General features: G+C 43.3%; 1 protein-coding gene across 4 annotated transcripts; it reads right to left on the bottom strand.

Annotated features, from left to right (window-relative positions):
- Window positions 1–26,965: 26,965 nt before the first annotated feature.
- HTR1A (5-hydroxytryptamine receptor 1A) lies at window positions 26,966–70,284 on the bottom strand. Of its 4 annotated transcripts, XM_081213048.1 has the most exons (3): window positions 68,400–70,284; window positions 30,519–30,797; window positions 26,966–29,907 (listed from the first exon to the last, which is right to left on the bottom strand). In XM_081213048.1, exon 1 carries the CDS (start codon window positions 70,198–70,200, stop codon window positions 68,869–68,871), a length of 1,332 nt encoding a protein of 443 aa, XP_081069174.1. In that variant the 5' UTR covers window positions 70,201–70,284; the 3' UTR covers window positions 26,966–29,907; window positions 30,519–30,797; window positions 68,400–68,868. The 4 variants fall into 4 exon arrangements, with proteins under 4 accessions (XP_081069174.1, XP_081069173.1, XP_081069175.1 ...); XM_081213047.1 differs by having other exon boundaries at window positions 26,966–30,797; XM_081213049.1 differs by having other exon boundaries at window positions 26,966–30,721.
- Between the last annotated feature and the right edge of the window lie 1,805 nt (window positions 70,285–72,089).

Below are 72,089 nucleotides of genomic sequence, written 5' to 3'. Positions count from 1 at the left end.
CTTAATTCGTGTCTCTTCTCAGCTCGAAACAGACCTCCATAAATCAAACACACTATTCTGCCCAGATTTGACCACATATCTGTGCTAATCATCTGCACAGATACACTCAGAGAGTTTACACCCCTGTCTGGGAAAATAGGGAGTAGTTTCTCATTTGAAAACTCATACTTGTCTTCTGGCAGTAGAGTGGAATTTGGATTTCAAGAACAGCTTGCCTCCACAGTGAGAACTGTTGCCCCATCTCTTTCCCAGAGGGAGTGGTGAACCTGTGACCTCATCCGCCAGATATTGTTGGACTGCAACTATCATGATCTCTGACCTTGCTCACTGGAGCTGATGGGAGGTGGAGTCTAATAATATCTGAAGGGCTACAAGTTCCCCATCATTGCCGTACTGGAACTTTAGATACAAAGGAGAAGTTAGTGCATTCTGCACTGTTATTATTCCCACCTCTGCCGTTCTCTCCTCAGATGCTCTCTATCTGTGTACCATCTGCATTCCCTCCCACTTAGAACATCCAGATCTCACTCTTGTCAGGAACAGCCTATGCATTGCTTCAGCAATGGGGCCACACATCTTGTGGCTCTTCTCCACTGCCAGCTCTGTCACCAGGTTGACCGGGCTACTGTTGGGCAAGAAATGGCTTTTCTCCAGATGTGGCTAGCAGCTGCAATTTGACACAAATATAGCATATATTCTTATAAATAAATAAAAATGGTAGGTTGGTCCAAGACAACACATTGGCAGTGGGCTCTGGACATGCAAAGTTGACACATTAAGCCAGGAACAGTATCTACCAACCATCAAATGCCTGAGTATACAGGAATGTTGTTAGATTGCTCCTGAAAGTCAATAATAAGGGAGACAGACACACCTCACCAGGGAGGGCATTCCACAAATGGGGATCGGCCACTGAAATGACCCTGTTGAGGGTCAGCACCAACTGGGCAGTCCCCAGTAGCAGCAGCACCATCAAGGCCTCACCTGCTGATCATAGGGTCTTGGGTGATTGATATCTCATCCCTGCATTGTACAGCAGCCAATTGTCCTGCATTTTTGAACATTCTGTCAGTTTCTGATAAAAGAAATTGCACTCATTCTGAAAGGGGAGAGAAAACTTTGGTGAAATTGTTGTGGACTGGGTGTAGGATTTTTGTTGAGCCTTACCTCATTGTCAAGGTTGCTAGGGGCTGTTTGGAAGTCTCCTTCTACACATTAAATTTCCAGTAGTATGTACTCCGCAGACTTTCCTAGGAGCCCACATTACCTGAAAAGCCTTTTACGTCATCTTGACCTGCATCTCGAGGTGACCCTTAACCCAGGCAGAACCCTGTTCAACGTCAGCCACCAGGCAGGAGGCTGACTCAGGATACACTCCCAATACCTAAGCCAAAGCCTATTGACATCTGTAATCAATAAAGTTGTGGCCATTTTCAATTCCAGGCCTCTGTGGTATTAGCTGTATATGTACAAGGATCAGTAGGTGACACTTGTTAAAGATTGCAGGCAGGAAAGTACAGTATGTTTTCCCTCTCCTTGGCTCTCTATTAATCCTATAGCCATTTTACCTGGGGAAGAAAAACTGGGGGACAGGTTTCAGCATTTCCCCAAATATAAGACAGAGCTTTTCAGTGTTCCATAAGTGTGATGTCATTTCAATACAAACATGATGTTGAGCAAAGGCTGCATTTAAAAATGAAAACCCAGATACCTGCATATTTTATTGCATATGCAATAAAAACTGGTTGTCTGGGAAAGCCTTATGTTTTCTCCTGCCAATGGGTTTTCCTCTCTCCAGCATTATGGCTTACCACCCACATAGAGAAGGCAAGAACTGCCGTTCTTTTAGAAAGTTACTGAAAGTTCTACTGTGCCTGCACACTTTGCTCTTTCCTCCTTGCAGCATCTGCTAAGCCTGGCTGCTATTGATCCCATGGTGGGAAGTAAAGATGTCAGCCAGGAGGGAGGATGCAAATGGAAATGCCACAGGCCCTCCCCTGTGAGTGCACATCTCATGCAGAGAGGTGTAATTTGTACTTCCGTAGACCAGCGGGGGTGACTCTAAGCCATTATGTGGTGGAGGCACAATCCAGCCACTAAGAGTGGAAGCCAGAGAGTAACTCCACAAAACAATTTTTTGCAGAGCTTGGGTGTTGCCGTTTTTAAATCCTGCCCTGTTATTTTCAGCTCATGGGTTATTCCTGCCTATAAAAGATCTTCCAGTTGTTTCCGTGCAAGGTGTCTGTGTCATCTGAAGCCCCTGCACTTGTGACGCCTAACTGGCATGGACTCACATGTAGCCTAACAGGGTGTCTTTCACGTAATTAACTGGGGGCCCAGGATAGAAGATACAAGAATGGGAATTTACAAACTACAAACTAAGGTTCATATACATAGGATTTACTGTCCACCTATTGAGCTAATCCATTCTAGATAGTATTGCACGCCGCCCCAATCTAAGAGCAGTGTGAGATTCCAGGAGTTTCAGTTTTCTACTTTCCTTTGGAATGAGGTACAGTGGGGACTCTAGTGATATATAGTTTATTTACACATACAGTGGTACCTCGGGTTAAGTACTTAATTAGTTCCGGAGGTCCATACTTAACCTGAAACTGTTCTTAACTTGAAGCACCACTTTAGCTAATGGGGCCCCCTGCTGCTGCCGCCGTGCCGCCTGAAGCAAAGTTCTTAACCCGAGGTACTATTTCTGGGTTAGTGGAGTCTGTAACCTGAAGCATATGTAACCTGAAGCGTATGTAACCCGAGGTACCACTGTATATACAACCTGAGCCTACGCTGGAGCATTAACAGCATTAACACCCCAAGAGGACCTTGCCTCCCTTGAATTCAAACAGAAATCAAGCATGGCTCTCACTCTCTGGCTTCCCAGCCAGCTGTTCAGCCTGCAGTTTTTCATTCCAGCTTACAACATACATCACTCAACTGTCGAAACTCCACTTTGGCCTTTTTCTTTTTAACTACCAGCCAGTTGAGGGAGGGAGGGAGGCCCAATCATTTGCCATCTGGTGCAGATCTGCTTCCTTTGTTTCCTCAATGGCCTAGGCTATCACACCACCAGAAAGCTAGCCTGGCTTATAAGGCTAGATCCAGAGGTTAGAAGGGTCTTGGCAGCCTATTGCCTGCCCCTTGCCAAACTTATAACACTATGTTGCAATTTATTCTAATCAGGAAAGCATTGAATTGAGCTAGTTGGTGCTTATTTTCCAAGTCATTTTAGGCTACTTATTTTTCTCCAAGTATGCATAAGTGAGGACAAAATCTGGTTTGTGGCAATTTTCTTGTTCTTTCTCACATACCCTCAAGCTAGCTCATTCCTTATGCCTTCAGTTCCCTCCCCCTACTTCCTCCCTGCCCCCTCAGATCTTGCAAGCTACTGCTGGCAGTTTTCTTCTATGTTCCTCGTGTTATTTCTTCTTCAGTAGCAGGGCAGAAAAGATGTTATTCTTTATGTCATTTCCAACAACAGGTTTCATGTGGCAGGTGAGTCAGAAACCGGAAGCCATGGGACAAGCAAGAAGTTGGGTTCAAAGGACAAGTCAAAAGTTGGGTGGGCCTTTTTGCTACACAGTGCTTTTTAAACAGTTGGATGCTAGGTTTCAGCCCCACTGCTGCAGCCAAGCTTTCCTTTGTGCTGCTTTTGCAGAGATATGCAAAGTGAATCTTCCCTTTTCAAAATGTCTGCTGCAGCTACTTCTAGTACAGCAGTAGGAACTTTGAGGTCGGCGGTTCGAATCCCCGCGACGGGGTGAGCTCCCGTTGTCTGGTCCCAGCTCCTGCCAACCTAGCAGTTCGAAAGCACGCAAAAAGTGCAAGTAGATAAATAGGTACCATTCTGGCGGGAAGGTAAACGGAGTTTCCATGCGCTGCTCTGGTTTGGTGTTCCGTTGCGCCAGAAGCAGCTTAGTCATGCTAGCCTCATGACCCGGAAAAACTGTCTGCCGACAAACGCTGGCTCCCTCAGCCTGTAAAGTGAGATGAGCGCCGCAACCCCAGAGTCGTATGCGACTGGACTTAACTGTCAGGGGTCCTTTACCTTTACTTTTTTTACCTGTTCGTGCAACACCTTATGAAATGACTCAACAATTTCTCCAGGTCTCTGAGCTCTTTGATAGAAGCAGACCCTCTCATAAAGCAGTCACAGCAAGCATGGCCAGTGGTCAAGGGTGATGGAAGTTGTAGTTCACAACATCTGTAGGGTTGTTGTGACCCTTATTGGCGACACCTTTTTGGCTACCTTTGCTCATGGGGATGAAACAGGCATCAGCCTGGAAGAAGACTCTCAAAGTTGTGCTTGTGACCAGCTAAGAAGAAGGATATACGTTGCCAGCTTCCTTCCCCACAACGTAAAAGAGTGAACTTATATGCTCTACTCTTTTCACTTCATTTTGTGGCTGGGTGACAGCAAGTAGATATTTCTTTCAATTTTGGCCATACTCCTAGATTTTAGAAGCTGAAAGCTTCTGCTAAAAAGAATTGTGCCCTTTCCATTGTCCAGTTAGGAATGTGTGGGCTTCAAATGTGACTTCTGTTATTATATCATGGAAGGCTTAGAGAACACACCGGTCAGGAAATGTCTCTCTCACACTAAGAACGATTCAACTCAGACCAGCACCACTGAATGACTAAACTATATAAGAACACTATTCAGACACCTAACACTAGGAGTGTCCACACTTCATTTTTCCTGGGTTTTGCATTAGTTCTGTCCTGACAGGAGGTGGGAAGAAAACAGAATCTTTCCTAAGTTTTGCTGAGAGAGTTTGAAATGCAAATTGCAAATATGTTAGGCAAACTCTCCATGCACCAGATGCGAACAGAAAGTCATCTGCTAAAGAACTTCATGAATAATTTTGAATAAAGAGGAATTTCATGATCTGTTCATGAACGAATTGGGAACATTAAATTTATCTGCCGAATAAATTATTCATTGTGAAGTGTTTGCTCAGTTCCATCTGTGAAGGCAAGAGAGTCCTTCCAGATGTGTCTTGCTGTCATTGTACTTGGGGAAATGAAAAACAGCATTTTGTATAAATTCTGTTTGTGCCCGATCATTTCTAATGAAGGGAGTAGAACAATACCTCCATTCAATGCAAGTCAAAAGTTGAAAGTGCTCACAATGACTACAGAGTAATTATAGGAGTACATTTATTAGTTACTGTTGATGCCGCTGTTGCTGTGGAGTATTTTCTCAGTTCTGCAATACAGCTTTCCCATGCCAACATCATGCTTTGCCACTTTTCCACAGACTCAGTGGTCTTTGTTTTGGCCAAGTGGTTGCATTTCAGTGGTTGCAATGATAACAGAGTTAGAGTGTTCGTTTCACATATGGTTGGGGCTGATGGAAGTTACAGTCCACAACATCTACAGGGAACCAGGTTAGCTTCTCCATTTTTTCTGAGTAAGATTTTATTAAGACTTTTCACAATACATTACAATAAAAACAAGCTAATCTAAACAAAAATAAAATCAGAGAGGAGGAGGAGGAGGCGAATACTAAGTCCTCTCTCACAGGTAAATCTTAACTCACATGGGCAGAAGTGGACTCTTCCAGCTCTCACCTGGGAGCTTCCCTTTCTTCTCCCAGCCTCCCACTCTGGGAGATCTTCCCTTCCCTGCCTCTCACACAGGGTCCTTCACCAACCATACATTACCTTCATCTGCATGCAGGTCCCTCATTGACCCAGAACATTTTAAAAACAAACAGAAGCAAGAGCAAAACAAAAAAAAGGAAAAGCTAAAGTAACAGAAAGATAAAAAGGAATGAGAAAATAAAAAGGAAGATAAGGAAAAATAAATAAATAAAAGGGACCTCCAATTCTCCGTCTATCAGTTGTATGTACAAGAGTTATTCAAAGTATTCAGAATGTTCATTCCAGAGTGGTATCCAGCTGTTCTTTCTTCTACTGGGCATTGTTTTTCCAGTCTTCATGTCTAGGAATCTCAAGTTCATTCATTTTTCCTTCCACGCAAAAAGTCTAAGCTGTTCTCCAATTATCAATAAAAGTCAACAATGGTCTTCCTCCAGTCCAACATAACTTTACCTCCAATAATGAGAAACAATAAATCCTTGATCTTTATTCCCACAGCAGTCTCTTTGCTCTGGTCATATATTAAAACAATCCATAGTTATTTACTTGTTGTATTTATGACTGTTGGCATCATGCAGCAACTACTGAATGAACAATTGAAATCAACAACTGAATGAACAACTCAGAGTGGAAATGCATAAAATGGTGGATAAAAATGGACTGTGCAAAGCTGTGGTTGGAGAACACACAGAGCCTTTGTGGAAAAATATTGATGGAGGGTTGCCAGAACTGGAGAGTAGAATACTAAAGCTGGAGACAGTAGATGATGAAATGGAGAAGACCTCCACACAGGTGCTTCGAGAAGTGAAACAGCCAAATGGTGGAGTCATGATGTTAGAGGAGTGGAATGAAACCCTTGATGGAGAGTTTAAGAAATATCCTGATCTAGCAAAGACAGAGCTGAGAAAAAAAGGACTCTACATACAATTTGTAGTGAATCTGGAGGAAAATGTTACTAAACCTCTGGCAACACTTAGAAAAAGAATGGAAAAAAGGAATTGGAAGCCATTTATTATTATTTTAGGGATGGAAAACCACGATCAAAAGGAAATGGGACTGGAAGATCTGGATCTGGATGTGAATTAATTAATTTACTTATTACTGGTCTCCAATGACATCAGATGAACTGAGAGGCAAGAGCTGTTCATTGTGACATGGTGATAGCAGGTAGATTCAAGGGTGGAAATTTGTGTCCACCCAAATATTGCTGGACTACAGCTCCCAAAAATCCTGTCAATTGGGGCTGAAGGGAGTTGGGAGTCTAACACTATTTGGTGGCCCACTGGTTCTCCAACCTTGAAGTAGACAACCAGATAAAATAGAGCCCCACAATGGCACAGATAGAATAAAGGCCCACAATGCATTATATTGGACAGGGTGTTGAATTGGGGAAACCTGGGTTTAGATCTCAGCTCACCCAGGAAATGCACTGAGTAGGTCTGGGAAAACATCTCTACCTGATTTACCTCACAGGATTTATCCGCTAATAAAGATGAATCCTCTGAATCTCTGTTTTTCTTGCTTTTATATTGGTTTATTGGTTTTAGAATGTATTTTTTGTTTGAATTGATATTGTTTTTTAGATTATACACAGTGTGTGTGCTGCTTAGATTTTTTAAAAAATTAAGCAGTTTAGAGATGTTTTTAATTAAAAAAGCAAACAAACAAATATATAACCCTCATCATTTGAAACCTTGAGTTCCTTGGAGAAAGTAAAGACCCAATTTCTGAAGGTGTGATTTATTGTTATTAGATACTGAACAATATGAAGAAACAAGATGGACACCCTGGGATGTATTCCACTCCCACTCCCACCTGCTCAGTGGGCTCAGTTAGAAGATTTTGCTTTCCTGTTCAGATTGTCACTACCCACAGACGGTGAGAAAGGGTGTTTTGCTTGCTCTGTAAAGCTAGCATGTCCTTCTCATTCCACTAAACTTCTAATGTCACATAAATCCCAAATGAAATATTGATCTGAACTAGCCTTTATATTAATGAACCAGTATATGAGTTTTAAACAGCTAACACATTTTATTGGTAAAACTGTTACTCTTTTGTGTCGAAATATGACATGAAACAACCCATTGATTGACTACCAAATTTAGCTCCCTGCATTCCTCTTGAGAGTTGCCTACAAACCATTTTAATTTATTTTAGTGAACCACAGAAGGGCATCTAGTATAGCTCCCTTCTTACTTTCCTCAGAAATCTAGCAACTGCATTTTAAGAAAATAATAGATGATTGTCTGAGAACATGTAATGGGGTCTAATGTAAACATCAAATCTGACTACTCACAAATTGAGTATGCAGAACATTTAACCATTCTTGCCCTCCTATCACCTCTCTCTAAAAAAGAAAAGGAGAAGGAAAGTTCTGCTTGTTTTCTCACTTGGAGACTTTACATAGCTCATCACCTATATTTGACCAACCTAGAAAAACGAGCTTAGAGAGAGCTTTTTCTAGCTTAGTATACTATTAACAATCTCTTGTGCATTGTAAATTTTTGAGGAGATATTTTCTGAGACCTTTCATAGGTACTGACAGGCACACTGGCACTCACAGGCACCATTATGGTGAGTCCTGTGTTAGTCCAGGTTCTCATGTTTTGGGCAAATGAACCGTTTCTAAATTGAGTGAATTGAATGTATGGATATGCCACAGATACCATTGAAAGTTTTTGAATTGGGTTTGCTCCCTTGTATAGAGAAACTAGTTACAGGTTTTCTTTGCTTTCACCTTTAGGGGAGGGGCAGGCAGTGACAACACTGAACTGAAGGCTCATACTAATGCAACAACAGTTTCAAAGAATTCATTCCTAATTTGAGATGCTACAATTGGGCGTATCAGTGTGTCATACTATCATGCTTATCCTAACACAGCGGAAAAGCTGTTTTTCAATAAAGCCTTAAGGTGAAAAATAATAACCTCTACGCTTATCACTATCTACAAAAGAAAGCCATTTATTTTATAGCAGAAAATCTTGGAAAAACTATTTTGCCTAGCTAAGTATTCTCAAGAATGTTCAATTCATTTTGTTGAACTTTCCTTCACGCACCTTTAAATACTCTATACTGTAACGTCCAGGAGCCATCTGTACTGATGCGACATTTGGCTTGGCTTCGTGTAGGAAAATATTTCATTAAAACTAGGGGCTAGATTTTAAAGAAGAAAACCAACTCATTTCACTATAAAAAGAGGGGAAACACTTCTGCAAAAAGCCTGAAGCTGTTTACAGCTATTAATGATGCTTTACCTCAGAACTGCTAAGTTATTAGCAATTAATGGTTAACTCCCAGTAAAATTAGAAATAATGCCTTTGTCTTTTGTTTCCCTGAAAAGTGTGTGTGTGTGTGCGCGCGCGCACACGCGCGCACACACACACACACACACTTGGACAGAAATGGAGTAGCCTCCAGTAAGCATCTAGCTGTCTGCTGTGTTCAGGATTTGACAGATGGAACCCCAGAATTAGGCAGTGAGGTAGCTCCCTCTGTGTCTCTGAGGTAGCCCGTGCACCTCCTTCAGGGCATAGGCGCCAATTCTATGGGGTCCTAGTCCCTTCGGGCCCCCAATAAAATATTTAAGGGCCCCCCCAAAAAAAAATATTTTCTGCAGGTCACAATGAAGAGTCAGAGTCAGTCATCAGTGAAGTTAACTCTTTATTCAACTCAGCAACACTTCACGGTTGGTTTTGCCCCTATAGAGTAGTTGCCAGCACTGAAGGTCCCTGCTTTCCACCCCTTCTGTGGCTCTGCCTCTCCCAGATGTTTCCCAAGAAGTCTCATACTGCTCCTGCGCATCTCCAGTCTCTGTTCTGCCCCCCTTGTTTTCAGGCATGTGACTTGATGGATAGAGAATCCTTCTGTGATGGAAAGAGGGCACAATGCCAACAAAGGAAGAATTGCAGGTGAAATGGATAGAGTATGTAGAAATGGCAAGATTGACAAACAGCATAAGAGGAAAAAGTATTGAAAGAAGATTGGAAATGTCTTGTAGATTATCTGAAAAATTATTGTAAGCATATTAAAAAGTTAACAGTAATACAGTAAATTCAGCAGTAACAATTACAGGGATATAAAACCAAGAGAGTGTAAATATTAGGAATAATTAGAATATGTAGTGGAAAAGAAAATAATGAAGTGAACCATGGAAGGGCTGGAGGGAGGTAAAGACTAAATGTGTATTTTGTATTTGGATCATTGTTAATTGTTTTCATTGTAAAAATGAAAACAATTTTTAAAAATCTTTTTTTAAGAGAGAATACTTCAATGGTTTCCCCTTTGAGGTTTGCTTGTGCATTTTAAAGATTGGTTCTCTCTACAGAAAACACCACTACTTGGAGTTAGTGCCATAAGATTGGAGCAATTTAAATGCTGAACAGAAAGAAAATGAACCTTTAGCTATTCCACCCCTCAGTAGCTTCATCGATAGCTTCAGCTCAGTCGTTTGCCCACAAGCCATTCATTATTTGGATGTCATGTAAAGTTTTTAAAAAACATTAAAATCATGCATTCAAATTTCCCGATTTCTTTTTCAGTCACATGGATTGTATGAAATTTTGCACAAATAGCAGCCTGACAAGTATACATTTGTACTCAGAACTATGTGGGCTCAGGGCTACATCCAAAAATCCTGATTACACATTATATCCACTGTGGGGAAAGTAGCCAAGCCTTGACAGCTGAGAATTCCAAAGACATCTTCTAAGAAAGCTTAAGGTCTTTGCCATAGCATTTTGCTTTTACCTCTTCCTTTCTTATTCAGTTAGGCCTGGGGCTGCCAACCCACTGCTTGTACAGTGGTACAATTGGTCTCTCTAGTCAGCTGACCCAGACTCTTATGGCGCTCCTAGAAAGAAAGTTATGAAGCAAAATGTGCACCTGTAAATGCTACCTACGCTTCTGAGTGATTTCTGCAAAATGAGTAAGCCTGGCTGCTCCCGTCTGTCAATGTTTTTAGCCAATGACAGAAGCTAGAGCTGTGATTGGTGAATGAAACAGGGGTCGCTAGAGTCCTAAAGAGTGCTGTTTCCCAGTTAATGCACTTTTGCTGCTTGTGTCATATTTCCTTGGCAAAATTCAACAGATTAAGCCTTTTCTCATATGGAAATGCAGTCATGGGAGAAACTTCATTATTATACACTACATATGCCATGCCCCACCCCCAACATGGCAGCCATTTTGTAACTGGCACCCCGCACTCTCTCATGCTTATTCATTTTTCTTGACCTATTCCCATATTAATACTCTGACACTACTCTTACGCCGGCATAAGATTAAGGTGGGCACTTTTGTCTCCATCTTAACATTTATGGGTGGAAGGTGATGCTCAGAATCACTGCAATTTCCAGACTGTTTAACAATCAATCTCCTAGGGAACTCTGGAAATTGTAGCTCCGTGAAGGGAATAGAAGTATCCTAACAACCATGAGCGGGACGCGGGTGGCACTGTGGGTTAAACCACAAGCCTAGGACTTGCCAATCAGAAGGTCGGTGGTTCAAATCCCCACGACGGGGTGCGCTCCCGTTGCTCGGTCCCTGCTCCTGCCAACCTAGCAGTTCGAAAGCACGTCAAAGTGCAAGTAGATAAATAGGTACCGCTCCAGGCGGGAAGGTAAATGGCGTTTCTGTGCGCTGCTCTGGTTTGCCAGAAGCAGCTTAGTCATGCTGGCCACATGACCCAGAAGCTGTACGCAGGCTCCCTTGGCCAGTAAAGTGAGATGAGCACTACAACCCCAGAGCCAGCCACGACTGGACCTAATGGTCAGGGGTCCCTTTACCTTATACAGTGGCTAGCTGTATATTTGAACAGCGACGTTTTTACAGACTGATGCTGTGCCTTTAAAGTTGTTATTGGTTTGCTGTCATTTTAAATAGTGTTAAATGGTGTTTTAATATCGTTGGCTGCCTTGGGCTCTGGCAGGAGGAAGGGCAGAGTTAATAAATACCAGGGAATTAACAATCCTGTACCGCAACTTGGACTGTAAACACAAGCATGGCGTCAGTATTTGTTTGTTTGTGAAACTTATTAGTCTCTTGTAACACAAAAAGGTCTCCAAACGACTTTCAACAGTTCAAAGAGCAAGCTATACTAAAGGAAACTACATTAAGACCAAATTGTCTATTAGAGGTGCTCATTTAATTAGTCTTAAACTAAATTTGTTTTTTATTATTCTTTTCTGTAAGTCTGAATTTCTTGACTATTAAAGCCATTTCCCCCACAATGTTCCATATTCCATTATCAACATTTGATACAGTCTGCTCAAGTGGCATGGCGCGTGCGCGCGCGCGCGCGCACACACACACACACACACACACACACACCAGTTTAATCAAACAGCCTTTCAACCAAGCCCCCAATGCAAACCTTGCATCCCACTGGAAAATTCTCCAAGCATTTTAAAATAAGAGAAAATTAATTAAAGATAATTGCTGTTCCTGTATAATTATGCATTCCATCCACTTGAAAAAAAAACTTTTTGAAACTTAACACAGTTCTTGTAATTATAATGATTATCAAGGAAATAATAATAATTTGTGTTCCCTCCCTAAAATAGTGCCAAGAAAGAAATGAAGAAAGAAACGTCCCTTTCAATCATTCTAAGATTGTGGGATGAACAGGTGTAGGCGTGGAGGACATCACAGTGGTAAGCTCAGCCTCCAGCCCACACACATTCATTTTTGTGTGTGCACACATTTTCACACTCCTAGAGTTCATTCCAGCCAATAAAGAGCCTGCAAGGTTCTTAATCACACAAAGAAAGACTCTCCTCCTGCAAGAGAGGGGAGTGGTTGTGGTCGGGAGCCGGACTCCGCCTCAAGCTGGGGGCGTTAGCCCCCTGCCTCCCACTCACCTGGCTGGCACCCACGCCCACAGGCAGGCACCCTACCAAGTGCCTGCGAGGGGGCGTGTTTAGCAGCCTAAATTGCTGCGGCGCCATCTTCCCGGCCTCACTCTTCATCGTCCCCTTGTTATCACACGGGATCTCACTTTTCTTGAGTTTTTTCCCATAGTAGTGGCCGTGCATATCTGGACGGAGGAGTTCCAGAATCGCCAGGTGTGTTTCAGAACTGATAACCAGGCGGTGGTGAACATACTGGTTAGGCAGTCATCTCGTTCTGAGAGGGTGTCGTCCCTGCTACGGTCATTCGTCCTCCAATGCCTCGCTTCTGGCTGCTAGGACCTGCAGCTCAACTGTTGCCCGAACCCTTTCTGGAGCACCTGGGGACCCTTGGAGATGCAAAGTGATTAAGGGAGTATTGGCGTCTGTCGCACCCTCCACCCTCAGATCTTACAAAAAAGCGTGGTGAGATTTCATGGGCTCCAGGTCAGGGATATTGGGGCTTTCGCCTAGCGTGCCACCCACCACGGATGACGTTCTGCAATACCTGCTGAGAGAGAGAGTTGCCGCGTTTGGCCCTCCTGACATCCTTATCCTTCAATTGGGGGAAAATGACCTTGTTAACAGGAGAAGTGTGGACTTGTTGTGGAACATAAAAAGAGATCTTGATGAGATTGCTGCCTTGTGTCCCGGAACAATGGTGTTCCGGTCCTCCTTCCTGAAGAGAATTGTTTGGCGTGGTGCGCAGAACTGTATGGCCATTGAAAAATCCAGGAAACTCTTAAATCGTGCAATAGCCCACTGGGTGCGCTTTATGAATGGCCGAGTCATTTCTCATGACCATATCCGGATTGGCAACCAGGCCTTGTACCGGAATGATGGGGTTCATCTTTCAGACCAAGGGAATGACATTTGGTTAAATAGCATCAGCAGCAGCATCAGGGATTGGTTACAGCTGTGAGGGTATTGGTGGCGAGCCTCTTGGGTTCGGGTGGCGGTTAGGCATTGGAATAATGTGTTGTGGTGTGTCGAAGGGCTAGGTGTGGCCATCGCCTATGCCTTCAATTTTTGGTATTCCGTTAAAGGAATCCGGCGGTCGTGTATTCTGTCCAATGCCTGCGTGGCGGGAGGCCATGGCACGACCCTCGGTGACATCAGGGGAGAGCTTATAGTTGGATTAGCATCAACAGGCTCCACCTACTGGTGAATAAACCCCCCTGTTTTAGACTCACCCCTCTTTGAGGGGGTGGAGTCAGCTGATGTAATCCAATGCCTAAGCCAATACCTTTTCACTTGCTGTAATCAATAAAGTTGTGGCCTTTTCTTGCCCATTAACCTTATATCACGTGTCCTTGTGTTTTCATTCCACTATGCGGAGATCGGGTTCTCGAACCGCAACTTCATGCACATGTACACACACTGAACCCAGGTCATTCATGGCTCTAAAAGCTAAAGACAGCACCTTGAACTGGGTCTGTAGACTAACTGGTAGTCAAAGCAGATGTTTCAGGATTGTACTCATAAGCTCTCTACAATCCACTCCAGTCAACGGCGTCGTGATAGCCACATGCTTTACCACTTGTAGTTGTAAAGGGCAGCTCCATGCAAAGTGCATTACGGTCATCTAGTCTGCATAAGTGTTCAAACCTAGTTCTTTCAGGGAAGTAAATGATTAAATGCTCCATCATACAAGCATTGTATGCTTACATCAGGAGTGAGCCATATGCGGTCAGGCCAGCCAATAGCTTGCAGCATCATTATAAGTTTTCTTTATATTCCACTGAAACCTCACCACAGTGGTGGTGGTACACATGGCCTAGGAATTACTAACTTCTGTATTTTCATGATCTGATCTGTTCTCTTAACCATTGACCCAGAAATTTACTTTACTCTACATTCATAGAGCTTTCTTGAGCTTTCATGTTCTAAAATGGTGATGCTATGGAGCACTAAAATGTTCACAGTTGGACAGTTGGACATAGGCAGGATGTTATATACAGCCATGAATATGGAATTTCTCTGTCTCTCAACAGTTTGGAAAACTCTTTTCCTTATAAGTGAATTCTGGCACACAACGTTTTACCAAAGCTTGGCTGAGATTTTGCAGAGCTTCAAGAGGATAAAGTTCCCCAAGAAACAGATTTGGCCTGCGGAATAGAATATTTGCACATTCCAACTACTGTTACCAAAGAGGAATGAGATATTGCCCTTGGGTGGAGTGCAAGTGATTATTCTCCTTTAACAACCTTATTTGTGGGAAAGAAAAATATTCCCAGCTGATTTATATTCTCAGTCTGTAACATTTTATTGCTTATTCTATATATTTGTGTCTTCTGTTTTATCCTTTTTTCTTCTGCCCGAAAAACTTTTTTTCCCACACATCCGCCAGATATTTTCCATATCCACCTTCAAATGCCCACATCTCCAAGACTCTGTCACAGACATTGTAAATTTAACTCAATCTGTGTGGAGTCACATAGCATTGATAGAGCAGTTTGTAATGATTTTCTCTAATGTTAGCACAAAGGGATCATGTTCATGCTTCAGTTTAAAAAGAAATACCCATCCCTGTTCAGAAATTGGTCTACCTATTTTCCCCCCATTTTTCCTTAAAGTTAGAACCAAATGTGATTTCGAAGTATTCAGAAAAACATATATTTTAGATTGAACCTCTTTTAGATTTTCCTTCTTATAAATTATTTCCTCAAAACTTGACAGTACTCCTGCCATCTTATTCCCTCTTATAGTTTCATCTACATTACTCCTCAGTTGTCTCTATTGAAACGATTGTGGGGATTAGACCCATTTGGGTTATTTTGCAGTTATCATTATCTACAATCACTTTATATGTAATCGCATCATTATTTATCCAATTAGATAGTTGTCTTCTAGTATTAACATCTTTGGTAAACATAAAAGATGCAAGCAAGGTTATATTGGATATAAACATTATTTTTAAGTTTTTCCAAACATCTAGGGCTGCATTTATACAAGGATTATATAGGACCAAAAATGTGTTGTCCTTTTCTCTCTTTTTGTGGTACCATGGAAGAACCACTAGCAAGCTTTTAACACAACCCTGCTCTAACCATAGAACCACCTTTACAACATGCAGCCATTGGGCTATTACATTTAGATGTATAGCTTTATAATAGTCTACTGTATTTTATTCATCCTTCATTGTAGCTTTTTTCCAAGGTTGCCATGGGAACTCCATCTTTTCTACACAAAGTTTGAAAGTAGTTTTTGCCAGTTCAATAATATCCTTTTGTCGATCTTCATCATTATATTTTCCAATAGAAAAATTATTCCAAGAATTATATGCATTTTTATTGTTGCAACTTTACCTAACCATTGAAGTCCAATCTGGGGGAGGGGGGGAATTAAATTCTTTTTGCTGGTGCAACCATCACTGACTCATAATTTATACAGCTCTTCTATGTTTGAAGAAAACCTTCCAAAATATTTTATGGCTTAGCTGTCCAATTCATTATGCTTACTTTCATCAAATTTGCTAATTGATTGCGACACATTTATTCCCATAATTTCAGGTTTCAATGGATTCCTTTTGTAGCCAGAGACTTGACCAAACTTCTCTATTATTTCAAGCATGTGGGTTCATACTTTAAAGGATTAGTTAATAAAAGCATCGCATCATCAGCACACATATTTTATAACCTGTAGATATCACTTTACCCTGGTCACATCTTCTGTTGATCTTATAAGGACTACTAATGGTTCACTACATATTGCAAAAAGTAAAGCAGGAACAACTCTGTCCTGTTTCTGTTTACTTGAAAATAATTCGAGTTCTTCTTCTTTATGCATAAAGCAGTGCAGGACCCATCGTAGATAGCTTTAACCTAATCCTGAAATTATTTACCAACATCTAATTCCTTTAACAAGTAGCTCTGTGTGTGTTTGTGTGTGAAATGTTTTTTTGCAGTTCTTGTTGTACATTGCCTTGAGACATTTATGTGGAAGGAGATTAATAAATTAACAGTAAGAATAATAAAATACAATTTTACTGGTTTTTATCTGACGGCATTGCAGCTCTATTTCTAGTGCCAGTGAGTGAGCAGGGGGCTTATGGGAGTTCATTTCTCTTTATAAACCTTTCTATGGCATCTATTCCAGACCTTTTTATTTGAAAGCTCCTCTTTCACCTGCTCTTCTGAAGGTGAGTGCCCTTTGACTGTTTCCAAACACATTGAGCCAGGGCTGCTGAGTTGCTGTTGTTGTTTTTAAAAAAATTGTGGAACAATGGGAAGACTTTTAAAGGACTTTCTTAAGAGCCATTGCATCCACAGTGCTTCGCTCACCTGTTTCCTGATGGCACAGTGTGAGGAGCTGCTCATGTAGGTGTACTTGCCAGACTTTGAATTGCAAAATATTGTACCCTGGTTGACAGCTCCTGCCAAAGAATGGATGGGTAGCAGTTATAAATAAACTCTTGCTCTCACCTAGTCTAGTCATTCTCCCCTCAGATGTTGCTAGCTCAGGCTTTGTCATTAATTGATTTAGTTTGTTTTATGCCTCCTTTCCATGGTGAGCTGTGCCCGAGGCAGCTTACAACAAACATTATCAAAACATCAAATTATTACCAAAACATTGTCTTATTATCAAATCACTGGCGTGGAACCTGGAAGAAAAAGCACACCAGTAAGTTCAAAGGAGACAAAAACGAACAATTTGGCAGACAGTGAATAAATTTAATATTACAAAATAAATAATCTAGACCTAAATACAAAGCAAAAATAGAGTTAGCAGACAATAAAGGTCCAGTCATTGGTGCAGGTCCTATTTATTCTCAGGTGCCTCAGCTAGGCTTAAATACAGTTCAGAGAGGGTGGGGATGATATACAGTTGGCTCCCGCAGCTCACCTCCGAACAAGATCAACAGCAGCAAAAGGTGAATGCTGGGCAATGTTGATGAATCCTCTTCTCCAGCCTCCTGGAAGTTCCACCTTCAGGTTGCAGGTCTTATTGCCCTCTTTTGTAGTTGTGGTAGAGATTCGCATTACATTTTCAGAGGAGCCTTGCAAAATTAGAAACTTAGGCAGTTATTCTAGCCCACATCTCTCTCAGTCGGAATACAGAACAAAATAGCTGACATTGTTGTTTTAGATAGCATCTAATGGTGGCTATCTGTGGGCAGAATGGGCTTCCCCTCCTGCAAATGGACTGCCTCCTCCGCTCCTCCTTGCACCCCCTGCATGCTTTCCACACCTGCTGGGGGGTGTAGAGGAGCCTCCATTACCCAGAGAGAATGTAGGGGGCTTGGGTGATGCAGAGGGGTAGGACAACATTGGATATCCCCATCATTATTGTCACCAGTGTACATAAAACCAGTGATCTGTGTGAAATTTCTGTACAAAGTGTTTGCAACCAGACCCAGGAATAGAAGAAAGAAGACACATAGTATGAGTTGAACTAGGGCAACATTTATTAATAATATATTCAGGGGAAATGAGAAGTGCGGAAAAGTAACTTCAGCATCAGTCTTAGGCGAGCTCAACTCTGCTCATGTCAAGAGACATGGTAAGGCATAGCCCTAAAACTTTTGGCCTACTTTATAGTGAGTATGAAAGCCTTCAAGTCTTCTGCAGCCTTCATGGCCATCCAGACCAATTGGTTTTTAACAAAACAGTTGCAGTGAAATTCTAGTTCCTCTTGATTCAATAGCTAAAATTCTAGACCTCTGAAGTTTGAAGAATGACATCAACCTCCTCCTAGTTCCCTCTTGTTTCTTCTTTGCCTATCGTATAGCATGAATAGAGGGACTGTGGTACCTGCAAGGGAAAGGGGTGAGGTACTTAATCAGCCACTTGTCACTCAACAGAAGCAAATGCCAGAAGTGAAGACTGCTTAGTTATTGATTGATATCCTTAGATTCTTGCAAGGAGATAGATCTGCAAAGTGTGCCATGAGAAGAAAGAGAGGAGCAGAGCTTCCTTGCCAAATGAGGGCACATCATGAAAGCAATAGATAAGGAGAGCACATTATAAAGCATTTGTCTTTCTGAAAGCTTTGCCTTGGCTTCTGGTTCCATACCAGGCACACCCCATCATTTCTTTGTACCACCTGCTAAGAGCTTCTGAGGCTCTTTTTCAGTTCCCACCATTCAGCATTCGGAAAAGCCTTTGCTCTTTATAAGACCTCAAACTTTTCATGTTTCTTAAAAGAATACACTCTCAAGCAGTGGCGTAGCGTGGGTTGTCAGCACCCGGGGCAAGGCAAGTAATTTGCGCCCCCTAACCCGTGGATTTGCGCCCCCTAACCCATGGATTTGCGCCCCCTAACCCTAACCCCCAGATGTTGCGCCCGGTGCGGCCAGCCCCCTGCACCCCCCACGCTACGCCACTGCTCTCAAGAGGCAGATCCTTAACCAAAGTTACATTAAAATCTGATGTTGTAAGCATTGACATTCCACACTATGTTGGAACACAGATATTGCAAAAGTGTACAGAATAACTTCCAGCATTCTACATTTTCCATAACACCACTATTTTCCTCCATCCCAGATCAGTTCAAAGATTTATTACCAACAGGGCTGTGCTCATTATTCAAGTTTCAGATCTAAACATTCCATTCTTTCATGGTGGAAATTTACCCTGTAGAATACTTACTGTGTGGTCATCTTTCTTTTTTCCCCAGTCATGTATGTTGCCATTGCATCCCCTGATTTCTGCTTCTTTGGTGCCATTTTCTCCTCTGGTTGTTGCTCCCTCCTCCTTCCTGATTAGTCACATGAATTAGCCACACGTCCGCACTCAATTACTTTGCATAGTGAGTGAGATGACATCACACCACTTGGCAGCAACCAGATTTGGCTGAATGGTGATGCCACTGAGGGCAAGTGAGAGCAACTGAATATGAAGGCAAATGAGGGCAATTTGACTGAGTAAGCAAGAATTTTCAGGAGTGCTGCAAAGTCATTGCAGGGGAAGAGAAGGCAATTTTCATTTCTGCTGGAAAGTTCCTGGGGGGGAAATGTGAGTTCTATTTCAGTCAGTCATCATTTTTGACATGGATTGAGCCAGTCTGCTGCCTTTTCTTCAATTCAGAGATTTCAATAGAAAATGATTGTAAGCATTTAATCTCAAAACTCCAGTCATAATGGATATGGCTTTTCCTACTTGGCTGTTCTTTTCTGTATGCATAGCTTTTGTCTCTGTATATTATGATTATGATTATAATTTATTACCCACCCGTCACACTAAGGATGGGTCCTAAAAATATAGAGGCCAGGGTAAAGAGTTGTGTCTTCAGCATTCAATGACAACTGTGTCGTGAAGATGCCAGACTATCCTCTGTGAGGAGGCAGTTCTGCTACATAGGGACTGCTGCAGAAAATGCTGTTTCCTGGGCCACTGCTACCCAAGCTTCTACTTCCATGTAACACATCTTTGGGGAGTGAGGATTAGCATGTTGATGATGATCTGCAGCAAAATATGAACATTATTTCTCTGGTATCTTGTTTCTTTGACTATGTGTCAATGTAGGAAGGGGGAACCAGGCAGAGGGCCTTCTCGGTAGTGGCCCCTGTCAGGAAAAAGCAGCAATGCAAAAGCCAGCTGCAGGTGGCTGGAAAGCAAAACAGGATGTTGTGGTCTGGAACTGTACTGTTGGGAAAAAGGAGGAGTCTATTCTCTGTACTGAGCACCGGATGTTAGCTCAGAGTGTCATCTGACCTGTACTGGAAGTGCAGGGGTGGAGCTGCGACTCTACTGCCGGAGTCTGGAGGGTACAGACACGTTTTCTCTGTACTGCTGAACGACAGGAATAAAAGACATGTAAATAGGACTCCTGTCTGTCTTTCTTCCCCTCCCTGGGGGAGTGCAGGGAGGGAGAAGGAGGAGGGTGTGTTCTCCTCACGTTTGAGGAGGATCGCCGATTTACGACCTTGCCTGCCGGGAGACGCAGACGGAAGGTCAACAAGGATCCCAGCCGAATGCCTGGAGAGAGGCCAGTTTACCTCTGACTGCGGCTGGAATCCTGACAGCCCCCACCCTGTGGGACACCCTCCCATCAGATGTCAAGGAAATAAACAACTACCTGGCTTTTAGAAAACATCTGAAGGCAGCTCTGTTTAGGGAAGTTTTCAATGTTTGATAAATTTATCGTGTTTTTAATATCCTATTGGGAGCCGCCCAGAGTGGCTGGGGAAGCCCAGCCAGATGGGCAGGGTATAAATAAATTATTATTATTATTATTATTATTATTATTATTATTATTATTATTATTATTATTATTATTAAACACACACTCCCTTCCCAGATATTAGTCACCTAGTTTAGCAAGATGTATCAAAACAGCATCAGCACAAAGAAGACAAATATGCAGAACTCCCAAGTTGGTGACTCCTGGGACTTTGCTGAGACAGATTTTCAGCTCCCCTTACTGATGGCAGTAGCCAAGTAGGTGCATTTTTCAATTAACACAGAGCTGTGATGTCACATTTGACAGTAGGAAGGGGTCATAATGTGTGAATTGCCTGCCACTCAGTGAGGAAGAGTGGTGCTATTATTTTCATGCAACAAAGAAAACTTTGCTATCTTGTTTCCATTATAGCCTTCTGCAAACATTTATTATTGCTACTATTTGCATTAGATCCCACCTCCTAGAAAATCTCAAACAGTACTGTGAAGTAGAACCAACATATTCCAGCAACAATGTATAAAACAATCCAATCATATAAAGAAGAGCAGCGTACAATATCTCAAGAAAATAATACTGGATATAAAATAAATGTGTCTGGCCTTGGGTTGCATGGAACCCAACTATGAGTTCTCCCATTAAAGCAATTGGGATTGCTCAGGGGGCAGGAAATTGCATTTTGAATGGCCATTCCTGGTTTATCTTCCATGGGGCTACCTCTGTGGGGCTGCCTCTGAAGGTGGTTCAGAAACTTCAGCTGGGACAGAATTCAATGGCCAGGTGGCTCACCAGGGAAGACCTCAAGAAAAAAAGGCACTGGCTATTATTTTGTGTTTTAATACTACAAACCATCCTATGATCCCTGGGTGAAGGGTGCTGCAGAAATTTAATTAATAAATAATAAACAATAACTAATTTAAAAGCTTTCTCTTTCTCAGTCACTTGAGGAACACTTGAAGGGCAAGCTGCAGAATTTTGAAAAAAAATAGGTATTAGGAATACAATTATTCTCCTGCTTTAATACATAGTCCACACTATTCTTTCTGTCTGAAGTGCTGGTGTGAGAGCAAATTGGATATGTGTCATTAACAAAAAAAATCCAACAACCCCAAAACAGTCCTCTGTTCAGTTTCTGAACTGCAACAGCCACCGCAACAAATCATCCCAAAATTTATATACAGCTTAATATACCAAGTCCCTAAGTGATTTACATAAAACGCAATAAGATCATTAGAAAAGAATAGAAAATCTACCACGCTACAACTCTAAATAGAAAGAAATACATCAACAATAACAGAAATTGACTGTACCCGCCCCATACTTCAAAAGTGGAGCTCAGAGGACATGTCTAGTGTTGGGAAATGTATCAACTTACTCCTAGCCATGTGCCTTAGATCTCTACACCTTGTAACCTGATCTGAGCTGAAAGTCTAAAGGCTGCATCTCTAGATGGGAGCCAGAACAAGGGACAAGTGAGTCTGTCAACTTTTGTTCCTCTCCCTTTCTCATTTTTCCAAACTTAAGTTCATTTCTCTACATTTCCACATCAGGTTGCATTTTTTTTTTTAGTCCTCGTGAGACTTCATTTTAGTACAATTTTTGTTCTAATGATACAGATTTTTTTTAAATGCAATTTTACCTAATAGAATCATTTTGGTGAGGCAATTTCCCCTAATGTAATGATTCTTCCTACATTATTTTCACTAATATGCACATTTCCTTGCGTGCTTTATGCATTTTTGTGCACATTACTTGTCTGAAGAACAGCACCGCAAAATTCAGAGAAGTGAGAATGCCCAAGACATCCCTGTTTTTGGTGCATACCTTCTTTCAGAAAGTGTGAATTAGGTAAACTCATCTTCAAATATGAAGTGAACCTAATTTTTCTCCCATCCATAGCCAGGACATAAACATGCATAACTGATGAACTTCAAGTCTAGATACTTCATAATTGGAACCCAACCTTCCTGCATCCCCCAACCTTTAGTTAAGTTTGGCTTTGATAATGAGGGAGAGAATCCACATAGTCTACCTTTGTTGAACCTCAAATGAAAGCCAGTAATAACTTAAATGATTTTAGGGCTTCTAAGAGCTACTCTCCCTTTCTGCAACTAAATTAACATGAACCCACATGCTCAACTGTGCTTAAGCGGGAAGCAGTTGCCATGGTTACCACGGAGGTAGTCTAAATGCAGTACAGTATATGAAATAATCAACTGAAATGACTATGTACAATACTGATGACAGCTGGGGGGAATGTAAGTTAAAAATACCTGGTAAACAGAAAAATCCCTAAGTAAAAATAAAATTCCTCAGCATTTACGCATCTGCCATCCTTGCTGTGGGACTTGGGAGTAAGGCAGGAGGAGATTAAAATAAGCATACTACAAACTCAGACAGCAAAGCATGTTTTCTGCTTGAGTGGAATTTGACACAATGTGATACAACAAAGAGCATGTAAGCAAATTGATCACATTCCAATATGGAAACTAAAATGAACTATTTGCCATGAGAAAGGGAGAGAGGGAGAGGAAGCAAGCGAGAGACACGAGGAACTTATATTTAAAAGCGGGCATTGATTACCGGAGAGAATAGAATCAGACATAATGCACTTTAGCAGTCAAGGTGAGGCATACAATACGGGCTCTTCATTCACTTCAGGGCAGATGTGCCCTTTTGTACTTTCACAATGGGGAGCAGCATCCAAGACCTTTAACAAAAGCCCATCAGGAACTGGCACTCAGCATCCCCTCTTACTGATATATATGGTCTTATTTGGTTCCATGCCCTAGATCTAAATTCTGCCGTTAACTATACAAGGAACAGGGCTCAGAACAGGAAGATGGTCTTTCCATCAGCAGGCAAATCTGAGTAACAGCTGCATTTTGTATTTTCAGAAAGGGGGAATCAACCATTGTATATTTTTATTTCTTCCCAGTCGTTGTAGCTCCAACCTGAAACTTGCAGAGCCCTTAATAGAGCTGCCTCAGTAAGACCACCACCACACCCCTGTTCTTTGTTTCCTCTTGTCTAGGCTGATGAAGAGGCCTGGAGAACTCAAAAGCTAGCACAAGGATTTTTTTGACATTATGGTTGGTTTAATAACAAAAATTACCTCCATTTGGATTTTTTACCCTTCTGTTCCAACACAGGTTTGTTTTTTTTTTTCCTTCCATCAACAGTGTCCAATAGTTATTAAAAAGGAAATATTATAGATCGAAGCTCTGGCTGTTGTGTTTTAATTGTTGTAACCCAGCCTGGGACGTTACGGTGAAGGGCATGTAAACAATTACAAAAATAAATAGCAAATTCCATAGCATGACTAAAAAAAAAAAAAAATAGTTCCAGAGACTAAAGGAGTGGCACAGACCACTGTTATTGTTACCAGGATTTCCCAACACTAAGTAAGGACTAAATGTATTTTGACAGAAAGTTGGTCAGGTGACAAATAGGGCATAACTTGAGAGGTCCAAAGGGTGGCAACAGGAGAACGGGCCTTCTCTGCAGTGGCTCCCCGTCTGTGGAATGCTCTCCCTAGGAAAGTTTGCCTGGTGCCTTCATTATACACCTTTAGGTACCAGGCAAAAACATTCCTTTTTAACCAGGCCTTTGGTTGATCTGATTTACATCCTATGCCCTTTTAAAATGTGTCTTATGGGGGGGGTGCTATTGGGTTGTTGGTACTGACCTTTAAATCCCTAAAAGGCCTCAGTCCAGTATATCTAAAGGAGCATCTCCACCCGCATCGTTCTACCCAGACACTGAGGTCCAGCACCGAGGGCCTTCTGGCGGTTCCCTCACTGTGAGAAGCCAAGTTACAGGGAACCAGGCAGAGGGCCTTCTCGGTGGTGGCACCCGCCCTGTGGAACGCCCTCCCACTAGATGTCAAAGAGAAGAACAGCTACCAGACTTTTAGAAGACATCTGAAGGCAGCCCTGTTTAGGGTAGCTTTTAATGTTTGATGCATTACTGTATTTCAATATTTTGATGGAAGCTGCCCAGAGTGGCTGGGGAAGCCCAGCCAGATGGGGGCGGGGTATAAATAATACACTGTTCTTGTTGTTGTTGTTGTTGTTGTTGTTGTTGTTGTTGTTGTTGTCATTGTTGTTATGAGATATTTGTGGTTTTATATCTTGATTTTATTCTGTAACTGCCCTGAGACCCCTGGGTATAGGGCGGTATATAAATTCAATAAACAACAACCTGGGAAGCTGTTCTATTCCTTGGAGTCATTCCTGATGTGCTCACGATATATGAGTGAAGCCACTCTGATTGCAGGAGAGGGGGTTTAAGTCCCCACCCCACCCCACCTAGTTCCTGCCTGAAACCCGGAAGAGCACCTGCCTGTCAATAATACTGTACTGAATGGACTGACTCCTTAAGCTGTTTCCTACAAAGAAGTGTTATGCTAGCAGTAGGGTGCTCAGAAATATAAAATCAATTACATAAAATCAATACAGTACAAACAAGAATTTACAGCATAATTACAATTACAATTATACTGGGCACGTGGGTTGTTTTACCCACAATGGTGAGGTGATGATTAATAAATTAATTTATATACCACTTAATGCCAAGATAGGCTTCTAAGTGGCTTACAAAATATAAAATCAATTACTTAAAATGAACACAAACAAGAATTTACAACATAAATAAATTAGATTAATTTTTTAAAAATCTTTCTTACTAATCTTTTAAAAATTTCCACAGATACCAATGACCATGTGCAGGCTTTAGACAAATCTGTGGCCTCTTTTTTGGTGATGTATTTCCTATCTTGGGGTAAGAGATAAGTGGCTACTTTATCAAAAATGCCTTTGTCAGGCATGCAGCTGACATGCTCCTCACCTCAGAGTCCAGACAAACTTCATTTCCTCATTTGTTCCTACGCACACAACACAGAGCCCTGTTTGGACTCTGTGAACAGCAGAGATTTTGTGGCTGCTGCATCTTCTTCATATCGTCTCGTATCTCTGCGGCATTCAATCAGATTTGAAAACGGGATTTATTTTTCAAGAGTAATGTGCTATTCCAGCTGCTTGTTTACTTCAACTACAGATAGCAATTATGAGTAGCAGGGCACAGCTCAGCAGATCTGCAGGTTGTTTTGCTAAGCGCATAGAACATGTTTATCCAATTCTACTGGAAAGAGCAGCACCTTTGGAGACCTGCACTAGCAAATTGGTATATTGTTGTGCAGGTTGAATTACTCCTCCTTTTGGCCAATGTCTGGGCAGGTAGAAAGTTTAAAAATTGTGAATGTGTGTGCACATAACTTGAGATGAGCCTGCTGTTCTCACAGTGGCCAGATGGATGCCTTTGGGTAACCAACAAGCAGACCCAGTGTACAAGAGCACTCCCCCCTCCCATGGTTTTCAGAAACAGGGTACAGTCAAACCTCGGTTGTCAAACGTAATCCATTCCTAAAGCCCATTTGGCGTCATAAATGTTCAACACCTGAGGCGTGGCTGCCGATGGGCTGCAAGAGCCAGTGTGGTGTAGTGGTTAAGAGCGGTAGACTCGTAATCTGGTGAACCGGGTTTGATTCCCCGCTCCTCCACATGCAGCTGCTGGGTGACCTTGGGCCAGTCACACTTCTCTGAAGTCTCTCAGCCCCACTCACCTCACAGAGTGTTTGTTGTGGGGGAGGAAGGGAAAGGAGAATGTTGGCCGCTTTGAGACTCCTTCGGGTAGTGATAAAGCGGGATATCAAATCCAAACTCTTCTCTTCTTCTTCTGCTCTCAAGCGGAAGCTGCATCGGACTTTTGGCTTCTGAAAAATGTTCAAAAACTGGAACATTTACTTCTGGGTTTTAAGCATTTGGGAGCTAAAACATTCCAAAATAGAACTTCAGAGCGTGGGAAGTCACCCAAAAGATATATAATTTGACAATGAATATTTGGTTTTTTGGATTGCATTTTAATTTGGAATGTTTTAATGTGGTTTTTATTGGATTGTTAAAATGGAAAATTTAATACATATTATATATATTTTTTAAAAGAGGCATTTGGGAACAGAGGTTGTACTGTATTCTGCTTCCAACTGCGGAGGCAGAGCAAAGCCATCATGGCTACTAGCCATCAATTAGCCTTCTCCTCCATGAATTTGTCTAATCCTATTTTAAAGCCATCTCAGTTGGTGGACATCACTGCCTCTTGTGGGAGTGAGTTCCATAGTTAAACCATGTGGTGAAGAACTTCCTTTTATCTGTCCTGACTCTTCCAACATCGGTATTACTTCTGTGCAAAACATTTCTGCAAGTTTGTATGGACCGTTGAAAAGTGACAGAAATAACTATGTAAGTAAAGACTCCAAATGAACAACAACAACACTGTACATATTCCACACTCTTTTATTTTTAAATTTAGAACATTATATCCGGGTTTTCTCACAGAGACCCCAGAGACTCCTGATTTATAGAAATGAACTGCAGGCAATGATCAACTCACACGGGGATTACGTTTCAGGGACAGCGCATAAAGGCAAAATCACATATAGTCAAGACACATTGGATTCAATGGTGTGTGGGATTGTCAAAGTATATTTTTCCCCAGACACCCACCCCTTTTTAATTTTATTTTTGCCGAGCATGTAAAGCTGAATGTGTACAAGTTAAATGCATGTAAATTGAGAGTTACCTGTGTAACAACTGCACTGGGATTAAGTTAAATTCCCAGTAAGGGCACAGGCTTTAGACCTTGCATGCAGAAGGTCTCATGTTCAATTGCCAGCATCTCTTGGAAGGGCTGGGAGAGAACCCCATCTGCTATACTGGACAGCAATGCCATCTACTTAGACAATACTGATCTCGATGGACCACTGGTGTAAAGTCAGATAATTAACTAAAGTGGGCCAAATCCTTGTTTGTTTCGAGAAAAGTATAATTACATAATGGGGAAAAAATTCTACAGTGATGTTAGGTAGTGATGTGCTTTCAAAACTTAATAAAAGCAAACAGAAACATTGCAAAACTGGAAGGAAAGAGCTAAATGATTTAAAATAGTAACAATTGTTATTTCAGCTGCAGGCATCCTGTTTTTAACCTCTTCTAAATGTGGTTGTGAGGTTCAAATACCACAATCTGTTACTGTAGAACTAGATCAGTTCATCTCCAACCCAATCTAAGAGATTATTGAACTCCAGGCAATAGCCCTCAGGAAGGAAGAATTAAGATAAAGCATATGCACCTTGATATTAAACGCTTTTATTTAGAATGAATTTCAGTAAAGCTTTCTTCAAAGCAAATGTGCTTAGAACCCAGCTTGAGACCCAGGTTTGCATTAAGTCTGGTTAGGAATACTTCAGCATGCAAGACGTGGATTTTTTAAAAATACATGCAATTTTTGAAAAAGAACTTTTCAAAACCTGAGGAAAGAGATTAAATTGATATAAATTATCCTTTCTTGTATTATTCAGGTTAGAAGTTGTGCCATTTGCTTGAACAGGGATGTGCAGATGAACTACACAAGAGCTAAATGTTGGTTGGGCCATGTATTTAATTTTCACCTAGAAAGCCTGAAATCTCTGTTACTCTGGCCCTCCACCCCAACAGAAATTCAATGACCAGATAAAATGAATTAATGTTCCAAAGTTTCTCTGTTCCAATTAAACACCATATGTTTGTTTCTTACCCTTAACCAATTAGACAAGGCCACAAGCTGTTCCAAAAAGACCTGCAAGACAGCTTGCCAAGATTCCCATTCCCGGAAAATAGTGCACTCAAGATCTGTGTGTTCTAATTCAGACTTTGTTATTATTAGGCTCTCGATTTCTATTTACTATGGTCATGAAGAGATGAGTAAGCTATCAAATTACTGCACAGAACTCACACATTTGCAATGCATAGACAGAGCCACACAGAAATAAACAAAGAGATGTTATCCAATAAAGTGCAAGGATCTGATGTATTCAACAAAATAAACACTAAGGGTGGAATTTAACATTGTTCCATTGTTTAACAAAAGTTCCATCATTTCTGCTTGCCCAATAGAACAATATCCCCTCTCTTCCCCCATGTGCTTTTCTGGGGGTTCTCCTGACACCCCAGCGCCAATGGGGGCATGGGGGCACATAGGGGGAGGGAGAAGCCCCATTGCACTAGTAGAAGTCCTTGCACAGGTTTCTGCAATCAGGGCCAATTAGTTAAATCCCACCCCCTAAAGAGTATTGTGCTATTAATTTAACACTTCAGCCAATTAAACAGAGCAACATTCGATATATGTTTGGAACTGTCAAGGTTCCAGTACATATGATATGCATATGTGGTAGATCTGTGGGAAGATTCAATCTCATTAGAAGGATCAGCAGAGGCTATATGGTATATGAAATCACAATGACCATGTTTGGTCATCATGATTAACAATAGTTTATCATAATGAGAAAAAGTCTAGCCTGACCCCTGGCTCATGTGCTTGCCCTTCTTCTCCAATCCAGCCATGGGGAGGAGATGAGAAGCATTTTTTCAGGTTTTGATTGAGCTCAGGTTGCTATGTTGTACAAGCCCAACAAATTGTGGTGAACCTTTAAGTGAAGTTTGTTTGAAGCAAGCCAACGTAAAGCCATAGTTTACAAAGTTGGCTTATTTCAAATAATGATAGTTAAGATTAGCCACAGTTTCGAGTTCAGTGATTAACTGAAGCAGGAAGCAACAGCCAAGCAGGAGGAGAGGGAAGCGGGGCACATGATCCTGGAGGAGGCTAGGTTGATTCCTGTCACTATAAACCATAATTTATCCAGATGCCTGAATGCAGCCACTCCTTACCAATGCAACCAGCATATTTTGTTTTGATCCAGTGCATAAAGAAATATCAAGACATTGCAAATAACTAAATAAGAGCAAAAATCAAGATAAGATTGAGTAGGGGAAGAAGAGAGCTCCTGAAATGTTTTATTATAAAAGGATTAAACAATAGTGCTGTTAAAATGCAACCCTCTATTACGCCTCTTGGTGTTAATATTGAACTTGAAAGAGGGTCCACCAAGTTCCCTCCCTCTTGCCCTGCTGAAATGAGAGTTGAAAGGAGCATCCTATTGTAGTCAATAGACTAGCTTGCAGCCTGTGCTTGAAGACAGTGGGGTTGTGGTACCCATGGTAGTATCTGCAGTTTGCAGATGTGCCTACTGGTCCAAAAAGATTGGCAGCTTCTGCTATCATGCAGCCTCAAGTATACAGGACACACAATGTACTCTCAGCTTCCATGCTGGGAAGCTGCTGTCTTCATAGATATCTTCTGTTTTTCTGATAGTGTTCTTCTAACGCTGGAGAGATTCCCATTTCAGAGAAAGAATTATCAGGCTGTGTAAAGGAGGGCAGAGAGTAGAAATAACCTTTGGTCTGGTATATGGAACCTCAACTGGGAATACATTGCAGCACTGGGAATTCAATTTGCAAAGTACATCTAAATGGGAGAGTGGGGGAACAATCAACAACCCAATGTGGTCAAATGGAGTGTGCGGATCTTGGGCATGGTAAATAAGCTCTATATAATTCTATAGCCTGTACCTAGTAACTGCCCTCCAACGGGACAGTAGTTCCTTTAACCAGAGAGTTCCTTGCAATAATTAACTAAAGCAATATCGCCACCTGCTGAATGTTTCATACATAACAATATATTCTGCTTTACTTTTCTCTAATTGGGCAGTGGGTCAAACTAGCCGTGGCATGATTTGGACCCAGTGTGTTTGGTTGTGGCTTTCTTTTTTCCATTTTCGGGGTGGGGTGAGGGACAAGTAAACCATCAACCACTGCAGGAAAGGGCAATTTGAATTGGGGCCACAGAATGAGAGGGAAGCAGGTTTAACTCTTCCTCCATACGCACCAGGGCTCAGCTCCAGCTCCCCTCAAACCTGCAAAACAAAACAAAACAAAACACCAAAAACCACTTTTCAGAACAATCCTATACTCACATTGTACTATGACCAGTGATGTGTTGCTGCTTTGACCCATTTGTTCCAGGCACCAAAATGGACAGGCCTGTGGTTGCAGCCCCAGGGATAGCTCTGAGTGAGAAATTTGCTTCAACAAAGGTCCAATCTGAACTGAGTCCTTGCATGTCTCTTCCTCCAGTCCTCCTTTCCCAAGCTCCTTGGCGTAAAGAAGTAAACATTTTCTGTGGATTAGATATTGCTTGAGCTGTATCCGCTCTTGGAGCCAGTTTTAACTAGTCGGGTATCAGGGGAAAGGGCCTTTAAAGGTAAGGCAGGGGAAGAAAGAATATATTAAGGGAGATGAACATGAAATTGAAATCTCTATATTTTGGATTCTTATCAGAATTCAATGCAAAGGCATTGCAGATCACACCAAGCCACATATTAGATTTCCCGAGATCAAAATACATATGATGAATGCATATCCCATCATTATTTATAGAACAGTAGGAGAAACTTGCCTTAAACTTTATGCAAAAGCAATGAGACAAAGTTATGTACAAACACTTCTCTGCAGGGAAATGCAAGACTGGCTGAACTTAAATATTTGGCTCATGCCATGGATTTAAAGTATTAGTGTAGTCCTTGGAGATGCACAGCAACCGCCTGTTCTGTTCTTCCAACAGAGTTCTGCAGCACATCTTAAGGAATCCTTTGGGAGTAACAGCCTCTTACTTTTCCCCCGCTCCTTTATCAGCTTTCTTTACCAGAAACATTCTCCTATATCCATGGAGAAGAACCCCAGAAATGCTAACTAGAATGTTATAACTTCATTTCCTGGGCTAGAGCAGCTCCACAGACATTGTTAATGCATTAGGTCACAGCATCATGATAGTATCAGAAGCTGAAACATTATTTGTTGGAAAAGCCCATATTCGAGAACCTGGAGATGTTAATAAATGCCCAAAAGTTTGAATATGCCCAGCATCGCATAGCAAGAAATCCAACCAATGGTTTGGGTTAATATTCCAATTAGCAATTATTTCATGGAGTAGCCTGAAAAGCGAAAGCTGTAGGTGGCTCATAATGGGGCAGAGAAAATAAAGCTTCATTCTCAGTGGCTTAGTGGTAAACTCGGATGCTCAGGAGCTGATCATGGTCACATTCATAGCCACACTCCCTAGGAGAGTCCATAGCCATACTCGCCAGGCAAGTCCAAAGCTATGCCTCCAAGGAGAGTCCAAAACTGAAGGCAGCTATTCCATTATGACATGCACACACCAAAGAAGAGTAGTACATAACATAATACTCAGTTTATTGGGACTGGCTTGGCTGCAATCCTTTGCATAGTTTCCTAGGAGAAAGCTCCACTGAACTCAGGGCATGCATGTGACATTATGTGTGCGACACATGCATAACACGCATGATGTGACAAGCGCTGGGCCTGGCGCAACACGGCTTCCACTCAGCTCAGTGGCTGGCCTCCTCCACCCCCTCAACACTGAGGGGGCCCAGCCCTGTGCCAGCCGATTTTGAGGGGGTGGAAGGCACCTCTGCCCCTAGGAGTTGGTGCACCAGTTTCTAAGTGCAAGGCTTCGACTTGTAAAACAACCGGGAAGGAATTCACCTAAGGAGCTCTGTCTGTGTACTACAGAAGCCATTTCAAATACAATGCAGACCCTACCTATGAAGGTTGTTGCTGTTTTTAAAAAGTTGGTGACCTGGTCAACCTCAGGATTTGAACTGGGGTCATGGGACTATGATTGCAGTGACTGCAATATTGTACGGGCAATTGGAGCTCTTTTCACTCACAGCATTGAAAATGTCCTCTAACTGTACAGTTTCAAATCTGTTTCTGGAATCTGAACTGGAAATCGAGTGGGCTATGGCCAATCTATTTTTTACTTGAGAGTTGTTTTGCTATTCCCACTATAAGCAGCAGAACAAATACGATAAGGAGATATCATATAATAGAACGGCACTCCTGTTAACTTTGACAAAGGAGTCTGATTCAGTATAAGTAACTGACCCATTCAGACTGGGAGAAAATGGAGAGAGTCACACAGGCAAAAGACACTCATCTATCATGGGAGTCAAGGTGGAATTCATTGCCACAGAAGCTCAGGCAGTTCAAGGTTCTTTAAAGCAACCAAAATCCATACTTTTTATTGAGTGAGCAGGATATATGCAAGTTATTGTAAGAATGGTAATTAAGCTCAAGGAGAGCTTTTTCCTGATTAATGAGAAAACAATAGTCTTGAGTTGCATTTCAAGAGAAATTCCTGCATAACCAATCCACCACCTTCTGTGCCGGGACTACAAATTGCCCTGTGTTTATGGAGTCTTTCGAGATTCAAATAGGTGTTGCTTTTTACTTGATTTCTTTCCTAGAAAGGTTTGGTGTGTTTGAATCTTTCATTCTCCTTACAGCAGAGAGAATTTCTGCTTAATTAGAAAGCTCTGTTTTCTCCACCATACCTTATGCGCTCTCTCTCGCTCTCTCTCTCTCAGATTCTCTGACATCTCTTTCCCACCCTTTACCCACTTCTGTGATTGTCACTTATACCTAACACCTCCATACCCCCCCTCACATTTTCTCACTTTGTTTTCCTCATTTCTTTGCTTTGCCCTGCTCTCATCGAAAAGATTTCTAGGTGGAAAGAAGTAAGAGAAGTCTCAACAGCATTCACACTACTGGGTGACACACAGATGATTGTGTTAAGCACTTACACGTAGCAAAGGAAAAGAAGAGGCACAGAGAGGCGTTATCTTTATTTAATACATGGGTACCCAGCCTTTCCTCCATGGAGCTCAATAAGGCTTACATGGTTCTCTCTCCCCACCTGAAATATAGCAACTGGCCCAAGGTCAACCAGTGAACTTCATGACTGAATGGAGATTCCAAACTGGTCTCCCAAACCCTACACCAACACTCAGACCACTACAGTACTTTAGGAAAGGCCATTGCTCAGTATCAGAGCATCTGCTTTGCATACAGAAGGTCCCACATTCGATCACTCGAAACTCCTGCAAAGGCTGGGGAAGAACCCTGCCTGAAACCATCGAGAGCTGGTGTCTACTGAGCTAGATGGTCTGATAGCATAAGGCAGGACATGGACTTTTCTCCTGGGTTTTGAGTTCTAGGGAAACCATAATTCCCCTTCAACTGGCACCCCTTTTGATTTGGGAAGATAAAACCCCATGGTAGTTCTTCTCTGGTGATTTTTTGGTTTTCCATTAATGATTCAATTCAAGAACCCACTAATTGCCTGGCCTAACTCAAAATAGGTTGCAGAGGCTGGGCAGATTCCTGGGCCCAGTCACATATCTAGAATGTCCTCATGTTAACCCTTGCCAAATCATCTGAATAGGCAAGGAAGGGAACTACAGGGCAAAAGGTTTATTTGTAAAAAGTTTCCTGATAATTGGTCCTGCCATTATCAGCTCATAATCACCTTCAGTGCAGCCGTCAGGGTAGAACTTTAAGGCAGACATTCTAGAGCCCCACTCAGCTGAATGAGCAGTGCAGGATGACTGATTTTGACCACATTTTGAAGGAACTGAAATAATACATCTGCTCGTCTAAACAAGGTAGGCATAAAACCATTAAGTCCATTGGGGCTGCAAGACCAGTGATAAAATCAGTTATAAGATGGAAGAACTGCCCCATGGCTCTGATTAGCAGGGGTATCTATGTGGCTATGAGTGGAAATGCCAGAGGAGTAGAACAGGCAGACCTTGGTCTCACCCATCAAGGAAGATCTTATGCCCTTCATATAACATCTCTCACCAGTCTATCTTAATTCAGAGAGCCTGGTTCTGTGGGTGATATTTCATTTGTATGAACTTTCTATTTCCTCAGGTTACTGAACTGCTATAGCATTCAGCAGTATCATCACCCACAGCTATAAATTGTCCACTTACAAAGATTCAGCACTTTCTGAATTGGCTTTGAGCTCCCAATCCATTACATTTTGATGCAATATTCATAAAACATAATATTGGTTGCAATACAGGCTTCTTAATAGCAGCTGGCATCAGTGGGAAGGTTGCTTCTCTGTGTCCTGGGAGGCAGGGATGGGGAACCAGATGTTTTTTGATTATATCGCCCATCATCCCTGGGGTCCATGCTGCCAATGCTTATGGAAGTTGGAGCCCACAAGCAGAACCTAAACACAACAAACACTCTCCCCGTCTGAAATTCTTAGCAACTGGCGTTCAGAGACAAACTGCAGTACCCCAAGATTAGCTGAGCAGTTTTGAGCTGGAGGTTTAATAGGCTGATCTGCAACCTTGTTAACTAGTCATGGGGCCCAAGGTTAGACCAGAAGAGCTCACAACAGTGAACTTGAAGAGTTCATGCCCCTCTCCTTGAAATCATTATGAGCCAACCCCAAACTCCTATAACATTTTGGGTCAGCTGGTAATGCTTTTGTCACAAGCATCATATACCCTGTTGATGCAGTTTATCAGTGCCAGCAACAGAGAGACTTCCAATCCTTTATCCTTGGCACTTTGGACTCTGAGACGGCAGTAGCTCAGACACCAGGAACCCCAGAAATGTCACTTTCTGGGATCCCTGAGTATTTAGTGTAAACCTGGTGACGACCTGGTTCCCTGGTGACGACATGAGCAAGGACTCCTTGTGCCCGGGTCATTGGCATAGTTCACAACAGCGTGCCAGGCATATAAGTACTTTATAACCATATCTGGGGGGTTCCATATTTGGGGCATGCCCTCAGTATCCATGCAATCAGCAGAATGTGTGAAAGGGGCCTCTAGGCAAGTAAAACAGTCAGATTCCTTTTCATGTATTCTACTGAATGCACAGGTGTCAGAGTATGGCCAGAGGAGGACACCAATATTAGGCACACCTTCACTCATACATTTATTGATCAGATGGATGAGAAGTATTGGTAGTCCCCTTCACTAAGGGCCCAGAAAGTGGACTGAATCATAGAATCGAAGAATTGTAGAGTTGTCAGATACCCTGAGGATCATCTAGCCCAGCCCCTGGCAACATAGGAATCTTAACAACCAGTTCCCCATCCAATTCAAAACAATACTGGACCCTGCTTAGCTTTGCAGATGTGTTCTTAGGATTACAATACATGGATTGAAGACACAGGTCAAGAGTGATGCGCTTTTTCAGACTGAGGAATGTATTCCCTGCTAGGCAACCTTCTGAAGGTCACATGGCAGTGGTGGGTGGGGCCAGAGGCAATAGGGGGGGCAACTAATATAAATGTTGCCTTGGCACACCAGGCTAGTTTCTTTGCTCCCTCAGCTTACTCCTCACCAAAGCTACCCCCTCCCCCAGAGCTCAGCAAAACCACCCCTCCTCTCTCCCATTAGACCTCACCAAACTTCTGCTTGCTGGCCGGGGCCTCTCACCGACTCACTCACTGACCTTTGTCTCTAGTTCCCTCCTCCTCACCCTCCAATACCACTGTGATGGCCCAGCAGCTCTGAGAGCCCAGTTTGTCACCAGACTGCAGGTTACAGTGCCACCTGTCAGCAACCACATGAACTGCAGTGTGGCAACATCCTTAGTAAACTATGCATTAGGAGAGAAAATTGGCATGTGATTGCGCTAAGTTTCCAAGATCCATTTTTTCCAGTTGGAACTAATACATTTTCTCCCTTTTACTTTAAGATCATGTAGAGAGGCTTTGCTAGGTGCCCCCCTCATGAATTTCAGAAGATGCTCTACTTAACCTAGTTGACACAGTGATCCTTTTTTCTTCCATAATCGGAGCACAATTGTTTGATTTGATATTACTGCAGCTGTTTTGTCTGCTTTGGGTTTCCTTTTGGAAAGAAAAGTGGAGTGCAAAACATATTGTTTATTGTAAACAATCAATGAATGATTACGATTTATTTAATTTGTTAGTCAGCTAACACAGGCCAGTCTCATGAAGTAATGATATCTGTAGATGATTCCTCAAATGGCCTTTATAAACTGGGGTACATGAATAGAGCTGCAGCAATTATTTGTAATCTGCTACTATGTAAATGTTCTGCTTTAACTTTCAAACACTCCCATCATGTGATTCAATCCCTTTTTTTTCCTTTTCCTTTTTTTGCTTTGTACATGAGAGTCTTTCAAGATATAAGTGAAGTGCTTTCTCTCAGCAAGCTAAATGCATTTTGCCACTGATTGAGGCAGCCTATTTCAACCACTGACAGGAAATGACCGGAGCAGTCAGGTCAGGCTGGGTGGAAAAGAACAAAATCCGTCTCATATTCAATCAGGCACCAATTACAATTTATCAGCAGGAGAGCGGGTCTGAAATGAGTTTCTTTTCAAATGGAGCTCTCTGCACACTGCCCTGGATGTGAGGATGCCTGAAAACCAGTAAATAAGCCAACGCACTTACTTATTTTCAAACAGTTTATCTGTCTGGAATTTCAGAGGGGGGGGAACCTAAAGATTTTCAGTGCAAGGAAATTTGTCAAACCATATTTTGCTTTGTTTAGGTCTGAGCTTTTATGCTTCTGTTGATGCTTCTTCCAATTTGGGTTTGATTTGTATATGTTTAGTTAAAGATGTTCTGGTCTCATTTCCAAGGACAGTAGATAGAACAGTCTGTGGCCAACTCCTCACATCCTGGAAGAACCAAATTTGAATGGAAACTGAACCAAGAGCTACAGAGCAAATCTCTTCCGTTGAATAAAGAGTTTGCACAGAGAGCAGTAGCAGCTGGGATGGTAGAGCAGAGGTTCAGAGCTCTCACTGGTGCATCTGTGAAACCCCAGGACCACCCAGGTAAGCTGCAGCAATGCCAGTGCTGTGAGGATGGCATCACAACTCTACTCTACCATACCAGCAGCTACTGGTAGAGAGAGATCAATAGTCCCAAATAGTGCTGGTAAAAGCATGGTATCATAGAGTGGGAGGGGCCACGAGGATCATCTAGCCCAACCCCCTGCAGTGCAGGAATCTTCCACCCAATGTGGTGAATTTAAACATTAGCAAAGTCATATAAATAACAGAGACAGCATCTCGATAACACTTTACTAAGGAAACTAAACATAACAGCGTATAATCTGAGGCAAAATGAACATAAAGGTTTTGTGTTTCTTGGTTCAGACTTCGTACAGGGTGACATTAACCAAACACACAGAGGGGGAAACTACCTCAGAACCCCACAGCCAATCAGAGCCTGTGTTACCGCACCAGAGATCATGCCACTCTGAGTGGTTGCTAAGTGACAGCTCTGCACATACTTCTCTGGGTAGTTATCACTGAGAACTGAATTAACCCTTAAGTTATGCACTGAATGATCTCTGCTGCTGTACTTCCAACATAGGGAACTTTCGGTCTATGTCAGTGGTGGGGAGGCTCCTGCCCACTGGCTTGACTAAGACCAGCACAGATCCCAGTTTGGCTCATAAGGTTGTGGCATCATATGTGATGTCAGGTGTTGGACAGGTAAGGACAGTGTCTACAGAGGGGAAATGTCCATTTTCAGGTGCAGTTTGAATCCAAACTGCTTCTGCAAATGGATGTCAAAGATTGGCATCAGCTGACTGGTGGTTACAGCAAGCTCCTTTAAACTGTGATAGATGGGTGGCCCACCCACTTGTCAAAGTTGGCCCATGGAGATGAAGGAATTAAGGTATCTCACTAGCTGGATCCAGTTCCCCACCCCTGGCCAATGCCATTATAAACTAGGTGACTTTGTTTTCTATATTTCTACAACTTCCCCAAATTGTATAAAACAGCTTTTCCCAACCTGGTGCCCTCCAGACAATTTTGGACTACAGCTCCCATCATCCCTGACCACTGGCCATATTGGCTGAAGCTCATGCAAATTGCTTGCAGAAGGTTCCAGCTTCAATTCTTAGTTTAATCCTAGGGGCTGTGGAAGACTCCTGCCTAAAAGCCTGGAAAGCTGCTGCTGGGATTGACAGCAACACGGAGCTAAATGGACCATTGGTCTAATTTGGTAGAAAGCAGCTTCCTGGGTTCCTCTGCAGTCCAAAACATCTGGTGGCATCAGGCTGAGGAAGACTAGTATGAATCCATAACAACTGTAATGGATTATTCTAAAAGAAAATGAAAGCACAATTAGAACACTGTTCAAAACTCCATGAAAAGTGCGGAAATCCCACTGGAACCTCCTTTCTTCAGCTGGGTGTTTGTCGATGGATTTGCACCACATTGGATCTTAGCTTCAGAGTTCATGGGTGGCTGCTTTCATCTGCAGCACAGCTCCAGTGGCACAAAGGGGAAATGCCTCCATTCCCAGTTGCGCCGTTTAGCTCTGCCTTGATTATTTATGTTTCTGCTCCAACACACACCCCAAATCTGTATCTTTAGACTGAAAATGTTAACCTAAGGGTTGGAGAGCAGCACACAAACATTAGAACGTTAATCCAGAGAGGAGGAAAGCAATGTGATGCTAAAAACTTTTTGTTATTTAAACTTTTTAATGTGCACTAGTGTGAAGGGAAGATTCAAACAAAAGGGACATGTTCCCATTGAAAACTTTGTTTTCATCCTGAGCAGTAACTGGAAGTAGGGCCAGCTCTCTAGGCACAAACGTCAGGAACAGGATATGCTTGGAAGCCCAAATACTTAGGCCTCCCCAAGTTACTAGCCACCTAACAGTGCAAGTCAATGGACAGGCACCCCAAATATTAAATTTCCTAAGGGTAAGTCTAGTCATAGACTATTAGCCCCAGAATGTTTGGTCTTGGGTTTCACTCTTAATGAGTAAGCATTTATTTATTCTTTTTTGGGGGGGGGGGTTAACAAACAAAAAAAAGCTGACCCAATATTTAGACATGATTTTCTTATTTCAGTGGATCATCCCATATCATGTGTCAACCTCCCACCTGTGTTTGGTTTGAGTCAGAGCTTGTCAATTTCCCCATTCAAACTCCTTTGCCTGTCTTAGCTTCAAACATTTCCTTTTACGAACAGCTTCATTTACCCCCAATACATACATCAGTGCAGACACCTGCTTTGCATCGCACACTGCCATAATATATCTGCAAGTCTATTGTACTGCGAGCAACAAGGCTTGAGGCAGGGGTGGGGAAACTCAGGTCTCAAAAGCTTTTCTGTCTGGCACCTGGGACTCTCTCTAGGCCACAGGACATTCCCACCTCTCACCAGCCCTACTGTACATCCTCCACAAAGGCTTTTGCCTGGCTGGTGTGTGTCCTTGAAGTGTGATGACACCTCTTGCTTGTCTGGATGGAGGGCTGTGTGTGTTTGTCAAAATCTGTAGCTTTTGCATGGCTGGGATGTAGCTTCCTGTACAAAGGTTCAGGTAACATAAAAACATTTCCCACTCCTGGCTTAAGAGCAGGATCTCCCCTTAGCATATATAAAGCAAAGGAGACTTACATCATGCAGAGAGCTGGATGGGGACATGAGTGTTGAGTGTGGATTTGGGCAGCTTTCAGCATAGTGCCTTCTGCTGGCTTCCTCCTGCGTGAGTGCCCCCTCCATGAGACCAGGTAGGCTTACCTGACAGTAACAGGCAACAGTATTTGAATGAGCCCCTGGTTTCACTGGGGCTTCTGCAATAGAGTCCTCTGAAGATAGCAGTACCACATCCTCAGGCCAGAGGTTCACTGACTCCACAGGCTCATCTGGTGGAAAGACTTGTGGGGCTGTCCGTTGCATGTCCTTCCTTTTCTGGTTCTCACCCTCAGTCCTGAAGGTGGGGGATTTGACCGCAGGATCCTGATAGCTATGCACATTTTGTCTTTTGGGGTTTTATGTTGTTGTTTTGCCTCACGTACCATTGGAATATGGCCCCCAAAAGGCTAGCCAAGTTTGAATCTGGCCCTCTGATTGCCACAGGTTAAATGGAGATGTCAGACTATAAACTTGTCAATGACATTTGAGCACAACACCTCCCATTGGATCTATACTAAAGCTTTTTATTTTATTTTTTAATCTAGCCTTGCTTTGCTCCAGCAGCTGCATTATACTTCATCACTGCCTTGCCAGAAGGCTGATGGAAGACCAGCTGCCACCATATTACAGCTGCTTAAACAGAGATGGCGTTCAACAAAGGCAACTGCTGAAGCAGATTCACAACAGGGAAAGTCATTTTTAATATGCTAGTCTTTGCTGCGTATTTTTTTTAAGAAATTGTAGATTTCTCCCGAGCATTTTCATGCTGTTGTGCTAACCCTGAATAGAGCATCTTAACTAACAACGAGTTGCTCTTCTCTCATCTTTACTGTTTGGAACTATGCCAATGAGCAGGGTTGGGATCAGCAGTTGCCATCTTTCAGTAGCTACTGGGCCTCCAGACCCTAGTAGGGCCTACCATCAATGCTTGCCATGGGCCATCTTTTAAAACACACACACTTACTGGCTCCTCAACCGCCATCTTTGTTTTTGACAAAGCCTTGAAAGATGGCTCAAACCAGGAAGCCATTGTTAGGGGGAAATATCGCCATCCAGAGCCACCAAAGCAAGCTTCCCACGAACCCAGGAGCAGCACCATTACATGAGAGGACCCCACTTGGCAGCATTTTGCTCCTCAACCCTGGAGCTGGCTCTGTCACCAGTTATACAACCTACCTATGCCCATGTCTCCCTCACCCCCTTGTTTCATTTTAGCAAGATCACATTCATGATCCAAGCTTATCTTGTGCCTCCTGTAACAGCACAATAAAGGCCTGAAAATTTGTAGTTCGCAGTTTTGAGGATTAATGGAGAACTGCTGATGGTTCAGGACCTGAAGAAAGCTGCAGCCTGCCTGATCTGGTGAATTGGGGAAGGAGGGAGGAGTCATACTCAAACACTTTCGCAGTAGCTGCTTTGGGTTTCCGATGATCAATTCAAGGTGCTTGTGCTGACTTTGAAAGCCTTCTTTGGCCTCCGGTTTTTCCTCAGAAAGCACCAATCCCCCTATGAGCCTCCCCTTTTACATCATGAAGTTGTCTTATATTGAGCCATCTAGGCCAATATTGTCTATTCTGACTGGTGGAGTTCTTTCTTACTATCTCAGGTGGCATCTGGGATCTTCTGCTCTGCCAGTGACATAAGGTCCATTTCCTTTTAAACATCTAGCTTGAGGGGCCTTGAGATAAATGCCATCAGTAAGAGCAATAAAGGTGGACACAGTAAGAAAGAAGAGCCTTCACAATGGTAGCTCTGAGGCTTTGGCGGTAAGGTAACTGTGGTTGTTTTGCTACAAGGCTAGTTTAGTTTTTGTGTGATTATTGTCATCTTCCTAAGTTTGATGTTTTATTTTACTTTCATGGGCTGTAAACTGCCTTGAGCTCGATGGTGTAGGTAGACTATACAACTTTTAAGTCATTTTTAAAAGAGAGAAAATATTACCCATCTCTAGCACTAAAGTCAAATTTAGAAACAATGGAGGCATTACTCGGCAGTGTTGTGGGATCATGTATACCTTTGGTTCATTAGCTACTCTGATTTTTAAATAGTTGTTTTATGAGAACCTAACCTTTCCTCAGCCTTCTCTTTCTCCATTAAAAGGTTGATTGCTTCCTCTCTAGAAACAATCCTATGCCGGGAATTGTTGCATAAAAGAATAAAAATCAGCCAGTGAAGACTTGCAAAGGATTGTGGGAGAAACCCAACAGAAGTAAACTCTGTGACATGAAATTTCTCTGCAGTACGACATCCCTTGAATGTGCTCCTCCTATATAATGTATAGAAAATGTATAGGATGGATGAACACTTTAAACAGCATTTCGTTCTTAGTAATGGATAGTATAGTGTTTTTTATACTGTCAATCGAGTGAATGCAGCTACCAGCAAGGCAAAGTCAGGGTGAACTAATGGAGAGGTGCAGTGCTAAAAGGGGCCAGGGTCATCCCAATACATTTTGCTGCTTGAGGCAGAGTAACAAATGGTGCCCCTGCTAACCAGGTCAAGATGAGCACAGTACACAAAGGTGGCCAAGTTATTTTGGCACTTACTCCCACAAGCATCTCTCCCTGGCAGTAATAAACTGGCAGAGCAATCCTAGGTGTAGGAGGCTGGCAGAACTTATGCTATCTTAAGTGAAGCCAGCATTCAGTCGCCCCTATTCCAAAACATTGCGGAGCGGATCTACCACTTCCTGAGTCAGCCCAAGCCTAACGGAGGGAAAACAAGCCATTAAAGCAGAGGGGTTTTTTTACACCACCCTTTTTGCCAGCATGCATTGTGCTGTGTTGCCAGGTCATGGGGCTGAGGTGAAAATGGTTTGCAATCGGTGTAAGAATCTCATTCTCCCTCCCTACCCCCAGAACGCTCCTTTTCTGTGCCTTATGCTAGTGTAAGTTCCACCAGTTAAATTCTGCCAGCTGAGCCTTGGCTGAGTCAACACCGGCCCAGTTCAGCTGGGTAGAGGGACTTATGCCAGCATGAGCCAGGATGAGGGACTTAACACTGGTGAAGCCCCAGTGCATCTGTGACAACTCAAGATCCAGCTATTCCAAACTCACTCAACTCAGCAGTTACTGGATTTGGATTGCATGGGGAATAATTAACCATTTGGTTTCATGACACCCCAAATCAACTAGCTGAGGTAGCTGCTTCACTCTGCCTAACAGTAGGGCTGGCCCTGAAAGGGAAAATTACTAGGGATGGAGGGGAAATCTAAATTGTGCATTTTTAAGCAGACATAATTAGTACCTCCTGAATCAGAATGTAATTATACCCTGGATTTCACACTTCCTCAAATTTTATGGTACAGATCTCAACTTTTTTTTAAAAAAAATGCCAAAATGTGTTTAAAATGTGTATTTTAAAATAATTTAGAAATGTGTACATGGAGATAAAATATGGATTCCAATATGGGTTTTGATACCACTTTTTAAATTAAAAAATAAAGAGAGATTCCTGTGGAATGAGGACAAGATAAATTTGTGAATGGACATGTGATAAACTGACAGGGACCAAAACTAATCATTCATCCCTAACTATATTACAGAGCCAGAATACAAATAGTGTAATTAGCCCAGAAAATTCTCTGGCCCCAATTAAAAATGTTGAGAAATGTGTTAAAGTAGACAGCTGTGTATGGACATACATCTGACTCAGTTTGAACAGTTGCTCAGTTTGCACACGAGAGCATTTAAGCTCCACCCCCAGCCCCTTCAAGTTGGAGCCCTACACATTCCCCAGTGAGCCAGAGAACCACCCCATGGAGTATAAGTTCGTCTGCCACTGCACAAACCAACGTGCCTTTGGTTCCTGTTACATTGTGGGGAAGCTAGATCTCACCCCTGATTATTTTTTTCCTCTAGTGAAGTGTAAGGTAGTGGTATTTTCTTAATTTATCACATTTCCCTGGGTTTCTTGAGCCAGAAAGAGACCAATGGGAAATGGTAATGAATTGGGGAAAACGTTCTAGAGGCTTAAATTCATTCCCACAATAGAGAAGCTTCTTCCAGACTCAGGAAAACAAACAAGGGAAGGGGGGTTGGGAAATAAAAGACAAGACATCACCGGTAGGACAAGCAACATGATGTCTCCTTTAATCTCAGCATCCTGCTAATGCTTCGTTGCCGCTCTAATTTGGCTGTGCAACGTGCTGTTTATTCAGCATCTTTCCTGGTTTGTTTTTTTAAAAATAAAAAAATAAAGATGCAAGACATTAGGCAGAAAGTCTGCCTGGTTTCTGGATCACACGAGCCAACAATTAAAGGCCATTTTAAAAGCAACTTCTACAGCCCAGGCACCAAAAAAGAAAAAATGAAATAAAATAACGGCTGATGTGTTTTTGGCTGGCTCAAGAATCTAATCAAAGAAATGCATCAAGGACAAATGTGATATGTGGGGAATAAGCTACCCGTTAAGTACATTGGCTTGTTAGGGGTGAATAAATGTGTAATATATACAGATGTAATGCAGCTTATTATCTGCAATTGGAAGGAGTTGGCTTGATACGGATGCATTCTAGTTTTAACAAGATGGAGAGTGAAGGAAGAGGGAGCCCTTTAACAGAACCAGGAGGATGAGTTGACCAATAAAGCTTGAGAACTATTGGGCAGTTTTTAAGAATTGTTGTGAAGCTCTTACATTTATTGGCTGGCATTAATGATGGTGGCAAAAAAGGGGGAGGAATCAGGATAAGCTATAAAACCAACCTTACTTGCAGATTTCCTAATTAATCTATAGGAGGTCAATAGTGAGATTTTTTAAAATAACACAAATTTCAACACTGTAAGCACAAGTCTCCACTGCTATAGGAGAAGGGCTTGTTGCAAGGATGATCCTATCATTCCTTGCCTCTGGGGCTGATGGGAGTTGGGGTTCAACAACATCTAGACAGGTTCCTCATCTCTGGCTTGGTGGAGCTGAAATGCAAAAAGCTACATTCATAGAACTATACGTTCAGTATGTTCAGTACATTCAACCACAAAAGTGAACTGATTTTATGAAGGTGGCTTTCATAACAGGAAATGGAAAAGTGCCCAAGTAGTTATTCCAGGACATTGGAAGATGGCTTGAAGGCCGGTTCACACAAGCAGATGACCGCTGCATCAACTGATGACTGAGGTCCATGTACTTAAGCCTTAGATGGATACAAAACAAGGAGTACAAGGTCATGCCAAATGCTAAGTACACGAACTCAGCATGAATTCTTCAAGAGTAGCTTCATTGGATGAATGCAATGCACTCTGGGGCTCCTTTGGAAGAGTTTTTGGAAACTTAGATGGTTCAGGCTGAAGCTACAAGGATGTTAGTGGGTATTCACACATGGGGCCATATTTCACATATCCTGGATTGCCTAAATGGGTTGTCAATTTGTTTAGAGCACAATTCAGCGTTATGGTGATAACTTTTAAAGCAGGCATAGGCAGACTTCTGAAATTTAGTTTATTTTTCGCTAGATGCAAAAGACATGTGCTTAGAATTAAATAATATGATGCCTCTGAGCATATTCTAGGTCTAGGAAATTGTTTTCAGCACCAGAACGGAATGGAATTATTGGTCCTTTCACACACAGTATCTCTTCTGATTACCTCTCATCATTTCAGCAGTCCTGTTTACGTGGAATATATAGCTTTGTTCTTGCTATTGTTAAACAATTGGGAGTCAGGAACACTTGCTGGTGTACTGCAAATTACCCAGAAATCTACCAGTAAATCCTGATCTGCTGTGTGGTTAGAAAAGTCATTTAAAAAAAGGAATTCCTTCCTGTTTCTTTTTGGAGGTGGCAAACTTAAACTAATTCTATTCCAGTTCAATTCACAGATCATTCATGGGCTCCTCTGCATATATTATTTTCATTCATCAGGTTTTTACAAGCTACTCTGATAAATTATAAAATATACTTAATAATACTAAGAAAACAACAAAACACGCACAGTGTAATGTGAACAAATGTTTTATTTATTTTCCTCAACCATGACCATGATCTTTAAGCTGAAACAGTAGCCTTACTTTTCAGATAGGTAAAAGTGGTAAATACAATGGTCACAATCAAACATAAAGTGTGATGAAAACACACACACACACACACACACACACACACACACACAACTAGAGTCCTCAACTAGGGACTCAGCTAGATTGGCAAAGAAAAAGCATTTTCTATGTGTTGTATATGCAATATAACACTGTGACACCAGATGGTGCTGTGGAGTCCTATCTTTCCCTACCGGATTTCCATGTATGAGTTTGCAATGTGTTTAACTGAATCGCTTCTTTGACGTGGACCTAGGACCTGAGAGACCAAGGTTCAAATCCTCACTCAGCCATAAAGCTCACTCAGTGACTGAGACACAGTCTAATCTTACCTCACAGGGTTGTCATCAGGATAAAATAAGCAGGAGAGAGCCGTGTTTGCCACATTAAGCTCCCTGGGGGGAAAGTATGATATAAATGTAATGATAAAGAAATATATGAAAAGCAAGGCACCTTGCGATAATTTGATCCTTGACAAGATTGACAAGCATGCTGAACTGATAAAAGCTGACTTTGACCTTAGCTGTGCACTCCTTTTCTGCCCGCACTGATGTTAAACCCAGACTACCAACCTGTTCCAATAAGGCAGGAGAAATTCTTTCTGTGGGGAACTACATAGAAATTATCCACACCAACCCCACACCTGGAGATTACCCTATACATGCATTTTTCATCATTCTCCACCTGAGGGCCATCATTAGCAGGTTCTTTGCAAGAAGAAGCCTTCACCCTTTAATCATTATATATGCAGATAACTTTCTGCAGGCAAGTGATAAACGTAAGCAGTTAATACGCTGAGCCTTAACTTCAAAATAGCCTATTTATGAGCATCTTCATCAGCACTATAAAAGGCTACTTGATCTTGTAGCTTTCATATGTATACATTACCAAACATGTATATGATGTGCTGGGAGCTCATTATTTCAATTTGTAAAGTGTCATCCAATTAAATAGTGAAAAGAAATAATGGCAATGTAACCTGGCTGATGAATCACAGGCGCGCGCGCACACACACACACACACGCACACGCACACACACAGAGAGAGAGAGAGAGAGAGAGAGAGAGAGAGAGAGAGGAATCACCAAGTGCTAGAGGCAAAGAGTACTCAAAGGGCCAAGATTTGTTTCTGACTAGTGTTTGTTAGATGTGACAAATGGCAGCTAAGACTAGGAGCCCAAATCTCACTTACAGCAGGTCCTGAAAGACTGCATCCACTGCTCTTTCGGCAGGAAAAATACGTATATCCACAATAGATTAACAAGAGTGCCAAATTACCTCAGCAGCTGCAGTATGTGAAACAGCAGACTGTGTCCTTAACAGTGCTTTGGTGTTCATGTGTGGGCATGTGGTAAGTAGGGCTCAGGGCCTGGGACTCATGGGAAGAAGAATGAGGTCACAGAACAGGCTGAGCAAATGTAGAGCAGAATTATTGTATCCAACACTGCGCAAGCGACGTGCTACTCATGCTACAGGACTTCCCCTTCTCCTTTCTCCAATCCCCCATCTGCTCCAGAGGTCCCCCAACCATCTGGAGCAGACTTTGAGGGCGCATGGGGAATCTGCTGAGGAGGAGAAGGGGAAAGCAGAAGTCATTTGCATGAGTGGAAGGGTGGCATTGGATGCGTTCCTTCTTGTTTGGGTTTTTCCCCTGAATCACAACAGCCATTCAGCTCTTCCTCCCATTCCCCCCTGTGGTCTAGTAGACGTCTGGGGTAGACTAGCCTCCGTGACTAACCCAGGGCATTCTGAAATACTGACTGGGGTCAAGGAATGGATCTGCCACAAATATTCTGGTGCACTGAAATACATGCACGCTAGAGACCCTCCTCCCTCCAAGGTTGAACTTCTATAGATTCTGGGGAGGGAGCAGTAACACAAACAGAATTGTCATCCTTCAAGAGTCAGTTCCAGCAGCGGCACTTGAGTGGAATGGAGCAGCAGCAGCAGCCTCATGGTGGTGAAATGGGAATGGAGTAGGGAGATGGAGCAGCTGGTGGAGAATTTGGTGGCTAGGTTGCTCCCTCTCCCTGCTCCATTCCCATTTTGAGAGAGAAGAAAGGTGCTTTCCTTGCCCCCGTGCTTTTCTAGCTTGGTGGTTCTGTCTGCATCTGTCTGAACTATTGCTGTGTGCATCCAGATAAGTACATCCTTGTCTGCAGATCATCTTTCAAAGCTTCAGGTAATCAAATGAAAATAGGAGAGCCCTGTGCACTTGCTATCTTCATAATGAGAAATGCTTTTTCTTCAGTTATCGCCTCTTTTTGGAGTTTGATCAGCAAGATTGTTTTGAAACACTGTAGATTTATGAACAAAAGCTTGGATCTGACTGGAATCGTCTCTAGCCAGCTGTTGTCTGGCATTTCTAAATCCCATTTTCTAATTTGCAAGCACCTTCTCGTTAGATGGCATTATGGATTCCCTCCCCCCCTCCCCCGTTATACCTACAGAACTAAAAATGCAAAAGTGAGACTTGAAATGTAACCTGGGAAAACTCACATTTGTGATCTAAAAGCTGCAATCATAGGCACACTTACTAGAGAGTAAGTCCCATCAGTAGAACTTCCTCTGACTAAGATGTATAGACTTGCATAGTAACTCTTTTTTATAATATTATTATTATTATTATTATTATTATTATTATTATTATTAATTTTAAAAAACTCAGCAATAAAGCATCAAGTCTTTTCTAGGTTAACATCAGTAACATTGCCAAAAAAAGAGAAAACATCATAAAAAGAAGACACAGATTTGCATGAGCTAATTTATATGTATAGATGCAAAATCAGATAGCATTACTATATAAGTTAAATAGAAACACCATACAGCTCACCACCACGGAGAAGACTGTGAGCAGGTGGCCCGTGTGTCTGCTCATTCTGCTGTCCAGACAGTAAGTGTGGATGGGCAACTACAAGTCCCCCCCCCCACCTGCTCTCCCTTCTGATCACTCTTTAAACCAGGCATGGACCAGACAATCCTTCAAATTGAGGACTCCTTCAGACAAAGGACTGACCTCTGACAGCCCTTCAAACTTCCATAAAGTGGGGCACATGACTACCCTAATGTAAAGCTAGTGCAATCCTTATAAACGCTGAGTGGAACTACGTTCTGCTGAATCATCCTTGTGCTGTGACCAATCTACCGTGTAAAAGCTGTTCTATTTTCAGCTGGCATCTTCCCCAAGTCTTATTTTAGGACTCCTGCCTTGAGTTACCTATCTCCGAATGAACACAATGGGAGCTGTAGCAGCAGAACTATGATAGACCCAACCTAGCCATGAAGTGTGATTCACTTCCTAGCTCATGCACAGGCGCCATCATTAATTATTTGAAAACCCCAGGCCTGCAGATCTACAGATCTTACTTGATAGGATTTAAGGCCTAATTTATATGCTTGCCAAACTGCAATTCCAAAAGTCTTAGAGAGGGCACATCATCCCCTCCATATGCACCTGAAGTAACATGTGCCATAGGTGGTCCATGTTCAGGCTTTTACATTTATCCTGAAAGTCAATAATGAAGGAAACAGATGCACCTCACCAGGGAGGGTGTTCCACAAATGGGGAGCCACCACTGATAAGGCCCTGTCAGGGGGAGTCAAGGCAACCCCATCAGATGGGCAGGGTACAAATAATACATGATGATGATGATGATGATGATGATGATGATGATGATGATGATGCAGTAGCTAATAGGGCCACAATTAAATGGGTATAGGATTGTACCTTAGTTAATTAAGACCTAAAGTAAATATTGACATCTGTGTACTATACTTGAATCAGGTGGCCCAAATTCACCTTACCTGAGGCAGCAGGCTAGCTTGGGGCAGGCACAGGGCAGACTACAGCTCTGTCCTCCCACACCTTGCCACCATCTCCCACCCATCTTCAGCACCTGATGCTTGAATTGGCCACCTTACTCGGTCTAGCAGTAGGGCTGGTGCTGCTAACTATTCCTATCTTTTGGGCAGTGGGCAAAAACTTAAAAAATAATAATAACCTAGTCAGTTTTTATAGATACAGAGAGAGAGGGGCAGGGATTATTTATTTTTATTTTTTTTAGTCTGACCTTTCATTGTGCTTTTATCTGCTCGTTGTTTTGCATGTTGTTAGTGCTGTTTCCTTTCTTGTGCACGACCCCAAAACCATTGGTTGAAACGCTGGCATATAAATGTTTTAGGTGAAGGAATAAATAAAACATTAGCAGCAAAATACCACCACATCCTTTTGGATAGGAAAATGAAATGCCATTGAGATGGGAAAATGTGGTGTGCATACTGTAGGAATAAATAAAATATTGGCAACTAAATACCACCAAATCCTTTGGGATGGGAAAGGAAAATCTCCATTGGGATGGGGAAAGGAATGTCAAACTCAAGTCACTGCAGAGATATGTGGCAATGAATAAACTTAAGAACTTAAGGAATTGGGATTTGGACTACCTGAGTCAACTGAAGTATATGGGCTTTATGCATGCAGAAGTCAATATTCAGTTCAACATTCTGTGAATTGAATATTCAGTATTCAGCGAGGAGAGGGCAAGGAGGCTTCCTCTCCAGTGTGTCAAGGTGCTGGTGTTCCATCAGAAGGTGAGCTGCTCAGAATGTGTGAAGGGACTGCTGACGAGCAGAGCCACCCAGCCTGTTAGGATAAAGAGACACACCAGGGGTACTTCCAGCCACTGAGAAGGAAGGGCAGGAAATGAGTTTGAATGTATGAGTAAGGGTCAAGCAAAGAGGCAGATAGTAAACAAGCAAAAACAAGTGAAGTTAACCAAAGATGGGAGTAAGATACTGACTGCAGCTGTAATAACAGGAAAGAGCACCTTCTGGGGTGAGTAAGAGAAGAGAGCTTCCAGCTGGGTAAAGGGATGGCAAGCATTACCAAGCAGGGAGGAAGGGGGAAGGGAGGAAGGAGATTTGCAAAGTCCTGGACAGCATACTCCAGTAGTGGGCCAAGTCTCAGGAGTATAAATAAGCAAACCGAAGACAGTGCCTGCTAATAAGAAGAGTCCTAACATCACCTTGCCGACAAAGGTCCATATAGTTGAAGCTATGGTTTTCCCAGTAGTGATGTATGGAAGTGAGAGGTGGACCATAAAGAAGGCTGATCGCCAAAGAATGGATGCTTTTGAATTTTGGTGCTGGAGGAGACTCTTGAGAGTCCCATGGACTGCAAGAAGATCAAATCTATCCATTCTTAAGGAAATCAGCCCTGAGTGCTCTCTGGAAGGACAGATCCTGAAGCTGAGGCTCCAATACTTTGGCCACCTCGTGAGAAGAGAAGACTCCCTGGAAAAGACCCTGATGCTGGGAAAGATTGAGGGAACAAGGAGAAGGGGACGACAGAGGACGAGATGGTTGGATAGTGTTCTCAAAGCTACCAGCATGAGTTTGACCAAACTGCGGGAGGCAGTGAAAGGCAGAAGTGCCTGGCGTGCTCTGGTCCATGGGGTCACGAAGAGTCGGACATGACTAAATGACTAAACAACAACAACCTTGAAAGAGAGATGGACTCACCAGGTAGCTCTGAACACAAGAGACAAGCTGGACTTCACAAGTTCTCATTAATTAAGACTGCAATGCTACACTCATGTATCTGGGAGTAAGTTCAATTGAACCCCATGTGACTTGTTTCTGGGTATGCCCACATAGGATTGCATTGTAACGTTTCTAAACTAGAGAGGATGCTGTAGGTAACCAGTCTTACAAACAAATGCACTGCCAGTGTAACCAGGTGATTTTCATTGCCATTTACCCCGTACACATTTATACAAAGCTGAAGTTATCACCCAGCAGAGCAACTACTCAGCATGGAAGACAGTACCATTTATTCAATCAGGACAAGCCATATAATTTGGCTGTCAAAGGCCTGATCAATATTATTACAGCAGAGGCAACCAAGTCCACAGCCAAATTGACAGAGGTCCAGAATAATTATTTCAGCATCTTGATGTGCAGCAATATTTTGACAGGTAGCCAAGACTACTATTAAATCAAAACAGATACTGAATGGGAACTGAAAACAGGAGCATGCTTGTTTGAAGCTAAGAATCAGGATTTTCTCACATTTAGCTAAAGAGAATTTCACCACTTATATTTACAAGGCACTTATATTTGGCATGCTATGCCGTACTTTGCTTATGGTGGATCAGGGATAAGGAATCCATGGCCTTCCAGATGTTGCTGGACTCCAACTTCCATTGGCCTCGTCCAGCCCATTTAATGGTCAAGGAAGATGAGAACTGTAAACCAGCACCAGGTGGAGAGACACAGGTTCCCCATCCCTTCTATTGCAAGCAAAGTGACTTCAATACAAAAGCATCCCCAATGGTTTATCTTGGTGTGTTCTTGAACATTAATATTCTTAGCTTAAGACATATCTTTTATCTGTTTCGGAAGCTCAGGATTGCAAGGGGAATGAAGCATTTTCTGCATCTTTCATGCTGATCACCATATGTCTAACCTAAGTTTATGCAGTACAGCAAAATACTGAGCTGGTAGTTGACAGATACCATACATTTCCAATTACATTCACATAGTCATAGAACAGTCACAGCTATCTCTGCTAAGGGCAGATCTGCATGTTAGAAGAAAAATGGAGCTGCCACTGAAAATGGCAGACCCGTTGTGATTCATACTAATTGGTTATTTCTTGACCTGCTGGAAGACTTTGCTTATTATTTGTTTATTCATCAATTATGCTTTTCAGACATTTTTTTAAAAAATATTGCTATGATCTAGTAAATTCATTCATGATAGATTATGTTTCAATTAGTTGCTTTAAGGGGTTTTCTGTTGTAATATGTTGATATCTACATGTTGCCTTATGTATTAATTTACCTTGCATGGTCTTTATGGTGTTCTTTTAATTAGGTCGCTATACTTTCTTCTTTAAAGTAAGCTGAGCAAACGTGACAAAGGATGTAAATATGCAGAGCGACATCTCACAGCCAGTCTAAAAACAGACATTTAAGCAGGGCTTTGCTGGTAAATTGCCAATCCCCCAATATGTAGGAAAAGGGAACATTTGAGAGGGATTTGTGAACAATGTTTTCCTGGGGGAGATGGCTAGTACAAACTTGTTTAGAGAGCAATTAAAGCTCCTAGTCAAGGGGAAACAGTGTTGAATGGAGCAGCATCTCCACTACTGCATTTTGGGCCCTGCCTTTTGCCAGGGCAGAAGGGGGAGGCAGTTTTTGCCTTAACTTATGCTATGCTAGCTTGCGGCTAGTAGTGATGTATGGAAGTGAGACCATAAAGAAGGCTGATCGCTGAAGAATTGATGCTTTTGAATTATGGTGCTGGAGGAGACTCTTGAGAGTCCCATGGACCGCAAGAAGATCAAACCTATCCATCCTGAAGGAAATCAACCCTGAGTGCTCACGGAAAGGACAGATCCTGAAGCTGAGGCTCCAATATTTTGGCCACCTCATGAGAAGAGAAGACTCCCTAGAAAAGACCCTGATGTTGGAAAAGATGGAGGGCACAAGGAGAAGGGGACGACAGAGGACGAGATGGTTGGACAGTGTTCTTGAAGCTACTAAAATGTGTTTAACCAAACTATGGAAGGCAGTGGAAGACAGGAGTGCCTGGCATGCTCTGGTCCATGGGGTCACGAAGAGTCGGACACGACAAAATGACTAAACAACAACAACAACAGCTTGAGGCTGGTACACTACAGAGGCCCAGACTGGGTCCCCATCTGGATGCTGAACTGGCTTAAGATCTAAGAGCACTTTGATCAATTATGCACATTTATTAGTGCATTTATATCCCACCATTCTCAAGGTGACACATGTGTCTCTCCTCCTTCCCATTTGTATCCTCATAGAAACCCTGGGAAGTAGGTTGGACTGCGACCAAGGTCACCAAGTAAGCTTTATGACTGAGGAGTGATTTGAATCCTGGTCTCCCAGGTCCTAGTCCAGCACTCTAACCACTACATCACATTGGCTGTCTAGTCACATAATGGGCATATTGTTGCTGATTTCTGCACAAGCATTGCTATCACTAAATATATATTAAACCAGAGCTGCTTGTAGAAGGGAAATGACTTGGTGAATGGGTACTATAAGCCACAGAGCAGATGAAATACATGTTGTTCAGCACTATGAAGGTGACACAGTGCCCTTAATGTATTCTAAATCATCTTGCTGGATATATGTGTGCAGCACAGACATAATACAAATGGCAAGCCAGAATAGAGGCTTCCTATTCTGCTGTAAACCAGGATCTCTCCTGCAAAGCAACCATTAATAATCTCTGGAATTCACAGCCGTCACTGTGTTTAAAAAAATTCTGAGAGCACTAAAGCAGATCCCAGCCATCACCAACACAATGGAACTTTCCATTTTTTGTCAAAGTCAGTGTTGTCTTCCTTGATTGTGTTTTGTCAGAAACTGAGGACACTGTTGTTTCAACAGGCTTCTCATTTACAATATCTATTAGGATTAAGGCTGTCAGGTTTCTAGGTAATTGTTTTATATATGTTTTTGTCTGTTGGCAATTTGATTATTGTCTTGTATTTTAGAAATCTATTGCATGTATTTTTTATCTTGAAGGTTTCTGTGGGCGGGGAGTGGAAGAACACGGAAGGAATCATTGCTACTGTTGTTGTTCTATCATTATAATTATCATTGTTGTTTTCAGGTAGTAATCAATCCATTTGTTGGTAAGGACACAGGAAGGACACCAGACCAATGGTCCATCAGTCCAGCATCCTGTATAAAAAAAAGTGGCCAACCTATGGGAAGCCCACAAGCAGGACCTGAGCATTACAGCACAGCCTCCACTTGTAATTCCCAGCAATTGGCATTCAGATCCACAATGCCTCCAGTAATGGAGGAACAACGGTAAAGGTAAAGGACCCCTGGGTGGTTAAGTCCAGTCAAAGGCGACTATGGGGTGCGGTGCTCATCTCACTTCAGGCCGAGGGAGCCGGCGTTTGTCCACAGACAACTTTCCAGGTCATGTGGCCAACATGGCTAAACCGCTACTGGAGCATGGAGGACCGTAACGAGTGCCAGAGCACATGGAAACGCTGTTGACCTTCCCGTCACAGCGGTACCTACTTATCTACTTGCACTGGTATGCTTTCGAGCTGCTAGGTTGGCAGAAGCTGGGACAGAGCAATGGAAGCTCACCCTGTCACGCAGATTCGAACTGCTGACCTTCTGATCAGCAAACTCAGTGATTTAGACCACAGGGCCACCTGTATCCCAGCCAATGAAGGAACAACATAGCCATTCTGTCTCATAGTCACTGATAGTCCTATCCTCCATTAATTTGTTGAAAGATGTTTTAAACTATCCCAGTTTGTAGCTATCACTGTCTCCTGCGGAAGTAAGCTGAACAGTTTAATTATGTGATACATGAAGAAGTACTTTCTTTTATCTGTCTTAAATCTTCCAACTTTTAGGGTCAGTGGACTATCCACTTTGTCCACCTCATGCTTAACTTCATGTCCTCCCTCACTTTCCTTATCTCTAATGTTGCAACCTTTCCTCATAGGAGCATTGCTCCAACCCCTTGATCATTTTTGCTGTCCTTTTCTAAAACATTTCCAGTTCTACAAATATCCTTTTTGACGTGTGGCATGCAGGCCTTTTTGCATGCAGTGGTCACACCATAGATACATATAATGGGCAGCATTGCGATATTGGCAGTTTTTATTGTCAATCCCTTTCTTAATTATCCCCAACACTGAATTTGCCTTTTTCACAGCTGCTGCACACTGGGTTGACATTTTCACTGAGTGACCTGCCATGACCCCAAGGTCTCTTTCCAAGGCAGTCATTGCCAGTACTGAGCCCATTGGTGTGTATGTAAAGACAGGGCCTTTTGTCCCAGTGTTCATCACTGTACACTTGCTTACACTTATGGCCCATTTTGGAGCCCCTGGTATTTAACACAGATACTGAGTCAGCAAACATACAGTTCCAAACTATTCATCATAACCTTTCATCGCTTTTGTGCCTTTGAAAGCTGTTTGAAAATATAAAGAAACCAGAAGATGCAGCTTTTCCTAGCCCTGTACTGAAGAGAAGTGTGCCTCTGTGCCATGCAAGTCTACAAAGGCACAGGGGTTATTTTCAAAGCCACACATTGCATAAATAGGGATCTGCACAGGTAACAGTAAATAATGTTGTGCAGTACAGTAGCAATGCTAAACCATGATATTGAACCATAGTTCTCCTTTAAGTGTTAACCCAGCCCAGCAGCTTAACTATAGTTAAAGGATTCTTGTCAGCCAAGGCTTGCAGTGGGTTTATAAACCTTGGTTAATGTTAAACATAATTTAGCGTTACATGCAAACCCAGACCCCACTACACCATCAGAATTACCTATTTGACCTAATTCATTCACCTTCAGCTACTGAAGGGGATGAAGCCCCATCTTCATCTACCAGGTTCCAATCCTTTCCTTAGATCAGTGCTTCCCAGACTTGCGTCTCCAGCTGTTTTTGGACTACAACTCCCATCATCCCTAGCTAGCAGGGCCAGTGATCTGGTATTATGGGAACTTTAGTCCAAAAACAGCTGGAGACTTAAGGACTAGATTTTTACTTTCCAAAGGTTAAACTTTTGACTTGCCAGTTTGTATTCAACTAGTGTTTGCTTCTAGTAAACCCCCTGAAATTAATGGCCAGGACTAACTTAGGCTGTTCATTTCAGTGAGTCTACTCTGAACAAAATGTGACAAAAAAACCCAGAATGCTGACTTCTGCACTCACCTCTCTGCCTGTATATTACAGTAACAAAATAAATAAGCATAATCTTCTCTATAGATATTGCATTTTCAGGGAAACTTTTACCAACCTCCATTAATATCAAAAGAAGGATTCTAGCAGTCTTCAAGGGAAGTTCATATACAGTACCTCTGGTAATGCAGTTTCTCTGCCCTTAAATGACTGCAGGACCTATTCCCCACAGCAAGGAGCAAAAAATATTTTGCTCTCCATTTAGATTTTCTCTTTCATCATTGCCTGTGCTAACATTCTTCTTAAGACTTAAAGAAAGCATTCGCATTTGTGCATACCTGCTACTCAAAATATTGATTTAATATTCTTCTCTACAAGAACAAGTCCATAATGCGATTAGAAAGTCAGACCAGGGTACTATGAAAGCTGCTACAGACAAGTGCAATTTCTCAACATTAATTCCTTATCAGAGCAAATGAACTGAGAGAAAACAAGTGCTGGGGCTTAGCCCTATGTGAGCTTTAACAATGGCAATTAGCTGCCCACAGGACACCTATTTTTTAAAAGCCACACTCTATTGCCACTGGGCAAGAGTCAATAATAGAGAAAGCAAATATTCAAAACTGGATTAAACCAGTAAGTGGGGATCCTTCCAATATTCTCCTTGGAGTTTCTCCCTGGATTTTGACATTCCAAATTACCTATTCCAGTTTTAAAAGGGGAACCCAAAGCATCAGTAATTATATTTTTTATTATCAACACTGTTACCGCAGCAGTATTTGCAACAGCTGCATGTACCCATCTATTATTACGAAAATTGTAAAGTTTTCCCACACAAATTTTGCATTGTATTCTGCACATTTTGCCCCCAAATATGCATTTGTGTACGCATTTTAGTACATTCAGTATTGCATAATCTGGAGAAGAGTGAAAAACAAAGGATGGTTGTATTCCAATCTATATGTTGATCTAGAAAGTGTGGCTCTGGTCTGTTCACATTAAAGTGCTGGACAAATTACCTTGAGCATCTCTGTGGAAAGGAATGCTATTTGCGAAGTATAAGCCCCAAGCTAGAGGGAAGTGCTATGGCTCAGTTTGGGGGCATCTCTTTTGCATGCAAAAGGTCCCAAGTGTCTCCCATCGTCTCCAGGTGAGGCTGGGTGGATCCTTGCAAAAAAGAAAAAAGAAAGAAAGAAAGCCACTGCCAGCCAGTGTCGACAACATCAGGCTAGATGAACTAATGGCCTGGCTTGATATGGCAGGTTCCTAGTTTCCTGAACTCCACTGGGCATGCATAACTACATGGATGGTTTATTTTTTCATCTCTCCAATCTGCTATTGAAGGTCACTGACCAGATACATGTTCAGATTAGGTGGAGAATAAGTATATGTCACACCCCTGGTTTTTCATATGAAGTTTCATTTTTTTGCTAATGAAAACTAGTTCCCTTTAAAGGTAAGCTCAATGAAGGTGGGCAAGTGAAAACAGGATTTTTTTTCCTCTCTCTTTTTATAAAACCCATTAGGCAGCTTTAAAATGCCTTCATTTATTTTACTGCTGCCTTATTTTTCTTGTTCCTCTCCCACAGCAATTCTAGGCGGGTTCTTTAATTATGCTCGCAATGGCCATTGCTGAGTTACCCTAGCAGTGCTACGTATTTCCTCTGTAGAAATATTCCATCTGGTAGCATCAGCTGTCTGCTAGTGCCAGCTCTTTATGGTACCCTGTTGCACCGATATTCAGCAGTAAAGTATCAACAAACTTAAGCCTGCCTGTACAGCAGGAACTGCCAACTTAGAGAGAAGACACAGAATCAGCATCAGACTTAATTTCCTTAATGAGCTCTGTGTGAGGTTTTTGCAGGGAGAGCTGGCATCTGTAACTCGCTGGAGCTATCAAGGTTCTCTGAACGCTGCACCTGTTTGCTAGATGCACAGATCCACCAAGAGGACTCCTGAGTACCTAAAATGAACTACTTTGATAGCAGTCAAAAAACAGAAAGCTTCATTTGAACTATCACTTTGGAAACAGGTTTCCAATCAAGGAAGATGAATCCAGTTCTAACCTAATATTATGAGCTTAATAGAATTGTAAAGCAACAGTGGATTTTTTTCTGTGCTTCCCTGTTGTTTGATGGGTGGTGTTTTCAGGGGCATCCGAGCTCACCTTGGGCTAGGGAAACATTCCCACAGAGAACCACAACCCTCTGCTTATTACTACACTCGGTAATATCCGTTGAACTCTTATGCTCCTCTATAACTGTGCTAAAGTCAGGATATAAAGCACTTTATATCCAGTGCTTAAACGTCGTTACATACATAGCCAAAACTGCACCACTTAGAGACAAGAGGGAGACATCAGCAGGATCGAGAAGACCCAAAATTTGCAGAAGCCCTTTTCTTTTTTAAGAAAATGTAAGGAAAGAACCCAAAAAAGAGTCCACTGAGAGCTGAGCGTGATCATTTTTGTGAAATGTTGACTGGTGGTTGGGGAAGGGATGGAAAACCAGAGGGAGATGGAATGGGGATGAATGGAGTGGAGTTTCCTGTGACTATCACCCTGAACAGGAGCACTCCACACTACTGGCTTTTGTATGTATTCAGACTGATTTCTAAAGCACTCCAATATACTTGAAACAACATCCCTCATAAAAAGATTCCCTCTCACGTTCATGCTTAAACATGGAATCTGGTGCATCTCTGCAACCCTCTCTGCTTGGTTGTAAGTCACTTTGGGTTGCCTTGGGCAAAGTAAAGCATCTAACAAATTTAATTAACAATAATAGAACCATGCAAGCAATCTCCACCTCTCCATGAAAAAGGAAATTACCATAGTAAAGTGGAGGATTCAGGATACATTCCCACAACCATGTTTTCCAAGGGAAACATCCCTTCAGCTTCCATGGCACAATGTTTGTGCATAAAACTATTCAAAACAATCCAGTGGTGATTAGTTTGATAATGTGAATCATCAGTGGGTTGCCTGCATCCAAATTATTACAAATATGCGGCTGTGGGAAATAAAACTGATGCCAAGGATGTGAATCTGCTTCTCAAATCAGTTCCGCTGAAAGAAAGCTGAGTCAAATGACTTCTCTACGATAGATATATTTGTTTAACTGCCATTCTCCCTCTCCAGGGAAGTCTAGGCCTGTAGTTCTGTGAGGGGAAGCAGATTTGTCAACACTCCACCAAGGTACAATTCCCAGATTCTTTTAGGGAAGCCTTGACAGTCAAAGTGGTGTGAAAAATCGTCCATGTCTATAATGTAAATATGGTCCTACTGATCACCCACAACCCATAATTCAACTTCCACTTAAAATGGCAAATTATGTCAGGCAGACACGTGGTTGAAATAGAAGTATGATTTACGAGTTATATTTCTCTAAAGGCATAATTTCTCTGAAGGCATAGTCCACTGATGACTAATATAGCCTCTTCCAGATCGTCCATTAAGAGCTGAAGCCATGCATGTAGCTTTCTGTTTGCTTCAAAGCTCTTTGATTGCCCAGCCAAAGTGGAACACTCATAAAACTGTTGCAAAAGAAAATTAATTGACTAAAAAAACGAAATGAAAGAGATTGTGCATACCTATATCAGGGTATGGGTTCTAATCTGTGGCCCTCCAAGGGTTGGTGGATTATGTCAGCCCCAACAAGCATGGCCAGTGGTCAGGGATCATGGTGGTTGTAGTCTAGCACCATGTAGAAGACCACATATTCCACACTAGTGGTGCATATAAAAGAGATCTAGACTGACCATTCCTTCCATTTTGTGATACATCTCCCTGAAAGGAGTAATAAGAAAGAGAGGCAACCATCATGACCCACAACACAGGGAACTTGCAGCGTATGGCAGAGGACTCTGATGATGACAAGGTTCAGATGCCTTCTTTGAGAAGACAGCCATGAGCATGTCAGAGGGCACAGCCCTGCCAACACCTTCTAACTCAGAGAATGAGTCCCATGAATTGCTTCTGTCTCCCCAGCCCTGCAAAAGGCAAAGGATACAAAACAAGGTAAAGGTAACAGTAAAGGTAAAGGTAAAGGGACCCCTGACCATTAGGTCCAGTCGTGACCTACTCTGGGGTTGCGGCGCTCATCTCACTTTATTGGCCGAGGGAGCCGGCGTACAGCTTCCAGGTCATGTGGCCAGCATGACTAAGCCACTTCTGGCAAACCAGAGCAGCGCACGGAAACGCCGTTTATCTTCCCACCGGAGCGGTACCTATTTATCTACTTGCACTTTGATGTGCTTTTGAACTGCTAGGTTGGCAGGAATTGGGACCGAACAACGGGAGCTCACCCCGTCACGGGGATTCGAACTGCCGACCTTCTCATCTGCAATTCCTAGGCTCTGTGGTTTAACCCACAGCGCCACCTGCGTCCCTACAAAACAAGGTAAGAGCCCTTTAAATAACCAGCCAGCTCCTCCAGGGAGACAGATCCTACCACATTCTAGTTCTAGCCTACAACATCTCTGCAGAAACAACATCATTTGTAGCTTCCTCCAGAGGACAGTGCATGTTCCAAGATGTGACCTGAGGTGGAATTTGAAGTAGTGCTGAGGAGATCACTCCACCAGCACTAGCATCTCTCCTTGCCTGATGAAATGATATCACCTCTCTTCCACTCTTGCCCTGTCCTGGGGATTTTCCTGACCTCCTAGTGTGAATTAGGGGGCATGGATGAGGAGAGGGGAATCCCATTGTGGCTTCCACTAGTGCTACTATCTAGATGCATCCAGCCTTGGATTAGATTTGGCACTAGTCCTTCCCCTGTGATCCTCAAGTTCTCATTAAACTGGGCAGGAAAATCAGAATATAGTATAAGAACAGCTTTATGGCAATGACCTGTCTATTCCAGTAGGGTGATACTCATACATAGCCAGGTCTAGGTCCTCTCAGTGTGTGAAATAACAAGCAGCTCTGAGCACCCTGTGCTTCACTAGATCACCTCCAGCTTCTGACCATGTGATATTTAGGGGAAACAAGAAATAGAACCCATTTGTTATCCCATTTAATCTTCCACTAAAATAAATCCAGCTCTAATCCGGCATTATAAGCTGACATAACTACATTTAGAAAGTATCTAGTGTTTTATACCAGGAAAGAGAAAGGAACATAGGAAACTGCCTTGTGCTGAGCTCACTACTGACTACACTAACATACAGTGACTCTTCATGATTTCAAATGCAAGTCTTTTCCCAGTTTTAGCTGGAGATGCCAGTGATTAAACCTGGGACCCACTGCATGCAAACCATGCTGTCTGTCACTGAGTTACAGGAAGGAAGGGAAAGTAGGAACCAACAAATTTGCAGATGCAAACAGTTCCACACCTACACAGATAAATGATGCATATTTTTCAAATCATCATCATCATCACTACTCATGCATAGGGAACTTTTTGTTTCAACAAATATCACCCACCAGTAACACAGAGCTAATGAATTAATTTGTAAAGTCCCCTGAAATGTTGTTTATATATGTATGGCTAACAAATTTCCTGCATCCCTGTGTACAAGTTGTGTCTGTTGCTTTAATATGGCTATATCAGCAACACTTGTTAATTCTTCTGTGTTCGCCTTTTGCAATGTTGTGGAGACCTCAACTTCATTTTCAAAGAGCGGAAATTCAAGAACATGTCGATCAAAGAAAGAGGGGAAAGTGAGATCAAAGATCACTTTAATTGAGAAAATGCAGTCCATTTTAATCAGAAAATTAGACTATTTATAGAACATATTAAAATTATCAACGTCATCGAACACAGTATGTAGTAGCATCAGTTCATGAGTGGACATATACATTCACATGAATCACAGAATAAACATTCCCTTTATCGCTAGGTAGCACAAACTGTATCAAACTAAGCAGGACAGTCACCTCTTTCTCTGTCTTTGGCTAAAGCATGAGATCATAGATGAACTTCACAAAGGTTTCAGACTATTTCATAGTGCAAAATTAGCATCCCTGTCAAACCAGGAGTTGGGAACGTTAGACTAGATCACAATCCATACCCTGTATGAAGATAGGGGGTGCTGTGCAAAATGGGCATTCTGTCACCTCCCTACGAGTTCTGATTCTGGAAAGGACCTCAAGGATCATCTACTCTAAACCCATCTCCCTTAAGACAACACATGCCTTCCTTAACCCATCCAGGTTAAGGATCATTACAGAGTAGAAGACTCTCAATAACTTGTATTATTGCCCAACTGATCTTGCAGTCAGGAAGTGAGTCCTAACACCTAACATTTGTTTATACTATAGCATGTTAAAATATCTCACCATACACATCCCTCAGTGTTCTCTGTCTTCTTTGTGGTAACTTTTAAGTGCTGGAAAACTGACCCCAAACACATACATCTCTCTTTTCATACAAATTGTTTTCAGGCTCGAGATAACAAGGTTGACATTTTAACAGCACCTGAGAGATCTGTACCTGGATTGTAAACACATATATTTGGAAACAGGTCCGGTGGATTTCTATAGAACATCTTTCCAAGCCAGAGTGCTTGGGCTTGAAGCCAAGAAAACAAAATTCATTTTCAAAATGGGTTTTCATGGGACTTGGGTTAATTCTATCCATGCTATTGACACTGCTGATGTCAATGGATTTCGTTTAGGTCAGGATTACATTGAAAGGGGCAAGCCAGTCAGGTAAACTATGTGTAATAGGAGGGGCTGGGGAAATTGGGGGGGGGCAAGAAACAGCAGGAAAGGGTTGGAATGAAATGCAACATGAAATGCAACATGACTCGACTTCTGTTTATTTGTAAGTTTCCAGGAAATTGAATGGGACTTGCTCCTTGCTAACTGGTTTACATTAACTCCTTTTTGTGTGTGGATTTTTCTAAAACAGGGATCGGGAACCTCGGGATGGTGGGGAGGGGAAATGTGGTCCTCCAGGCATCTCCATCTGGCTCTCAAGCTCTCACCACCATCCTTCTCCCCAGGTCACACCCATCATTTAGTGTTTCTGTCTCGAATAAATGTATCCTTGAATTTGGATAATGCGTCTGTCTTGCTGTGCATAGAAACCAGCCTACTGTACATATGTAAAATTCACATGTGTTGCCCTGCCAACCTTTGCCTTTGGCCTCATCCATCACCAGCATGTGGTGCCCAAAGTGTTGCCCAGAAAGACAGTGCAGCCCTTGGGCTGGCAATGGTTTCCCCAACCCTGCCATAAAAGGGGGCTTTTCATTGTTTTGGCTTCCTTTAGTTACTTGTTTGTTTAAGCGCCTAAGGCTTTGAGTCCCACGGAGGCAGGACATGCATATAGGTAAAGCTGCTGTGAGGCACCGTGAGGCCTGGGAGATGGTGGGGTATAAATCTTTTCAAAGTAACTTATGTAAAAGACTAAACCCTACATGCCAGTTGCTCTGGAGCAATGTCAAGGTATTCACGTAGCAAGTCCGGCCCCTGCTATGCAACAGGGTGAAGTAACCTGCTTCAGGTGGCACCACGGAGAAGGCAGGTTATAGATGAAGGAGAGAATTGGCTTCTTTTTCAGGTATTGGCCCTTGCAGAAGTATCTTGAACTGGTACTGTCACTGAGCCTTCAAAGTGACTTCAGCTGCCATGTTCAAAAATAAGCGGTCCCATTTGCAGGAGAAATGATTTTGAGGAGATATGGAAGGTAATTGTAGAATTTGTACTGTTAAAATGGAAAGGGGTCAAACCATCGCAAGAGATGTTGAAATTTTGGGAAGTTGGTTAGTTACAATGGAATAGTTTCAGGGGTGGGGTGCACATTTATTATTATTATTATTATTATTATTATTATTATTATTATTATTATTATAATAAAATAAATGAATGAATAAAAAGAATAAGTGGTTCTGAATCACAACCTTTGCTTCCAACTCCAATTATATGGGCATTTAGTATAAATATAACATTAGCTCATTCACACCGTGATCAACTCCTGCCCGGAAACCAATGTCCCCACTGTGGAAGGACATGTGGATCCAGAATTGGTCTCCACAGTCACTTACGGACTCATTGTTAAAACTGTGTTTATGGAAGACAATCTTACTCCGCTACGAGTGATCGCCAAAGATGAAGAAAAAGAATTGCAAAATTGTGCAAGATCCACTACAACCTAAATATCCCTTTGCTGTAAAGTGTATCAACTGCCCAATCAGCACACTGGCTGCAAAAGCACCCTTGAAATGATGGAGAACACTTTTGTTAACTACCTGGGAATTGTCTCTATACAATAAAGATGTAATGTGTACATCAACCCATAGCTATTAAAACCTTACATGCAAATATGATTCTTAGGCAGTAACAATCCACTTTCATAGTAGCATGCCCCATAAGATTTCAGTGAACTCAGTTCTGTGTAAATATGCTTAAAACATGGATAGACTTCACTTGAAATTATGTCCCATTCATATACCTTTGGTGTTACTTTTAGTCCCATAAGGAAAAGTGCATTCTTCTGCATGTTGACTTGGAAGGAAGTCCCACTGTGTTCAGTGAGACTTACTCCCTAGTAAGTGTCTTTAGGATTTTAGACTTAAATAATTAGCAAACTGTATTCTAGATATGGATTTTAGCCTATGTTAAATTGTTCAGCAAGGACTAACTCAAAAGTAATAGCTTGATATTGGGTCAAGATTGAAGTAGCTTTGCTGCAAATAATAATCTTGCTCTAGGGGAACAACAATATTGCTGCTTTTTTATATATTAAAAAATACGGATGTAGGCTTTAGTCCTGAGAAATTCTGGGAGTGATTTATTTTTTTTAAGAGCTACACAAATATTGCCATGCTCCACATATAAAGCAAGTATGGGGAACCTGCAGCCCTCCAAAGGCTTTCAGACTCCAACTCTCCTTATCCCTGACCATTGTCAACACTGGCTGAAACTGATGGGAGTTAAAGTCCAACAATATCTGGAGGGCTGCATATTTCCCATCTCTAACTGGAAGATTAATGGTAATTATAATTTGCTAAATTAGACTTCTTGTACGTACATGAAATTGAAGCAGCCATGTGGAAGAGTTGTGCCACTTGTGACTGATAATGTCACAGACGCTCTCCAATTGGTGCCTGCAATATTGACGCTGCCACATTCTACACAATAATAAAAATATCAATGGATGCACTATTGGGATCCTACCAATAACAATAGTTCAGTTGGAGAGCAGTGGAAATTGGATCCCTGTAACAGAAGCATAGCTTTCAGAGAATATATCTGGGTCCTTCACAATGAATGACTCACATTTTGTTTCTATTATAACTTAGTCTTCTGGAGTTACCCTTCAGGGAGATATCGGCTGTGTAGTTATCCATGTGTGTTTTTCTTGGTGAAGCCCAGTAACTGAACCAACACAAATGTAGTCTCCTTATGAATTCAACCTTTAAAAATCTGCGCTGCTAATGAATTCTGACAAGACTTTTTCCCCTAGGTTTATTATGTCTTCATAAGAAGAATTCCAAAAGCTTTCCCATGGAAGCAAGTTTTACACAGAAATGCCCATTACTTCTTTGTATATGTGCTTAGGCTTGTTGCAGCTGGTGTCCATTATGTTCTACAGTCCATGACCTGTCAGAAAATCTCACTCCCTGGAAGCAACACAATGCATTTTCCAGTCATGTGCTCAAGGGACTGAAGCACTGGGCACTCTAACATGGTTGCTCATGAGTTTAAGCTGTCGTTTTATTTATTTACAGCTGCATGGCTATTTTTACAGCTGTGTGATGCACAAGACGCCAGACATACCTTTGTGCAAACTCCTCTGAAGGATTTGAGAGCACTTCCCATGCTCTGGCACAAGTTCCATTCATATCAATGATGGAATGCACAGAACTTTGGGAGTAAAACTTGCCTCTCTTCATTAATCTTCAACAAGAGAACTGAGATGATTAAAATAAAGGATTCAATATGAGTCAAAGTCATTGTGGGAGGAGTTAGGAGACCTCTTGCTGCCTCTGCTAACATATGCCCTTTACACCTACAAATCTTTAGTGGTACATTAAAATGCTCTTTTCAAATAAAATAAAAAAGCAGAGTGACAGTCTTCTACAGTCTGCAATCCACAAGCCACATCCTTGGGCTTGTGAACTACAGTCAGTAGCTGCATTGTAACTTTCAGCAAAGTTTATTAGACATGAGGGCTTTTTTATATGCAGACATGCATGCAGATAAACTCAGTCTGTGGCCACGTTTCTCTGATGGGACATTTAAATAATATGTAATGGCATTATATTACACATTTCATTTGATTTATGGACTTTTGCTATCTCTTGAGCAATGTTTTAACGTCTTTGCTCACTCTCTGGGCATACAGATCACTCATTCACCTACTCTGCAGACAATGTGTCTACTTGGGAGTAAGTGTAGAGGCTTGAAGCCAGCAGGGTAAGTTAAGGGCATCACGTTCATCTATTGATGCAATATTAAGAGTTCCAAGTCTCACGTGTTAATCCCAAACAAGAAAGAGCAATACTCAACTGAGACCATATATTTATCTGGACCAAATGTTGCAAGCATTTGCTAATAATTTATAATTGCTAGGACTGCCTTCTTTATTTTCACTTTTTCAAGCATTGTGGGAGACTCCAGTGATGCAGAACTGTCTTTGTTCTGCTTCCAAAGGACACCAGAAGCTGTTTTGTCCCTGGAACAACTTTTTCTAATTTGCATCCTTATCAAGGATTTTTGATCTAATGAACGCTGCCTGCATTAAGCATTTCACTACTTATTTGTCCTGATAAAGGGTTGAATTCTATGCTAGTTCTACTCAGAGTAAACCCACCGAAAATAACGGGCACCCCAAACATTCATTTCAGCGGATCTGCTCTGAGTAAAATCTAGCTGAACTCAATCGAAAGCTATGTAAATATCAAGCTAACCCTACCGCATCGGTTTGTCTGCTGCAGGAAGTTCAGTGTGGCCCGTAAGCTTGCCTCTAGCGCTTTAAACACCGATTAAAGCTATCTCCTCGTCTGCTAAATCTTTCATAAGAGGTGTGTTTCCCACCATTTCAGGCTTCAAGCCTTAACGGCGGCCCAATCCGATGAACGTTTTTACTTTGAAGTAAATCTCGCCTCAGCCAATGGCTCTTCTCTCCGTTCCCCTCCCACCCAAGTGTGCCAAGGACCGCGGGTTTCCTTGGGAGCATTGAGCTCGGTAGGACTTACTTCCGAGTAAACATGCGTAGCGTGGGATCGGCTTGCCCTTTCGCGGGAGTCCTGGACATAGAAATGGCTGACAACATATAAGCAGGAGAGCGCTCTCTACAATACATGGTACAGACCGATCAGTTAGCAAGTCACTTACAGGATTGCGGATCCGCTTGGCTCCCTCCCTCCTTTCCCACCCCACCGAAATGCACTTTGCCCAAGCCAGCGACCACCTGGAAGCCGCTCCAGTTGGCTTGGTTGCTTCGCTCCCTTTCAGAGTTCATACTTACTCGTCCTTAAAAGAAGCAAAGAAGTTTTTTAGCTTCTTCTTTAAAATAATAAAAATAAATAAATCCGAGGGGGGGTTTTGGGGGGGGCGTGTGGGGAGCGAGCGAAGGAGAGAAACCAGACGAGATTTACGTTGTTATGCATAGGATGGTTTTATTGTGTGGTTTCAATTCGGGCAGATACCCTGTTTGTTGGTCGGTTGGTTAGTCTCCTGGTCTGCAGCCCATCCTACCACCCCCACACGCAAACACACACCCTCAAAATCCTAGATCAGCTCCCCTAGATCGGATTGTTTCTATGCACAGTTTGGAGTAAGGAGGAAACTCTGAGAAGGAGTCGAGGCCGGGAGCAACAACAAACGAGACTGTCAGGCTTCCCTGGGACGCTCCTACCTTCCTGAGCCGCCTCGCGGTGTTGAAGCAGGAGTTCAGAAAAGGGACCCCCGAGGGCGCCGGATGAGCAACACTGCTGGGCGAGAGCAGTTGGCTTTGGGCCCCGGTCTGTATTGGGACCCAAGGCACAGGGCAGCCTCCATTCGAGCGTCCCAAATGGGGAAAGGGGGGGGGTCCAGGCGACGCTCCCCGCCCTCCTCTCCCGAAAATAAAAGAGCCATCAGTGCCCAATGAAAATGGCGCAGCAGAGGTGGGATGGCCCAGCCCCGACGGCATTACAGGGCATCAGATGTCTGCAAAGCATCCATGGTAGAAGGAGGTGCCTGGGGGGAGGGGAGTTCATGAAGAGGTGAGGTGGAGGATAAGACCCACACACCCAGTGCCTACCCTACCCCTCTCCCAGCCCCCCACTTCACCCTCAAAAAGCGTGTCTCTGTGTGTGTGTGTGCAGTCCCTCCCTGCGCTCCAGTCACTGCGTGCAAAACTTGCACTTGATGATCTTCTTAAAAGCACTTTGGAAATCTTTGTTGAAGTAGGCATAGATGACCGGGTTGAGGAGCGAGTTGGAGTAGCCTAGCCAGTTGATGACGGCGCCCAGCCAGTCCGGCATGTAGCAGCCCGAGCCGCACAAGGGCAAGACCAGCGCCACGATGAAGAAGGGCAGCCAGCACAGGATGAAGGTGCCCATGATGATGCCCAGAGTCTTGACCGTCTTCCTCTCCCGGGCCAGGGCCATCTTGCGCTTGGCCTCTGCGTTCTTGGGCTCGTTCTTGCGCTCCGTCGACGGCGTGGCCGCCCCCGAGCTGCCTTGGGGAGGGGGATGGGGGTGGTGGTGGTGATGGTGGTGGTGATGGTGATGGTGGTTGGGCAGGGGCAGGTGGCTCTTGGTAGAGTTGGACGGGTTGACCTCGAGGATTTCCAAGGCAGCCACCGGGCCGTCCTCTCCCAGCCGGAGGGCCCCATTGACGCACGGGCCCTCAGGCCCTTTGGGCTCGACTGTGCTTTTCCAGCTTTTGGCCTGCTGCTGGGGACCCCCGTTGCTCCGCTTGGGCTCCCCGCTGGACGGCGAGGCCGACAGGCAGGTGTCGGCCACCTTCTCCGAGTCCTCGTGCTGCTGCTGCTTCTTGTCTGCTTTCTTGACGGTCTTGCGGATCCTGAAGCGCGCCGCCTTAAAGATGCGCCCGTAGAGGACCAGCATGAGCAGCAGCGGGATGTAGAAGGCGCCGAAGGTGGAGTAGATGGTGTAGCCGGGGTCCTTGCTGATGGTGCAGGCGTTGGGGTCGGCCCTGTCCTCTGGGGTCCGCCAGCCCAGCATGGGCGGGATGGAGATGAGGAAGCCGATCAGCCACGTCAGGCTGATGAGGACGGCGGCCCGACGGGGCGTCCGCTTGTTGACGTAGTCAATGGGGTCCGTGATGGCCCAGTAGCGGTCCAGGGCGATGGCGCACAGGTGCAGAATGGACGAGGTGCAGCACAGCACGTCGAGGGAGTTGAAGATGTCGCAGGTCACCTGGCCCAGCGTCCACTTGCCCAGCACCTGGTACAGGGCGGCCATGGGCAGCACGAGCACCGACACCATCAGGTCCGTGACGGCCAGCGAGCCGATCAGGTAGTTCGCCACAGTCTGCAAGGTGCGCTCCAGGGCGATGGCGGCGATGACACACGCGTTGCCCACCACGGCGAACAAGATCAGCGCGCCCAGCACCACCGACGTGCCCAGCTGGTAACCCAGGGTGGCCGCGGGCGCCGGGCTAGTCGGCTGGCTGCCGTTGGCCGCCGTCGTGCTGTTGGGCATCTCCATGGCGGAAGGGGGCCGGAGGGAGGAGCGGGGGGCGAGGGGGGCCGAGGAGGCAGCGCCTTCACTCCGGCGGCGGCGGCAGCGGCGGTGGGCAGCAGCGCTTCCAGAGGGTCAGCACCACCATGGCCCCCCGACGGGACGGGCGGAGAGAGGAGGCGGCGGCTGGCGGAACTCACGCGCCCCTCGGCGGGCTAAAGCCAGGCAGCGCCTCGGGCTAGCGCCAGTCCCGACACACCGGCTGCATCTCCTGTTCCTCCTCCTCTTCCTCCTGTTCCTCCTCGGCTAGGCATTCCCGGGAGCAGTGCCCAGCACCTCCTCTCGAGCTTCCTTGCTGTTGCTGCTGCTGCTGCTGCTGCCACTGCCCCCTCCCGCCGCCGCCGCCGCTGCTCAACCCTCCGGCGGCCCCCACTTGCTGCTGGGCTGGCTCTCCTGCTTCCTCTTCCTCGCCCTTCCTTCTCAAAGTCTCTCTGCTTCTCTCTGGCTCTTGCCCGCCGCTTCTTATCCTCCCTGCCACATCCCCCCGTCACTCACTCACTGAGCTTGGCTTCTCGCAGCCTCCCGTTGCTCTCGCCGTCCTCTCTCTCTCTCTCTCTCTCTCTCTCTCTCTCTCTCTCTCTCTCTTTCTCTCTTTCTCTCTCTCTCTCTCTGCTGCTCCTCTTCCTGCCGCTGCCTCTTGGGCTCCCTCCTCGACTTCTTTGTCTCCTTTATTTATTTATTTCCTTCTGCCTGGCTCCCATTTATTTATAAATTTATATCCCTTTTCTCTCTGCCCCACTTCTTCTCTTCTTCCTCCCTTGTCTTCCCTCTCCCGCCTTCTCCCTCGCTTCTGCTCCGCTTCTCTAACCCTTGCTGCTGCTGCTGCTGCTGCTGCTGCTGCTGCTGCTGCTGCTCTCTTTCTGCAGCCGCTCTTCCCCCGTCCAAATACACACACACACTTTTTGTAGTCCTCGCTGCCTGCTGCCAGCCCTCCCCTTCGTCTTCTCCTTGTCACCCCGTCGGCTTCTTTGCTCCTCTTTCAGCCTTTGGGTCTGCCCCCGGCTCCTCTCCTCCCCTCCTTTCCCTCCTTCTTCTTTTCACTTCTCCATTGCCAAGGACTGCTGAGATCTCTCGCCTTCAGCATTTTGTTGCCCCCCCCTCCCCCCAATTCTCCTCCTCTTGGGTTTATTTCCTCCTCCCCTCGGTCCCTCCCTTTCACTTCTCCGCCCCCCCCTCCACACACACCCACACCCACACACAACGCCCCCACATAGACACCTCGTGTGTGTTACTGGGTGCTTCTCGCCGGATGACATGGGACTCTGGGCTGATGGTCCTTTTCGTCAATGGAATCTGGGGCAGCATTCATTGGGTGCCTTAGCAGCCATAGGGGAGTAAGGATAGGACCGATAGGACACATTCTCTCCTCCCCACCCCAATACACATTCACACATGATCCATACACATGTCAGAAATAGACCAGATAGATTCTCTAAAGGAAGGGGAACCCCCTACACGCAACGCAAACCGCCTCCTGCTCCCCGCCCCCCATCGCAATCCTCCAACAGCAGGCGAGAATCGTTAAAAAAGAGCAAAAGTTATAGTGGTGTTGCTGGGACTGCTTCGCCGCGCGTCAGCCCCCTCCCCTTGAAAACCCAGTCCCTGTAGGTGCGCCCTCACGTCTACCCAGCCAGGAGTGCCAAAGAGGCAGGATGCAATGGAGACTGAGCTTCGTCTTGGCCGGAGGCGACCCGGAGGAACTGGCGGGGGCTTGACGAGGGAAAGCAGCGAGAACCGCTGAACTGAGCTCCCCGTCTCTCATTTCGCTTCGTTTCCACTGGAGCGCTTTGCCCGGGGAAGCAGCTCCGCTGAACCAGCGGAGGATGACTGGCGAGGCTGGCGAGAACCGTAGGGAA

The sequence above is a fragment of the Podarcis bocagei genome, assembly GCF_964188305.1.
Source record: "Podarcis bocagei genome assembly, chromosome: 11".
NCBI lineage: Eukaryota > Metazoa > Chordata > Lepidosauria > Squamata > Lacertidae > Podarcis > Podarcis bocagei.
This window is presented reverse-complemented; position numbering and strand designations above follow the sequence as displayed.

What these genes read in the sequence shown, in the direction of transcription:
- HTR1A (XM_081213047.1), bottom strand. Translation starts at nt 70,200, where the DNA reads ATGGAGATGCCCAACAGCACGACGGCGGCCAACGGCAGCCAGCCGACT.